This window comes from Podarcis vaucheri (assembly GCF_965113315.1).
Source record: "Podarcis vaucheri genome assembly, contig: HAP1_SCAFFOLD_227, whole genome shotgun sequence".
Classification (NCBI taxonomy): Eukaryota; Metazoa; Chordata; class Lepidosauria; order Squamata; family Lacertidae; genus Podarcis; species Podarcis vaucheri.
In genome coordinates, this window is record NW_028118719.1 from 1 (window position 1) to 55,792 (window position 55,792).

The 55,792-nt window shown below is 43.1% G+C and overlaps 2 protein-coding genes across 3 annotated transcripts; one reads left to right on the plus strand and one right to left on the minus strand.

The window, feature by feature from the left end:
- Nucleotides 1–22,435: 22,435 nt before the first annotated feature.
- On the plus strand, nt 22,436–36,814 carry CCNC (cyclin C). 2 transcript variants are annotated; one of them, XM_082242390.1, is made up of 12 exons: nt 22,436–22,655; nt 25,138–25,244; nt 27,680–27,764; nt 28,477–28,546; nt 29,376–29,427; nt 30,154–30,209; nt 30,605–30,640; nt 31,997–32,088; nt 32,933–33,000; nt 33,383–33,462; nt 34,063–34,181; nt 35,367–36,814. In XM_082242390.1, exons 1-12 carry the CDS (start codon nt 22,624–22,626, stop codon nt 35,443–35,445), a joined length of 876 nt encoding a protein of 291 aa, XP_082098516.1. In that variant the 5' UTR covers nt 22,436–22,623; the 3' UTR covers nt 35,446–36,814. The 2 variants fall into 2 exon arrangements, with proteins under 2 accessions (XP_082098516.1, XP_082098517.1); XM_082242391.1 differs by having other exon boundaries at nt 22,440–22,655; nt 35,209–36,814.
- TSTD1 (thiosulfate sulfurtransferase like domain containing 1) lies at nt 36,808–43,584 on the minus strand. Its single transcript, XM_082242392.1, has 4 exons — nt 43,355–43,584; nt 41,308–41,484; nt 40,957–41,116; nt 36,808–37,683 (listed from the first exon to the last, which is right to left on the minus strand). Exons 1-4 carry the CDS (start codon nt 43,527–43,529, stop codon nt 37,620–37,622), a joined length of 576 nt encoding a protein of 191 aa, XP_082098518.1. The 5' UTR covers nt 43,530–43,584; the 3' UTR covers nt 36,808–37,619.
- Nucleotides 43,585–55,792: the final 12,208 nt, after the last annotated feature.

Below are 55,792 nucleotides of genomic sequence, written 5' to 3' on the forward strand. Positions count from 1 at the left end.
TTCTGTGTACCAGCCCTGTGCTTGTCTGGCAAAACTCGCGTTTGTGATTTGGCTGCAAACGCCACAATAAACGATTGCTTTTTATTGTAATGCTTCTTTTTGTTGTAGTAGATGGTACTCCCTTTGGGGTAGAATTCTTATTTTGATTGTGTACAGCCATCTTGTGCATTGATGGTGCTGAATAAATAAATGTTAATAATGAGGCCAGCACTTATGTAGGTAGTGGGTCCAAGTGAAGAATCTGTCTTCAGGGGCTTCGTTTCGGAAGCCCTTTATTCCCATTACAACCATTCCTCCTTGTATGCTTCTGGCCAACTTAATGATTCTACACACACGAGTAAACTGTATAACCACCAGATGGTTCATAAATCCCACTGATTAATCCCAGTGGGATTTTCTTCAGAGTCAACCTACATAGGATTGCGCTGACAGTGTTGGCGGGTATAACTCCACAAAGTGCTCTGAAAATCGAATCGAAATATTGTATTTTACTATGGTGCGCTTGAATCGTGACTTCTCCTCCTTGGACCTTAACGGCGATTTGTCTTGCCTCCCTCCTTCCCACTCCGCCTGTGAAAAGGAGCCTCTCTCTGCCTCTTCTTCCCATCAAAGCCCGAGGAAGAAGAAGCAGCGCTGGCTGAGAGAAAGTCAGACGGATCACGATCTGACCTCCCCCCCCCCCCCCATTCGCTGCAAATTCGCCTCGGTTGCTTTACAAGAGAGCAGCCTCTTCGCGTTGAAGGAAGGGAGAAGGAGGAGGAGGGAGGGAGCGAGATGGTAGCTGCTGCCGGAACGACTATGCGAAAGCACCAGGGAGAGGGGAGGCCTGCTCGGCTGCTGGCTGGCTGGTAATCATCTAAATGGAGAACGAGGCCGGCTTTGCCAGGAAGAAGGAGGAGGCGGAGGACAGGGTTTTGCGCGAGAGGCGCACTCTCTTTATTTTAATGAGGGCGCATAATGCTGTAAACTGGGTTTGCAGCCTCTTCTGTCTGGCCAGATATCTGCCGAGAACAAATCCAAGTTTTGCACACACGCACACAGCCAGTCAGAAACTGTTCCTTACACTTAGTTAAACATTCCCTCCTGGTTAAACAGTTTAGGGAGGAGAGGAGAGAAGGACGGTGTGGATTTGAAAACAAAAAACAAAAACCCTCTTTTCCGTATGATGATCTGAAATGAATGATGTTGACAAACGGAAGCCTCCTCTGAATCCTGCCTTTTTAAAAGGGACTTGATATAGCTGGGCTAGCCATGGAGAGAGAGAGAGAGAAGACGAGCCAATCGCTGCAGCTTCTTGACTGATGGGCCGCTTTAGCGCTGCTGCTTAAGATTCCTGCGCACGCTTATTGTTTTATTATTATTTATTAAATTTCTAAACCGCTCTTCATCTGAAAATTACAGAATTACAGGGCGGTTTAGAATATATCCGAGAGTGAGTGCCACTGAACTTAATGGGACTTATTTCAGAGCAGACAGATAAAGAGCATTGCGCTGCTAATTTATTTTAAGGGTTCAGCAAACTATCAAACCAAGAATACCAGTCACTGGGGGACAACAGCGGGAAACGGCCTCTACTTGCGGGTTTCCCATAGGTATCTGGGATCCAGGATGTTGAACTCGATGTACCTTTTTAAGATTTAGCATCACACTATTCCATACGAATGCACATTTTTAAAAATCTGACTCGAATACAAAGAAGGCGATTAGAAAGATTTTGTACTGATTATGAACACGGATTAGATAGTTTTTTTTTTGCTTCTATTTAATGTTACTTCCCATAATTTAGTAACACGGTGACTGATAATCGGCTGCTCTTTCATAGCTCCCTGAGAAGTACGCTTCCTTCTGCCTGATAGTAAGACTCCTCGAGGTTTTAGCGTACCGTAAGTTGTTTTAGACTTCCCGGCTTTGGATAACGCCGTGCAATTCTGGGCTGCAGTAGGATTCGCCTCTCTCTTAGTAGTTGCTTGCTTTTCGTGAGACTTTTCTAAAATGAAAACCACACATCTTTCCACTTGCCACCAGTCGGTAGTTACCTGGGTCTTCCTTTTCCCCCTATGGGGACAACATTTGCCGCCTCCAGTCTGTAGGGACCTCACCTGTTCTCCAATAATTCTCAAAGATAATAGACGAAGGCTCTGAAATTACATCCGCAAACTCCTTTAGTACCCTTGGATGCAGCTCATCAAGCCTAGAGATTTGAATATATTTAAAGTAGTTAGGTGTTCTCTTACTACCTCTTTTCCTATATTGGGCTGCAACTCCCTCCTTACATATTTTTATTCTGTTATCACCAGGTTGGGCATTACTGAAGACAGAGGCAAAGTACGGTAGGTGTTGAGTAGTTCCACCTTTTCTCTGTCACCTAAAAGCATTTCTCCATGTTCCCCACTTGCTTGTTCTTCCTCTTATTTTGGACATAGCTGAAGAAACCTTTTTTATTATTTTTAACCTATCTTGCAAGCCTGAGCTTATTCTGAGCTTCAGCCAGCTTGACTTTCCCCCTGCAACTGTTGGCTATTCATGTATACTCCTCCTTTGTGATTTCCCCTTTCTTCCATTTCTTTATACATGCCCCTCTTAATTCTCAGCTCATCTGTAAGATCATAGAATCATAGAATCATAGAGTTGGAATAGACCACAAGGGCCATCGAGTCCAACCCCCTGCCAAGCAGGAAACACCATCAGAGCACTCCTGACATATGGTTGTCAAGCCTCTGCTTAAAGACCTCCAAAGAAGGAGACTCCACCACACTCCTCCTTATGCAGCCACACCAGTTTCCTTAGATGCTCCCCACTTTTCTTTCTTGTTGGTATTGTCTGCTGCATTTGGGCCTTCAATATTTCTCCTTTTAGAAACTGCTATCTTTCTTGGACTTCCTTATCATTGAGTATTTCTGACCATGGGATCACACACAGTAGCTCCTTAGGCTTTTTGCAAATGGCCTTTTTAAAGTCCAGAATGCATGTCCAGCTACACTCAGTTTCCCCTTGCCTCTGTATCCTGAAACCAGGAGAAAAAATGATCACTTCCTCCCAACTTTCCGAGCACTTCCACTTCATCAATCAAAATTGTCAGCAATGCAATGGAGGAGTTTGTCAGACCTTACACTCTGGGCAGAGTTTGAGTTCCAACAGATATCGGGGAAGTTGAAGTCCCCCACGATTACTATTTCTCTCCTTTTTGAATGTTTGGTAATCTGCTCCAGTAAGGCATCATCCAAGTATTCAGTCTTAACAATCATAACAATTATGTTATGATTCAGATTTCATAAGTGTAAAACAGTAACCACTGCCCAGGGTGGTGTAGTGGTTAGAGTGTCGGAATAGAACCTGAGAGACCAGGGTCTGATTCCCCATTTGGCCATGAAGCTCAGTGAGTGACCTTGGGCCAATCACTGCCTCTTGGCTTAACCGACCTCACAGGGTTGTTGTGGGGAATTACATGGGAGGGACCATGTATGTCACATTGAGTTCCTTAAAGAATGTAAGGTCAATAAGTCACACACACAACCCCCATTTATATTCTTATTCTGAAAATGTATCCAGCGTTCCAATCATTATATACTTGGGAGTAGAATTCATTGAACTCAGTGAGAATTCCTACTGAGTAAAAACATGCATAGGGTCGGGCAGTGGCATGCACACTTGCTGATAGAGTTAAGCCCTGTTGAACTCAGAAGGATCCCCGCCCCGCTGCATAACATTCCTAGGATTTTGCTGCAGAGCCCGAGAAACCAGATCCCCTCCCTTTGTGTATAAAGCAACGGGCTGATTATGCATATTCTGGAAATAATGAGCCCAATCTGTCTCCCGAGATGTCTTGCCAGTGGAAGAATTTCTGCATTTTCATCACAGGACACCTGAAGCTGTCATTATTGACTCTATTTTGCCAGGAGGGGCAAATCAAGTTGCTGGCTGCGTTGGCCCTCATTTCACATAAATATCAAAATTACTGGCACTCGCCATATAGCCCCAACATGCAACTAACTCAAGCAAGAATCTAATCTCCTCATTTGGCATGTTTATCTTCTGAACAAAGCTGGGTCTAGTGCGGCTGCCTTATGGGCAACTTCTGGCCAGTGAGGCAGATGTGAAGCACACCCCTTTTTTCTCTGAGTAATTGGAGGTGGGCTACCTTAAGTAGAAAGATGGTAGAATGCTGTGCTGCACCCCACAGGTTGCAAGAGTGGGGCTGCATTTTTTAATGCTCTACCAATGAAAATTCTTCCTGCATGTTTTAAAATAGAATATCAAAAGCTACCCCCAGGGTAATCACTCATTTTCAGTCCAGCCTACTCACAGGGTTGTTGTGACAGTGAAATTGGGGAGGGTGGAGAGTCTTGTATGCTGCCTCAGCAGAATGTAAGTGTAAAATACATACCATATTTTTTGCACCATAACACTCACTTTTTTCCTCCTAAAAAGTAAGGGGAAATGTCTGTGCGTGTTATGGAGGGAATGCCTACGGGTGGCATGCCTGCGGATTTTCCTCCTCTAAAAACTACGTGCGTGTTATGGTCGGGTGCGTGTTATAGAGCGAAAAATATGGTAAATGTTTTGCATGCAGGGAGCTTTGCTCATGGAACACAATAGATAGACAGAAAGATATTTCAAAAACATGGCTTCCTGGCTACAGTCTTATTAGGACTTTAAAAAAAATTCTCTCCCCCACCCACCGCTTTTATCTCATTTTGGCCTAATGGTTTCACCCTTGGTAAATTGATCCTCATAGTTTTGCCTACAAATGTTAGAGAGAAGTAGGGATTCCCCACCTCATCAACTATATAATTCCAGTATTAAACATAGCTTTCTTATTTTGCAAACTTAGAGTATCAGTGTGATTGTACCCAGGGTAATGTGTGTGGGGTTTTGTATTAATTTTACTTCTTCTGAGCATTAAACTCCAAACACCACCATTCCCTTTTCTCTACAGAAGTGTCTCTACACCTTGATTCATTAGCTCTATTTTCTCCCCTTTGGGCTGTGGGAAATCTTCAATCAAAATTACAATTATGTTTGCTAAATAAGCATACAAAGGGGTTAAGTTTCAGAGTTCCTGTATTCCTAGAGAAGACAGGTCTGTGTGATGTCATATCCCTTTCTTCCTGTAGCAGGAAATAGGACAGAGGAGCTTAATAGTTTCTCCTCCCTCCTTGCCTCAGTCTCTCTCTTCCCTTGAAGCCAACAATGTGAGCAGATGTACATCCTTGGACTCTGCCCAAACTACATTTTGGAAATTTGTATTTTGTAACTAAGAAGTATTTTTGCCTGCATACTACTTTGATATATTTGCTGTCTGCACTGAAACGTAAGTAAACTTTTTTTTTTTACACTAAAGCATGTGGTTGATTCTTAGCAATAGGGACAAAGAGGGGAAAGGTCAGCCAACCACAAATAAGCAGGAATAAGAGGTGTAATTGCCTACAGTAATTCCTAGTATCTAGTAAGCTGCAAAAGTGCTTGTGTTTTTACTCTACTAAAAGGGCTTCACAGCCTGTTTACTCTCATATTTCTCTCACACACATGGTACGGAATGTTTAAAATGTAATTTACAGTTTTAATCCCCAATGCATCTCCATCATGGGCTACCACCAAAGGAACATCAGCACTGCATCTCACAGTTTCCCACTTATTCATCTAATCTATTTATTTTCTTTCTGCCTCCTCTTCCATTCTATTATTTCTATTTGTCCTGAGTTTGGTAGTCAGCAACAGCACATGCGGACTTTACTCCTGCATAAAACCACATGTTGGATGAGTCTGAGATGTAAAAAAAAAAAAAAAAAAAAAGCCTTGGAGCATCAGAGACTGACTGCAACAGGATGAAAAAACTGGCACTGATTCCACCCTGTGCGTCTGAACTCTTCAAGAGCAGGAGGAGTTGCACAAAACAGGAAAAGGCTTTTGGGACCTTCTGACTCAGGAAATATCAAAATGCTTTTAGTGTGTTCCTAGGGACGCGGGTGGCACTGTGGGTTAAAACACAGAGCCTAGGACTTGCCGATCATAAGGTTGGTGGTTCGAATCCCCACGACAGGGTGAGCTCCCATTGTTTGGTCCCTGCTGCTGCCAACCTAGCAGTTCGAAAGCACGTCAAAGTGCAAGTAGATGAATAGTTACCACTCCGGCGGGAAGGTAAACGGTGTTTCCGTGTGCTGCTCTTGTTCGCCAAAAGCGGCTTAGTCATGCTGGCCACATGACCCGGAAGCTGTACGCCTGCTCCCTCGGCCAATAAAGCAAGATGAGCGCCGCAACCCCAGAGTCGGTCATGACTGGACCTAATGGTCAGGGGTCCCCTTTACCTTTAGGGATGCGGGTAGCACTGTGGGTTAAAACACAGAGCCTAGGACTTGCCGATCAGAAGGTCGGTGGTTCGAATCCCCACGACAGGGTGAGCTCCCATTGCTCGGTCCCTGCTTCTGCCAACCTAGCAGTTCAAAAGCACGTCAAAAGTGCAAATAGATTAATAGGTACCGCTCCAACGGGAAGGTAAACGGCGTTTCCATGCACAGCTCTGGTTCACCAGAAGCAGCTTAGTCATGCTGGCCACATGACCCGGAAGCTGTACGCCAGCTCCCTCAGCCAATAAAGCTAGATGAGCGCTGCAACCCCAGAGTCGGCCATGATTGGACCTAATGGTCAGGGGTCCCCTTTACCTTTATGCATGTCTACTCAGAAGTAAGTCCAGTTGTGTTCAGTAGAATTTACACCTAGGTAAGTGTGTATAGAATTGCACCAAGGCTGTGCATACACCATACATTTAAAGCATTCTCCCCAAAGAATCTTGGGAACTGTATATTGCTAAAGGTGCTGGCAATTGTAGCTCTGTACAGTGTAAACTACAGTTCTCAGGATTCTTTTAGGGGTGTGAAGCGTGTTTTTAATGAAATGTGATGCACACCAAATGAAGGCATATATATCTACATCTTTGAAAACATCATATTTGTAAATGTATCCTGGTGTGATTGATGTGTGACTCCTGATGGGGCCTGTTGCTGGTAAGTGTGCATAGGACAGCAGCCTGAACTGCACCACTTTGGGGTAAATAGAACGTGGGGCGAATGGTAAAAAAATAGGTCTTCTTCTTGATACTGACGCCACTGAAAATTTCTCTAGAAAATGGACGCCAGGATGAAGACGATAGCATAGTTCTGAAACGCATGCAAATGACCCAAGGAAACCCAGATCGTTGTTGATTTTCCATCAAGCATAAGGCTAATTAATTCAATCTTTTCCTTTCTCCTCCCTCTCCCCCACCACTTTCTCCTTTGCTAGGTTTTCTGATTACTTCATCTCTCTCGGCAGCATTTGTCTGAGACGGAAACTTCTCTTGGTGTTTCCATAGGCCACTTCTTTCCATCTTTCCTCCTCAGTGTTTTCAAAAGGCAAGACGTCGGGTCCTTTCAAGGTTCGCCAAGTTTACCTGAGTGGAAAATCACACACACAAACACACACACTCTCGGGAGCGCAAGACGCACAAAACGCCTTGCGCGATGAATTATCATTAAACAGAGCAGAAGTTTATAGAGAGACAGAGGAATGGTGGGGGGAGCCACTGAGGCAGGGAAAATGCGCTTAGAAGTGCCTTTAATTTCCTAATCGAGTTAAAGCAGGTTTGGAAAGCGGGAGGCACCGGGACTGGAGAGGGGGAAGCTTCTCGCTCCATCCCAAGCGGCGCAGGCGAGCACCTTTGACTTAGTCTCTTCGCTCTCTGCATCCTCCTCAGCGCCAGGCACCTTCGGCACCCTTCTTCCCGCCCCACGAGTCTTGTGGGATTGAGGCTTTAGCAGTCCTGAGCTGTCCTAAGGAAAAAGAAACGGAGAGAGGGAGAAGGGCTCTTGCGTTAATTAAATGAGGGAAGCATGGCAGAGAAAAGGGCAGGCAAGCCAACGAGACTGGTGTGGTGGGTTGCAATTAGGCACCAATGGAACAGGCTGCTCCTGGTCTCTGGGTGTAAGGGAAGAGGCAAAGCGCTTTTGACATCCGTAGCGAAAGCCGACGGATTTCATCTCAACTTTGCAACCATGCTTCCTTAAGGGTTCCGCAATATGATACAGAACATTTCCATAAGTTGCATTCTTTTTCCCTTGATAGTGTGGCGCAACGGCAAGGGGGCTGACCTTGCTGGGGAGACACAGCTGGGGAGGCAAGCCCACCTTCTGCCTTAAAAAAAAAAAAAGCATTATCTGATCCCGGAGCCAGTCGCTGTTTCTCATATTAGCCTACCTCACAGTCATGTTGTGAGGATAAAACAGGAGAATAAAACAGGGAGAGGATGAAATCAGGTTCTTAGAAGAAGGTGGGATTGACCTGCTAGGCTCCTTTCAAGGCAGCACTCCTGTCTTCGCCTTCAGTGATCACCTCCTGCTCAAAGCTCACCAAGGCATTGTTCTATTTTCACGAAACACCTTGGCACAGAAGCGGCCGCCTCCTGTTCCACTTTGTGAATATTGCGCCTTCTTGTAAATAGAACATTCAGCCGTGTTCGTTCTCTTGCTCCCACGCACAAAAACCCAACTTGCATCAGGACCACTATCTACACCCAGCCAGAGGCACTCTCCTCCAGGAGAGACTCTTGACCATATAAATTTTGAGAATGACTTTCCTGAAACCTTGCACTAGTTGTTTGAGAGCGTCCATAAAAATAATCATCACTGATAAGGCAGAGCTGGGGAACCTATGGACTTCGATATGTTTCTGGACTCCCAGCTCCCATTATACTTGACCATTCATTGCCCATGCTAGCTGAGGCTGATGGGAACTTGGAATGCAACACCATGGGGGGGGGCGGTTAAGGGGGGCGTGTCACCCTCCTGTTTTAAGGTATAATCCTCAAACCACTCAATATGGTGTCCGAGTTCGCAGAACATCGAGAAAAGGAATTCACAGCAAATCGCCTCTCCGTTGTGATTTCTTATTTCCATTTACTTTCCTCCTAGGGAAAGAAGGCTGCGATTTTCACGTCGGTGGGATGTACTCCCAGCTTTTAAGAGTGCAGTCCTGCAAGTCTACGCTGAGGTCACTGGGGCTTACTCCCAGAAAAGCATCAGGGCTGCAACCTTAGCTATGCAAATGCATTTGGTGGCATTTTGGTTAGTCCTAATAAATATATTTGCTAGCTATGGATTTTGCAAGGTTATTTCTTCTTCTTTCTCACGGACCAAGACCATTGCTTTTATTGAACCTTACATGTGTTTCTGGGATTAAGGGAATGGAATATATATTATCAGAAAATATTTAAAATAATATTAGTAATAATGACATGAGTACTCATAAGACGCGTGCGCCATCTTGTAGAAGACGTGTGATAGAAAAATGGGGTGTGTCTATTCTAGTACGGCGCTGGCAGTTTTTAGAAGTCTCTATCATCATCACCAGGCAGCACCACGGTTCACGGGGACCACCTTATCCGTTTTATATTCAGAAAGTCGACAGTCTAACCCCAATTACCTGGGAGTAAGCTCCACTGAATTCAACAGACCCGACACGGTTAGGCCTGCGCTGTTAATCAAGCAAACGTTGCAGCCCTGGCAGAATGCGAATACTTCAGTGTCAACTGCGCTCGAGCGGAAGCGATCTGCCTTCTCCCTTGGCGCCCTCAATACACGACGCCTTTCTTCATAGCAGCTACTAACCCCATTCCTCCATCTGGACTTACCAGAGATCACGCTAGTCCTGCAGAAGGAGGCTACTAGCTAGCCTGCAGTAAATGTTGGGCAGAACGCAACACGAGGAATCCCACTCCCCCCGCCCTTTCCAGCGCTCCTGCACACGCGTGACAGGTAGAAATAAAGCAGGTGCAGTTTTTTTTTCAGACACTGAGAGACAGGGATAGAGAAAATGTGATACGCACACATTTATCCAAACATCTAGCTCGCCCCGTCCCTATGGCTCCAACGGCCATTGTGGTCATTTAAAAATACAGCGGCCCAATATATATAACCTATGATGCTAAAACAAATTGCAATGTAACGGATAAGTAGCAAGCAACACCTTGGGAATAACTTCCGAGTCACATTTTTAGGATATGGGTACCAAAAAAGTTCGCTTACACCCCGGTTCTAGAAACACTTTAGCCAAGGGCTAAAGGCAAATGGGAGAGTTAAATGCGTGGTTTACACGTCTACTCAGAAGGAAATCAATGAGAGCAGTGGGGTTACTCCCGGGTAAGCGTGTATTGGGATGCAGCCTAATCTCTTCGCTTTAAATCAATAGGAGGATCTATTCCAAGAGGACTCAACTTTGGTCGGATAGTGTTAGGAGTTTGCAGTCTACATCAAGCAGAAGGCAACGACAAGGCTGGTTTGAGAGTTTTAACTGATCCCTTCTTTAGTCGGGAAATGATGTCCATTCAACGCCACAGGGCTTGCTTACTTACTTCATCAGGTAGGATAGGTTAAGGTCGTTGGCCTTTTATGATGGATCACATCGGAGCTGTTCAAGGCAGCTTCGCAAACTTTCCACAGTCAAGTAATGTGTTTAGGAACAAGGTAGATAACGTCCGACTAAGGTTTCCCCAAGCAGCCAACTGAATCTCAGTAGGCAGCTGCCCTGGACTTCACCTTGGCCAAGACGCAGAGTTTCTTGTCCTTTCATAGAATCATAGAATCATAGAGTTGGAAGAGACCACAAGGGCCATCGAGTCCAACCCCCTGCCAAGCCTTTCCATTAGGCGGAGGAATGTATTTGGCCAGCCTTGCACGGGTCCAGTCTGAGGAGCAATAACAGTGAGTCTTCAAGGGTGGAAAATAAGAAAGCTTCGTTTCTTATAGGATGCAGATATTGGCTAGTAAGGAGTTCCTGCCTAAGCTAACCTAGTCGGAGATGCAAAGGAGCCCTGCTTGGTCTTTGATTTCTTCAGGAGAGAGAAACGAAAGGAAGATGTCTCCTCTCCTTTCAGCTTCAGAAGCGAGAGTGAGAGACAAGGGGTCGTGGTGGTCAGCAACCCTAAGAATAGCAGTCTAGCCATCTAAGAAATGTCAGCACAAATTAAGTTAGATTAGAAAGACAGTCTAGGAAGCTTGGAGGTTCCTCTCTCTGTCGACTTTCTCCCCATGCAAACCCCACCAGCCGTAAGACCAAGGTGAGTTGCATCCCAGCACTTCCAACAGTTTTAGCAATACAGGAGGAAGGACCGGTCTGTAAATGTCTGGAGGCCAGTTTAGTGTGCTGGTTAGTGTCTTGAACTAAGTCTGTGGAGACTCGGGTTCAGTCACGAAGCTCACTGGCTGACCTTAGGATAGTGACTGTCTCTCCGTCTAACATGGAGGGTTATGAAGATACTGAGTTAAACTATGGGCCCATCTTGCTCCTTACAAGGATGGAGAACATGTGGCTCTTCAGATGCTGTCAGACTACAACTCCCATTATCCCTGACCGCAGGCCCTACTGGGAAGGGCTGCTGGGAGTTGGAGTCTCAGAACATCTGCAAGGCGACAGAGTCTTCCTCCTCACCTGTCATGGTTCTTTTCATTGTTTAACTTGATGAACAGTTCTGAACATTTGGAAAGCTTGCGCACTGTTTTGTGGGATTTCAATTGATCTAACAGAGGTATTGCCCTAAGTATGTACCCAAGGCAAAGTCGAGATCAAAACCGTGGTGTTACGCCCTGTTAGATGTGTAGGCTTGGGGCTGAATCCGACTAAGATACCCTCAGAGCAGACCGCTGAAATAAATGGGTTGGAGTTAATTATGGCTAATTTCACTTCACTGATTTCAATGAATCTACTCTGCATATGGCTTAGATGCTTGTTTTGGAACTGAGGCCACTTTTAGACATTCATTAGCAGCCAAAACTTTCTCTTCTCTTCTCCATACCCAAAATGCTCTCCCACCAGGTTCAAGCAGCGGATTGACACACGGGGTCACCAAGAGTTGCTCTTTCCATCCACCTCCCGCTCTTCCCTTCCCTCCCCACTCCCCAAACTCAACATATAGCCTAAAAGGCCACCATTTCAGGAAAATCTGAGACGTCTGTCACATTACCTAACTTAGTGAAATCATAACAAAGGGCTCCATGAGAAGTGACAGAATAGAAGCTGGAAGGGCTTTTCAGATCCAGTTACACTCCTTTGGTCGTCCCTGATTTCCTCCTTGAAATGTCTCACATTCGCCGCATGTTTGTCGGGCGAGGCTTGATGGAAATCAAAGGCATCGAGTTTTGTGCTCCTCGTTGGTTTCCTGCGGGGGGGATTAGATAGGATATCGCAAACACGAATTTTTATTGTCAGATCTTACAAAGGGGGTGGGGAAGAGCAGCGCATGAAGATATGCTGTGCACCCTTACAATACATTACCTACTTACACACAGGCCTCCTGCGCATCATAAGAAAATGGAAATTGGTCCAAACTAATTATTACGTGAGGGTGTGCAGCAATCAGATCATTTCAACCCAGAGGAGCAGCGAAAGTCGCTGTCCTCCGTGTGTTCTTGCGCTTAAAGATAACACTAATGCTTTTTAAGATATCCGCCTATTTAGTTCTGGCATATCTGTCTCTCCATCGTCCTGTCTTTGTTTCCACGGGGATCTCTAATTAGCCAGCTTGTTCTTCGGTCTGCCTATTATCTGTCTATTCTGTATGCCTATGAACGTGTGTGTGCGTGTGTGTGTGTGTTTCAAGAGATGCAATGGTGAATATACTAAATATGCTTGTCACGCACAAGGCTCCTCTTTGGATAAGCCAAATGTGACAGCTAATTTCGTATTACGAATCTGAGGGAGTCTAATTTTACCTGCAGGTTCTTGGCTGCGATTCCTTCATCCTCCGTCTGAGTGTGTCCCTCTGAGCAGCAACCAGGTCTCGGTTGGAGTGGGAGACAGCACAGCACACGCAGCCACGTTGGAGTTTTTGTTTCTCATTGCGTCTTGCCTTCCTTGGTTTGACAGAAACACACACACACACACACACACACACACACACACACACACACACACGATCAGCAAGATGATCTTTTTGTAGCAGCTCCTCGAGTTGCTCCAGAATGACAAGTGATGGTGGCTGGCGCCTTTTTGCAGTGGCATAGCGTGGGGGGTGCAGGGGGGGCCGGCCGCACCGGGTGCAACATCTGAGGGGGGTTGCGCTAATCTAGTGGAAGAGACTCGAGTGCTAAAATCCATGGGTTAGGGGGCGCAAATTACTTGCCTTGCCCCGGGTGCTGACAACCCACGCTACGCCACTGCCTTTTTGGGGGGACCAGATTCGGGACATGCACAGCTTCCAACATCACCATCCTCTGCCAGGCAGGCAACCCAGCTCCCCACCTCTTTTCCCGACCTAAAACCAGGCAAAGGGCATTAGGAGCATCTACAACATCCTTCTGTAACCCCCCCCCCTGCCCCTCACCAGTGCAGTGCAATGCAGAAGATGCGTCTGAGGTTCCTCTATTCTCTCTCAGGGGTATCCAACATGGTACCATCCACATATTGTTGGACTGTGATTCCTGTGGGATGTAATCCACTGGGAGCAGTCAAATACAACATTCCTTGTTTTGCTAGAGTGGACATGCAAGGGAATGTTTGGTCCAGTCAGTCAAAACTTCCTGCTTCTCCTGGCCTGGAGCATCCTTCCTTGCACGTGACTAGTGGGTGAGCGTGACCTTTCCAGACCTGGTAAAAAGGCCAAGGCATGCTGCCACTCTTTCTCTTTTCCATCTTCCTTTCATCCTGCGAACTTCCTGGGATTAACTGCTGGCTGCCAGCCAAGCAGTCCCTCAGGTCATCTCCCTGAACACTTCCCACAATTCCCACTATCACTAACAATTGGTCATTCTTGCTGGGGCTGGTGGGAATGAGTCTAAAACAGGCATAGGCAAACTCGGCCCTCCAGATGTTTTGGGACTACAACTCCCATCATCCCTAGCTAACAGGACCAGTAGTCAGGGATGACGGAAATTGTAGTCCGAAAACATATGCCGGGCTGAGTTTGCCTATGCCTGGTCTAAAACATCTGGAGGCCATCACTTTGACTACTCTCAGGGTAGCCTGAGAAAACTTATGGCACAATATGGGGGTTGTTCAGGTGTCGCAGGAAACTTTGTTTTTGCCAAAACACTCTTAACAAGACTCACTCCTCTGGAATAAGGTGCCCCAGTGGGCATCCACCCTGGGATTTCCCACTGATCAATCACCACCATGGTATCTCCGTGGTACCTCATTTGCCTTCTGTGCAGAAGGTCCAGAAGGTCCCGTCCCTGGCATCTCCACGTGGGAGTGGGAATACTCTTGTCTGAAGCCCCAGACTTCAGTGCCATTGGAGTAGCCTGCTGGCCGTCGGAGTAGTCAATGTAGATGAAACAACGGTCTTGTTCAATATAAGACAGCTTCCCATAATCCAATTTCCCATGTGGGGCATTTTTCTTTAAAGTATACATATAGCCTGATGCCATGCATATTTAATCAACTAAGAACAGTGGTCCTACTCTATGTAATTGCAGTAATGGTTGCAATTTGCTACACACTTGTGTATTTTTTTCATATTTCTATTTTTATTAAAGCTTGAAATAACAAAGAACAAACAGTATATAGAAGGAAACATCAAATCTCAAACTCATATATGAATGTTTACTAATGTTTCTCCTGTCTTAGTGTTTTTGTTAACTGCTTCGGGATATTGTTATACCTGAAAAGTGACATATAAATGCCTAAAAGATATAAGCAAATATGGGACTGAAATAATATGCTTAGAATTGGGTTGTGTTTATACATAGGATTTCAGCTATTATTGTACCCTAGGTCACATCTGACTAAGAAGAAGAGCCAAGGTAGGACTGAAGCCAACTTTATAGACCTTCGTTCTGGCTTATTACAACTCAGAGTCTCAGGTGTTCATGGGTGGACTATGGTATCTTAATGACTGAGGACTGAACTCTGTCCACAGTCAGAGAATAACAGCTCATAATTCATAAGCCCTATGTCCCAGGGCTGAAACATAGCACTGGTTAGCTCTAAAAACTGTTCCTCTAAAAGATTCTGGGGTTGTGCCCTTTTAGAGTCTTGGATCTAAAGCTATTTTTTGCTTTGTACATTAGTATTTAGTTAGATTAGGCCCAGTTGTTCTTTGTTAGCCTGTGCAGTGCTTTCAAGTCTACTGACACATGATCCCATTGGGGTGCCCCACTGACCAACCTGTTAGCCACATTCCACACTTGCTTCAGCTTCTGCATAGTCTTCAAGGGCAGCCCCACATATTGTAAACTGCAGTAGCTCAAATAGGAGGTCACTAGAGCATGGACTGCTGAGGCCAGACTATCTTGGCCCAGGAACAGTCATAGCTGGCAAACTAGCTTAAATTGGGTGTAAGCACTCCTAGCTACAGAAGACAATTGGGATGCCATACCAGTGACAAATTGGAATTTAGGCATACTCCCAGACTCCTTCAGGGGGAGTGCAAAACCTCCCAGAGCAGATAATTCCCAGACAGGAGAACCTCCCACCCAGATCATGTCCCTCTTATCAGGATTCAGTTTATTGTCTCCCTACAAGCCCAGTGCTGCTTCGAGACACTGATCCAACACCTTCACAGCTTATCCTGATTCAGATGGAATGAAGAGGCAAAGTTATTTCCATAGTGAAGTATTGAAGATTTGGGAACCAGGGGATAATAATCTACCTCCCAGTGATGGAAATAACACTCCCATTCTTCCCAATGGACTGCAGCTACCTGCTAGTTCAACAGGGCCAAAGGGATGCTTGTGTTTGCTCCTGCATAGAAACAGTTGTGGTTTGTTGCCGATCTCACTCTATTATCTCCTATGACCAGACAATACTAGAATTCAGAGAGAAGTTATGTTACGCTGTAGTCTTCCCCCACTCTCCTACCCCAAGGAAGTGTTGTAATGCCCAAATGAATTAAATGGTGCCCAAGGCAATTTTTCCTACATGGAGATGAAGTCTGCAGCTAAATGATATCTTCCCAGCTTCAGGACAACATCAAGTCCTTGCTCTCCACTTAGCCAAAGGACGGCACATGTGTACTGGACTCAGCTTCTGTGAAAGTCCCAGTTGCTTGCTGATAATGCACATGCATTTGTTTTGGGCCATTTTTGGGAGAATTGCAAAAGACAGAGAGCTTTAGTTGGCATCTCCTATTTTGGCCAGTCATGAGGAGCTTAAATTAGTATGTAACTGGTTTTTTTATACTGTTCCCCAAAAAATCCTGGGCAGTGTGGTTTTGTGGGGTACTGGGACACCTGTTAGAGAGCCCAATCCCCCAATTTCCTTACTCTTGGTTATTTTTAGAGCAAGGCATCCTTGAAGGATGTCTGTAGAGAGCCTCTACCCCAAATTCTTGGATTTTGTGTCTTTGGGTGGTGACCAATATTAGTTAGAATAATAAGTGAAATTAATGAACATTATTAAGTTAGGTCCATAACTTTAGTGGGTCTACTCTGAGTAAAACTTATTTGAATCCTTTGAGCCCCATAAAAAGAAGCCAAGGAGATGTTTGCATATGCATGCTCTCTCTTTCACATCCCCTTTTGATATTCGCACTCTTTTTGAAATAAAGGACCTTCGAAGTTTCCTATATAATGGAGAGTAATCAGAAAATTCTTAAAACAGCATTTTCAGTGTCACTCACACATTGACCGTCAGATCATCTAGCAGTATGTAATGGAGTTAAGTTCACATATTTATGATTATGACTGATTGAAACCCCAGCTTTTAAACCAAGGTACACATATGTGTGAAACAGCCCTAAGCAAACATAGGTATGATATGCAATTTGCATATTGCTAGTATTAATGCCAGGGAATGCTTTTAATCAAGGGGTTGGCAACAACAGTTGTGGTACTATTTCAGGTATTCTTGGAAATAAATATTGTCAGATCTTGCCAGGAGAATCTGAAATACAGTTTTGCATTCCTTCCCTCAACTCACAGCTTCTGGAACAGCTCAGCTAAAGGATTTGTTGATTTGCGGTTATTGTTAATTATTTTGTAGCTATATTTTGTAGCTCACTCATATGAAGGAACCATAAATATTACGTAGAGTATGTGCACACACACGTATATCACACAGGTAATTATGCATTGAACAGCCACACTTTGAATGCATTTACCTACTTAAACGCTTGTGCTTCGATACTAAACACATGAATTGGAATTGTCTCAGAAATCTAATGGAATGTTAACTCCTAGAATAATAAAATAAGATTATATAGGGAGACTGTTATTTATTTTTGAAACCCCCCCCCCCTCTTTTTGGGATCGGGTTGGTTTTGAAGATGGGAGAAATTGTATGTATTTTTGTGTTTTTATATTGTAAGGTGCCTTGTGAATTTCGGATGAAATATAGAAATAATGATGATGATACGAAGGAATAAAACAGGAATCCCACAAGACCCCCCCAATCTAATCTTTTGTAGATACCAATGATTTTAATTGACTATTTCAGAACAAAGAGGTTTTTAAGGACTTTAGGCACAGACTGCAAATATTAAGTCATCTACAGATCAATCTTAGGCATATTTATAAAGAAGTAAGTCCTACTGTGTTTAACGGGGATTATTTCCTATTAAGGATGAGATCCTATACACACTGAACTCAGTGGGGATTACTTCTGCGTAGATGTACATAGGACGGCATTGTTTGTTCTAGTTGTAACCACCACAGCAGCGCAATGCTAGCCATGGCTACTCCGAAGTAAGTCCTATTGAATTCTATGGGTCTTACTTCCAGGTGTGGAAGGACCGCAGACCTGATTTTCTTTCTACTTTCGGAAATACTGTAACATAAAAGAAGTATCCTCTTCTCCTCTACTATAGGGGGAAACGCCACAACAGCAATGCGCTTCTCTCGAGGCTCGAGCTCCCATGTTTCTGTCCTTTTTCTGATCGAGGTTTAATTTATTTTGTGGTTCATTTCATCAGAATGCTATTCCCGGCCCGGGCCAAACGTCACAGGAGGGAAAGCGGTCCAAAACGAAGAGGAGACGGTGATAGTGCGAGGAAGATCTTTCATCCGATTCACCCGTGTTTTTGGAAAGCGAGTGCTACAGAAATCGCCGACTCTGCTTATTTCCAACGAAGGCTGCGAATATCCTCGGTATAATGACCTGAAAATTCCTGCACTTTTCCGATGCCTTTGGGATCCGGATCCAAAGCGCCTCGAGGGTCTAGTTACAAGGACTGGACATCATCACGTGTGCCGAGGCTTCCTTTGTGTTGACTTCGACGTGCCTGTTTCCAGCGAGGAGCTGCATTTCTACTCGACGTAACCAGCGCATTCCCCGGGAAGGTAAGCGCGCTGCCGTTGCCCTTTTAACTGAGGGAGCCGCGCGCTTCTCCGGTGGGGCCCACCGAGTCTCATGCGTCGGGACAGCCGTCAGGCAGAGCGCAGGGCTCCGCCTCCCCGGCTCTCCGAAGCCCCGCCCCGATCCTCTCTTAACCGGTCGGTGCGAAGCCGTCGGGTGGCTGAGTCGGTCCTGCTGCCCGCCTGCTCTCCCACTAAGCCGCCGCGAATTTGCTGCTGCTAGTGCGGAGCTGCTTGGCTCGTCCGACGCCGCTGGCGGAGAGGAGGTGGGCTGGACACCCGCAGCAACCGCGGCAGTGACGCGCCGCAGTCTCCTCCTCCTCCTCTTGCGCTCGTCTCCATGCTGCGACGCCTATCGGCTTGTTTGGAGAGAGGCGGCCGCCGTCGAAGATATTGCAAGGCAGCGGGGGAATGAATGGAGACGAGGAAAGGGCAAGGAAGAGGCGCGGGTTGACACAGGGAAAGGTTAAGATTGTGATCCCACACTTAATCCGGAGTAAAAACAAACAAAGGGTGGGGCGATGAACGGAATCGGAGAGGAAATAAATAAATGCGTAAGGATGGACGGAGATTTGAGTTTTTTTGCTGGGGTGATCAAGGGCATATAACCAACTAATTTAGGAATCAAAAAATGCCTGCCCTGTCTCAGCAGCACGAAGTGGGAGACCCGGCCTTTCCTCCTCCCGAACCAAGAATGGGGAAAGCTGCAGCACCAGCAGCGTTGCTAAACATCGAAGTTGAGCTAAAGCCCAGCTAGTGGGGCCAGTGCACGGGAAGGATTCCAGCAAGTGGCAAGAAAAGTTTCCTTGCTTTTTTGCATGGCTGTGAGTGACCATCAGGCCAAATTGTTAAGCAAGCAAGTGGGTCCAAATTGACCTAGTCCAAATGGGTATGATCCAGTCAGAGTTTGGCCCTTTTAGGTCTTGCATTTGATGTTGACGTAAGCACCTCCCCTTAAGTTCCAAAACATTTCCAGGGCAGCTTACAAAAGGAGATATTTGGACACATACATATGTTCCTTATTGAAGTTATTGGGAGCTGTGCAGCCCAATCCTGTGCACTTTGAATTTGTGTCCACTTGTTTCAGCATTAAAAAGGTAAAGGTAAAGGACCCCTGACAGTTAAGTCCAGTCACAAACGACTCTGGGGTTGCGGGCGGCACTCATCTCACTTTACAGGCCAAAGGAGCCGCAGACAGTTTTTCCGGGTCATGTGGCCAGCATGACTAAGCCGCTTCTGGCGAAACCAGAGCAGTGCACGGAAACACCTTTTACCTTCCCGTTGGAGCGGTACCTATTTAACTACTTGCACTTTGACATGCTTTCAAACTGCTAGGTTGGCAGGAGCAGGACAGAGCAAAGGGAGCTCACCCCGTCATGGGGATTTGAAGCACCTATTGGCAAGCCCTAGGCTCAGTGGTTTAGACCACAGCGCCACCCACATCCCTTGTTTCAACATTAGGCCATATGTTATAGCCACAGTATGCACATGCATATGGTACATGGCCATTGTATGATGCCTTAAATGCATTGTGGCAGCTGATGTATCTGCAGTAACAGAAAAATCCAAGTTGGCGTAAGAATTTTGTCCTGGTTTTCTAAAGTTTGAAAAAGGGATCAGTTGGTGGGTATGGAATTTCAGCCTAACTCTCTCAAGCTCTCTGCATGTGGCCCTCAGAAAGTTACCCAGAAGGTGATGTGGACCTTGGTTTGCAAAAGGTTCCTCATCCCTGCTAGAAAAGCTACCTACACTCCTTCCATATTGTGGGAAGTGCAAGTGAAAGAATGTGTGATGCTTGGAAGCTGGCATGCTATTGTATATAAGCACAATATAAAATAATCACCTTCCACACTTAGCATCCCTGAAGGTTGCTAGATGGATAGACAGAAAGATAGATAGATAGAGAGAAGGCAGAGAGGTCAGTGCTTTAAGTGTATTATGCAACCAATAATATTTTTAATGCGGCAATATGTCTTCTATGAAATGGACATAAAATGTAAGCCAAGATACATGTCTCAGCCTCACCTTCTCGGTGTCAGGAAGCTAGAGCATTCCTCTGTGAAAGACTGTTCTTCAGCCCTGTCCAAATTACAAGTCAGCAGTACAATACAGGTGAGTATTTCCAGAGCATTATGGGTAAAAAAGAACCATACCACCTGGTGTTTTCCCTGACTTGCAATAAGTGTGCAAATGTGCCACAGTGGAATGTAGCCCTGAAGATTATTATTACTATTTCAATAGAAACACATGGTCGTGATGCACTCCGAGAACTTTATTTGAATATCGCTAGTGCCCCACTGGTTCATGACAGGGCCGGATTTAGGTATGATGAGACCCTAAGCTACCGAAGGTAATGGGGCCCTATATATCTTATGTTTTAGGGAGCAGGCTAGCAGGCGGGGCTCATTACTTACATTATAGGAGCCAACACAACACAAAATACTGTTGCTGCATGTAGGTTTTATTTTTATTTTTTTATCTTATATTTTGAAAATGTACATCCAGTTGTTTTTTTCCTTTAATTTTTTTGGGCCCCCAAGAGAGTGAGCCCCTAAGCTATAGCTTGTTTAGCTTATATGTAAATCCGGCACTGGTTCATGATGTGTGTGGATATCCGCTCCCCCCCAGCCATGCAGTTCCAAAGTGCAATCGTTAACCATCAGAGCAAAACAAAACAAACCAAACAAACAAACAAAAATTCGGGTGCAATTGCACTTTAACCAAACATTTTTTAAAGCAATGTTATTATGTACCAAAAATTGAATCGAAACATTTCCTATTCTAACTATTCATATTAAGGTTAGAATACCATTTGAGAGAAGCTTACAATCTTTTGTTGATAATTCCTCTTAAGGATCATTGTATATTTCGTTCATAATGTATAGAATTGGATAATGTAATATGGATATGAATAATGGAATAAAAATGTACGGAAAATTAATTTTACTAAAGTGATGAATGATAATGACAGGAGCATAGCATGTTGCAGGAAAGGTAGTACAGAAATGCAGGTAGGTAATGCAATAACGTGATCTGGGGGGAAACACCACCATCAGCCACATCACTGTCTACAATGCAGAAAATGCTTTTGCAGAGGGAAAGCAATAGCACAGTGCCATTCTATGGATACAAGATACTATGTTGTCTATGGATACAAAGGATACAATGTTGTAATCCCACTTAAATTTCTTAAATCTGAACCTTTATTATACACCCTGGCTTCATATAGGTTGGTAACGTAACAGATATTTAAGTAGGGCATATATGGCTCTCTGACTGGGCTTGACCATACAGGCCTGTAGCAGGGTTTGTCCTACTCCAAGGGAAATTGGGGTGTCTAGAGGCTTGACTTCCCTGTACTGTAGTTAAGGGTAATGCATACAAATAACACACAATACAGTATTTGAAGCAGAAATATTGCCACAAATGAGCATATGTGAAAAATAGAAAGATAACAGGAAAAACATAGGAAATCTGTTGGGTTGGGAACAGTGTGTTCTGGATTCTCAGGAATCGCTTGGTGGACGAATGCTGCCAGCTGTGAACGGCTAGATAACGGCTCCCTCTGTAGGACTGAGATTGCTCAGTGTGTTGAATGAGGGCCAGAATTTTTACTTGTATTGAAAAAAAATGCCTTAGAATCTCTGCTGAAGGACTGGATAAAAATAATAATAATAAGGAAATATTGGAGCATGGTCTGAAGAGATGTGTTTGGGACTTAACAACACAGGATGAGGCAATCCCCTTTCTCAGGTAAGATTGCCATTTAAGTGATTTGAAAATATGCAAGGGCAGAATTACACCCTTGCTCGAGGGATAAAATCTGGGCTTTTTGTTATGACTGTCATGGTAGAATGCCCTCCCCGGATACAAAAACTCTTCTCTTTCCTCAATTCCTAATCTCAGTCTGCTGGTTTAGTGGGATAGTGAACATAAGACAGGGCGTAACTGTCTTCCCCAATGAATGTGCACTCATTTCGCTAAAATAACTCCATTTTGCACAAAAGCCCTCTAGGGCAAGGCAAAACTTAACTGATGCACCCTTGAACAGCTGAGGGTGAGGATAGCCGGCATTTTGAGTTTCCATTCGCCCCCCCCCCACCCCCATGGGCGGAACTTGTCTGCTGCGGAACTGATTTGCAAGGCGGCCGCGAGCTGCCGGACGACGGAAGGGTGAGCACGCAGAACCGAGGCTTGCCGCTTGTTAGGAGCGCAGCCGCTCATTACAGGCTCTTCTTTCCTGCCGCTGGAGCTGTTCCTGTTCCTGGAGTGGCGGGAGGGGGGCGTCAGAGGAGGCTGCACCGGTACCGGCGTCTGTGCTCTCCGCCTGGGCAACCAGAAACGAAAAGGCTCCCGCCGACTCCGCTACATGGCAGGGAACTTCTGGCAGAGCTCGCATTAGTGAGTAGCTGTTTTCACGGGTCTGGGTGCAACTAGGAGATGGGAGGCGAAAGCTGTGCCGGATTACCGGGGCGGGGAGGCACAAATGGGGGGGGGGGAGAAAAGGCGGGCGAGGCAAGTCCCCCCCCCCGTAGGTCCTCCATAGGTAATAGTCGTTGGAATATTAGGTGCGGTGAGTTGCGGCTTTGCGGGTGGAAGGGGTGTGCCTGGAGGTTGTGGCTTTTGGGGAAAATATGAATTCTTACACTGTTATATGTTTGTATGGCTTTATGCCAAAGCTGTTATGGGTTTTCTGCTCCTGGCTGTAAGGATGAAATTGGCTGTGTGTGCTGTTGTGTTTTTTCAGATGGAAAATCCCTTATAGAAAGTCATGCAAATCTATGGTAAAGTTCTGGTCAGCTTGCCTCAAAAACTGACTTTGTAGGGTTGGAAAAGGTCCAGAGAAGGGCATCCAAAATGTTCAAGGGGATGGAGAATCTCCCTATGAGGAAAGGTTGCAGCATATGGGGCTTCTTAGTTTAGAGAAAAGGCCGGTAAGAAGTGACATGGTGGAAGTTCATAAGATTTTGCATGGTGCAGAGAAAGTGGACGGAGAAAATCTTTTCTTCCTTTCTCATGACAGTAGAACTTGTGGGCATCCAATGAAGCTGAATGCTGGACGATTCAGGACAGATAAAAGAAAGTACTCCTCCATGCAGCACATAGTTGAACTTTGGAACTTGTTCTCCTAGGAGGCAGTGATGGCCACCAAACTGGGTGGCTTTAAAAGAGCATCATACAAATTCATGGAGGAGAAGGCCATTAGAGGCTAAAAGCCACAGTTCTACATGCACTGTCTGAGGCCATGTGCCTCTGAATACCAATTGCTGGGAATCGCAGGTGGGCAGAGTACTGTTGCAAGTTTCCCACAGGCATGTGGTTGGCTGCTGTGAGAGCAAGATCCTGGACTAGATGGGCCATTGGCCTGATCCAGCAGGCTCTTTTTGTGTTCTTTCATGTGGCATTGATAAGGTGACAGCACATGTAGGGCAAGGTGCTTTTGACACAGTAAAAGTGCTGCCTGCTGTATACTACATAATTTAGTAAAGACCCCCACCCCAGAGTTTTGTGGCGCTAAAAAAACCTAACAAACTATTGATGTTTTTTATTGAACCATACTACTAGTATCGCTTTATGCACACAGTCTTTTATTTTCTATTTTGGTTCAAATGGAAAGGCAACAAGTAGTTATTTAAATTTTGGATGGAAACAGGTAATGTGAAAAATGTGGGATGTTCTGATATCTATTTGTTGTTTACTGTGAGAGGAATGTTGCCCGTTTAAATTCATCATTTCCCTCTCCTTTCTTCAAATGCTTTCATACCTGCATATTGTATCTGTGCACAAATGAATATTGTACTACATCCCAAGAATTGGGTTGCTTATTTCCCACCACCTCCACCCACAGGAGGTGGGTGCATTGTGATATTATGAGGCTAGAGAACCTTCAGCAGATAACTTGAGGGTTACCAACTTAGTGCCCTACAGATGTTGTTGAGCTCCAACTCCCATCTGCCCAAGCCAGCATGGTCAGTGGTCGGGGAAGGTGGGAGTTGTAGTCCAGCAACATCAGGAGGCCACCATGTTGGCTACCCTTGAAATAACTGATAGCTTGTAAAAAATATCCATGGTGAAAAGGCTTGACTCAGGTTCATAATTTTTTTACAGAAAATGAATGGGTATCTTTTAGGATAATGCAAACTAGCACTTACTAATAGGAGAAAATTTCACCTGGCTGGAGATAATTCTCATTATTGCAGCAGTCAGTTTATCTTTCTTTGCCCACTTTTTATGTGTAACCTACCAGCACCTAAATTCTAAATGTGTTTATTTGTGAGAAAGTCTGATTTCAAAACCCTAAACAATATAAACACATAATTGGAAATCATGATGATGTTGAGATGCTTCTGGGACAGGTGCCACAGGCAGAGAGGCTGGATTGAATTTTTAGGTGTATGCATGCTTTGCATAGCATTTATTTATTTATTTAAATTATATTCTGCTTACTAACCAGAGTTCTTGAGGCATCTAGCAGTATATTTAAAATACAATAAAATAGAAAGAAAGTTACTAGGGCAGAACAAAGAAGTTTCTTCCTCATTCTCAGATACTGCAGATGCTGCTCTGCAGCTGAATCTCTCGGCCCCAGCAGGCCTCAGAGGAAATGTCTGCTGAAGCAGTCACAGGTTGGGGCTTCCTTGCTTGGCTGCTGCTGCTGTCTCTTGCAGCTGCTGGCTCTTGTGGCACATGTAAGAGGTGCTGGGGGAACAAATTAGTATGCTTCTGAATAGCTAGGAAAGTTTGTGGCTTTTGCATCAGGCTGTGTAGTAGAAGCTGAAACGTAGGCTGTTTTCTATTTGTGGTACAATGGCCTTCTGTTTAGCTGGTATAATAATCTAACTTATACTGAAAGTTGTCTCTTCTCTCTCCACTTTCTTTGTAGCTTACAATGGATTTTGGATAAGCAAGATCTGTTGAAGGAACGCCAGAAGGACTTAAAATTTTTGGCAGAAGAAGAATATTGGAAGCTGCAGATATTTTTTACAAATGGTAAAAATAGTTTCACTTTTAACTTAGCCCACTGTTTCATACTCTGTGTGCGATGAATTATTTTTGTGTTAATATCTTAAAATACACAAATTCACCATAACTTTTTTTTAGAAGAAACATTCATTAGGTACATGAACATGCTCCCCCAAGAGACCTTATCTTTCACCTTAAATATAGCATTCAGGTTTATTTATGGTTTGTTGTTTTTGGCATTATGCATATGCTTTCATCCTGAGACCTTGTGGATGCAAGGCATGTGTTCTAACACTGAACTTTGGGCATCTACTACATGTTTGTTTTTATGTGACAGTCCTTCAGGTCCTGGTTTAAAGGCAATAACATAATGCCTAGTTTGTATGTAAAGATGGCACTTGCAGGGGAGCTGAAACTGACTGCCCAGCCTTTACCGTGAGGTTATTCTTCTCTTGGTCCTTCACTTTAATAGTCCTTCTTGGGTTCCTCTGCAATTCTGAAGACTTGCTGTGAGACTAATAAGAGACTTCTCTGCCTTTAACTTGGATTCAGCTTGTATGATTCTTCTGTGGTGTAAGGCCAGAACATGGTTTGGACTTATGCATGTGTGTGCAAATGTGGCTGATGATCTTCCTTGTCATAGATGCTATCTGTTAAGCAGTGGCTTGTTAAGCCTGCCTAATGATTTTTTTTTAGCTACAGTAAGATCTGCACTGTGATCTGTTGGTTCTTAGCTTGTTTTCCTAGCCACTGTAGCAGATCTGTGTAAACTTAATATGGGAAAGAGAGGGAGTATGCTAGAAACTGCTATGGCTGGATGGAGAATATTTGTATAGTGCTGCTGATTTTTGTGTCGTGATATTTGGATATCATGAATGTACTCATGAATGTATACAGCATTTATTCATGGTGTTACAGTGCAGCATCAGGTTGATCACAATTGTAATGGTTGTTCCTTTAAACATTAATCATGTGTGCAAATGCCTTGCTTGGCAGTCAGCCTTTAAAATCTGTGCATAGTTATGTGAATTGGAATGGCATAACTTGCAGTGCTGTTTTAAAATGGCAGGATAATGATACAGCATTGCCATGTTCAGATTATAAATGGATGAGGGCATTCAGGAAAAATACCAAGTAATCACCTTATGTTTCATTCCATCATTCTGTCCTTCCACCTCTGCTCAGGATCCCAGACGGATGCTTCTAACATGCTTGGCACATCTCCTTTGCCTGGAAGGCCAAATAAGAGCTACCTGCACAGCTGACACCAGGGCTGCTTCTTGGCCAACTGGCAGGCAGAGCTTGTGATGGAGCAGCTGACTACTTCCTCTAGTGTCTCTCCCCCCTGCATCCCACTCCTTTCCCTAGATTAAATATGTCATACTTCAAACACCTGCTGCCCTGCCAAATTCAGCAACTATGTTGTTATTGGCAGCTTCATTCATTGAACAAATAACATCAGCGTTGTGATGTGGTTAAGCATTGTAGGCTAGAGGTGGCTCATTTTTTGTTTATTTAGCTGAGGGCCTATGGATCTCCAGAAGGCATGTGTGATGTAATTGTAGGAGTCTAGAGTAAGTGATTTGAGAGTTGCCTTAAATTGTACATCCTAGAGCAAACTGTTGCCTTCACTGTATGGAGATTCACATGCCTCTTCTTCTTTCATGGAGCCATCTTTAAATGTTGGAATTTAGTGCCATCTGACTGTGTTTGAACTAGTTTGACTTAGTGGGTAGCATGCTACACTTTGATCTAGAATACCTTTTGATCCCTCAGGTAGTTGTGGGGAAATCACTGATCCAGTTCAGCCATCAGTGGCGTAGCGTGGCGGGTGCAGGGGGGGCCGGCCACACCGGGCGCAACACCTGGGGGTTAGGGTTAGGGGGCGCAAATCCACGGGTTAGGGGGCACAAATTACTTGCCTTGCCCCGGGTGCTGACAACCCACGCTACGCCACTGTCAGCCATACATTTTCTGGCTTGTGAAATTTCAGTTTAGCAGCCAGAAACCACCATTAGACCACATTCCCATTTGTTCCTTGGTAGTTCCCTGGTATGTCTGAAACAGGGACCTCTGGTTTAATGTCAGTACCTGACAAGGATATTAAATCATGTTTTATATTATGGTTTAGCAGTCTGGAAAATGTATATAAGAACCAGGCAACTGTGCTATGGTCTCAATATGTAAAAATATTATTGATGTATCTTTTAGGGTTCCTGAGGGGATGAGTCGGTTAAACTTAACAACTCTTTACATATTTAGGCTGCAGTCCTATGCATCAGTACATTTCATGAAATTATTGGGGCTTTGAATAAATGTGGATAGGATCTGATTGTAATGACAGTGTAGAAATGTTGGCATAGTGGCTGTTTCACAGCGCCATGGGAGATAACCTTCACCACTTCTGATAAAATGCAAATTGTACTTTAAAATCTTAACTCAGTTTTGTTTTTGTTTGTAAGTTATCCAGGCCTTAGGTGAACATTTGAAATTAAGACAGCAAGTTATTGCCACTGCCACTGTCTACTTCAAAAGGTTCTATGCCAGGTAGGACTACTTTAGTGTGTATATATATATATATTTTCCTTTTTAAACAGAATTCATAAGTTAACAGATAAGTTGGTTTGTAGCCATATCCAGTGGGTACTGTTGAGCTGATGAAAGGCTTTTGTAAGCAGAATGGGAAGGGTAGTAATTTTCAGTTATTACATCCCACAATGCCATGGTGCCTCTGTAACAGCGATCCCAGATGCCTTCATCTGCCCCAGCTGTAATAAAACATATCTCCCATATTGGCCTCTACAGCCACAGCAGGCAATGTAACTCTCTAACAGTTTGACTTTACCCTCAGTAGCACACTCTTCCATTGTCTCCTGAGACAGATGGATGCCAGCACAACACACACAGTCTCTTTCCACCTGCTAAGTATGCTACAGAGGGTTGGGAGACCCTGCAGAACAGATTTAGAGGGGTGGGGGCTGCAGGAGGGAAGGCAAATAGCTAAAAACTGCTACCTTTCCCATTCTGCTTATGGAAGCCTTCCTGTCAGCTGAGTGATACTGTTCAATTCAACCCCATTGTCCTTCTATATATGCAAACCTTTATTTTATTTTATTTTATTTTATAAAATTTATACACTGCTTGATTGTAAAAAACCCTCAAAGCGGTTTGCAATATTGGTGGTAACTTTTCTAAAAAGCAGTGCTCTAGGTGAATAGCTCCTTCTGCCTTCTTAAAATCATGTACTGTAACTTTTCAGATATTCCCTAAAAAGTATAGATCCGGTACTAATGGCTCCTACGTGTGTGTTTTTGGCATCCAAAGTAGAGGTACGTAGAGCATATTTTTCTGTGCGTGCATAAATTTGGTATAAAAAAGAGCGGAATTTGTATTTAACCCTAAAGAGAAAAGTTAAATTGGAGCATTTGGTGGCTTTGTTTCTCCATGTGCTTCTGGGCGAAACAGGAGCTCCATTATTTGATGCTGCATCACACCTACAAGAGGGGGAGGGTTTCTTTTGTTGTATGTGTTGTTGTTTAACCTTTAAGAAGAAAATCAATAAAGATAAATTTTAAAAAGAAGATCCAGTGATGGTGATGAACTGTAGTTCATTACCATTCTAATCTGTCCTATTGGCTGAGTTGCTGTCTTGTCTTCTCAGTCTTTATAGATTCTAGGATTTAGTAAAGTGCATAGCATTTCTCCCACCAAGGGTTTTGTGCCCTTCCCACCATCATTATTGGTGTTTGGCTGTTCATACATTCAGAATAAATGGTGATCCTTGATCATACCATGCTTCCAGCACTACAGGTTGCTTTTCTTGCCTTGTGGTTACAGAAGCTAGGTACGAGGGCCATCTTGGCAGCTGAAAGATATTCTGCTGATGGGAAGAAAAGAGATTCCTTCTCAGACAGGCTTCTTTATTATTTGCAGCGTTGTTGTGACTATAGTAGGCTGAGGTGGAGGTGAATTTTTTTAAACCTGTTGACTATAGGCTGCAGTGGAGCTGGGCATGGCTGACCTTGGAAAGTGCTCAGCATTTGCCTATAAGCCTTTCAAGAGAATCTTCCTTTCACCCATCATAATGACAGGCAATTTGTCACAGTGTGTTTCTAGTGTGGAATACCTTCCAGTGTGACTTCTTTTTTCTTGTTTTAGGAATTTGGTGTGGTCTCAAATACAAGGTTGATATCTGCTGCTACTTCTGTATGTAAGTGTAAATCATGTCCTTTAAGTGTAAATCTGCTGCTTTATCATAGGTAAAATAGTCATCATAATAGTTATAGATAAAATGTTGTCTTTTTCATAGGAAGCTGTGCATTGCTTAGAAACTTTGGGGATTAAATAGTATAACAATATCTGAAATAAATAAAACAGATTAAGTACTAACTGAAATCAGTTTTCAATCTCAGCAGTAGAAATGAAAATGAATTTCTTTATCCTTAGTATGTTTGATACTTGGTTAAAGTCTGTCTCCCCTCACCCCTCTGCAGAATAGATATTTGCACATGCATGATAGCAGAAAACTAATTTCTAGAAACTGGTAAGTGCTTCCACACCAGTAGATAATTTGGTCAATTTGTAAGCTTTCAGAGTCTGGTAAACATTTTCTTTTAAAAAGCCATAACAACTTAATTTTCAAAGTATATAAACTAAATTTCAAAACCTATTCTCACCCACCCACTCTTTGCTTTGGTCATTGCAATACTATTTTATTCAGATTCTTTCATAGTAGTTTTTTATTGTACCTGAATTTTGTCAGGTAATCTCAGAAGTCCATATGCTCTAATGTACGTAGTTTCCAGGTGCTTGAAAATGTAAAACAATACATCCAATATCCACTCCTGTGAGATTTGTGAGTTCAATGAAAAATAAATATGATGGTTTAATTTTATCCTCTTTTTAAAAAAAGTCTCTTGACTTCTTTTAATTGCAGTGAAAACTAGGTTTTCGTATGCCTTTCCGAAGGAATTTCCTTATAGGATGAACCATGTAAGTAACCCTGTAGTGATATAGTTTGCATTAGCATATCATCTCTGAATTAGTACATTGGCACCTCCACCATAAATATATTTATTTGAAAGTAAGCTCCACCAATTGATAAGTGGAACTTACTCCCTCATGTGCATCACTTACATTGCCCTTTTGTAAATGGGTGCAACAGTTGAACTGGTGTCTAATAAAATGTATTATGCACAAAATTTCATTACAATATATTTATATTGTATTGTAAATATATTTACAATATATTTATACAATATATATATATGTTACAATATATTTATGTTGAGTGGAATGGATTTACCTAGTCTCCAAAGTGTTTTCCCTCCTTCCTTTTAATGTGTGCAGTGTGTTTGATATGATTAACTTATTTTCTATTTTTGCAGATACTAGAATGTGAATTCTATCTCTTAGAATTAATGGTAAGTTCATCTGTTTACCTCTGCATTGGCTTAACTTTATACAGCTTTATATACAGCTTTCCTATTTGTTAAAGGGGATGAAATGAGCTAAATAGGCAATATTGTCCACACCTCTCCCCAGTTGCACTGCAAGGAGCATTCATTTTTATAGTTTAGTAGTCCATGAAAGCTAAGCAGAAGTTAAGAATAGAGTTGCTCAAATTACATATAAAACCCGAATGTTTTCTTTGTATAGATATTTGAATACATTATATTCAGTTTGTAAGACATACAGTGGTACCTCGGTTTATGAACTTAATCCGTTCCGGATGTCCATTCTTAAACCAAAGCCGTTCTTAAACTGAGGCGTTCTTTCCCTAATGAGGCCTCCCGCTGCTGGTATCTTTCCACCCCACCATTCTGATTCCGTTCGTAGACCGAGGTAAAGTTTGCTAACCGGAACACTACCGGTTTTGCAGAGTCCGTATACCAAATAGTTCGTAAACAGGGCTGATCTTAAACTGAGGTACCACTGTACTATAAATACTTAACCACAGGTGTAGGTTCAGGGACCCATGTCATGTTCTTACATCTCATAAATACTTCTCTGGAAATGTGTGTACTCTTGGCTACTTTATGTACTGACAACTGCTCTTCCAATCAGTCAGCTAACCAGTACAGGCAGCACAGCTACTCTATTCATCAACATCATGTTGGTCAGACAACAGGCAGTGTAATACTTTGGACTCCACCCACCTTTAGCTTTGGCCCTGCTCACCATTGGCATGTGGCCTCTATCAGATTACCCTTGACTTTTAAAAACTCTGTTCTAAGGTGTGCTTTGTGGTTAAAAAATCTCCCTCTTTTTAGTGTGGTTTGCAACACATAGCGCCTTTGCACATTGCACCTCTGTTCTGAACTAGTGGAGGAGGAGCTTCCTCCTACAGTCTCTCTGACATAATGCCCCATTTATATTATAAGAAGTGAGAACTTACTTGAATTTCAAACTAGTGCCAGTTATTTTGGCAAGCTTTTAGTTTATGTAGTTTTAAACACAGGCTGTTCTTTTGCAAGATTCATTTTCCAGTGAGGTATTTAGGTTTGTGGGCAAATAAGGTTTTTGTTGGCTACAGTTGTGTCACTTTGCGTCTCTGAGGGAAATAGACTGATAGGCAGTCTGTCAGCTTCTACAGAGGAGTATTCTAAAGAGACTACTGACCTCATTTTGACAGAATAAGGGTGCTGCAACAGTAACATGTTGAATGGAAGGCAGGAAGCACCTAAATTTGTAAGTCAGATGTTTTGAATTCTTGCTAGTGACAATGAGCTTTGTGCTGCACTTAATTTTAAATGGCCTTTTAAAATCAATCTTTCCAGGACTGCTGTTTGATAGTATACCATCCTTATAGACCTCTACTCCAGTATGTGCAAGATATGGGCCAAGAAGATATGCTGCTACCCCTTGCCTGGTAATAAATATAAAAATGTTTAAAGAGTGTGTTCATCTGAGGAAGAGTACAAGATTAAATACAACAACGGAGGTGAAGTCTGCTAACTGACTTTGCAGACACTTTCCCCAGTTTGCCAAAGCCATGTGAGCCAATATCTAGACATTTTCCTGGGGATCAGTATTAGTTTAATACATACTGGAGAACACATGGAACCAGTTTGGTTTATTTGCCACCATTGGATTGTTTTACATATGACATGTACAGCCTTTTCTTCAAAACACCCAAGGGGAACACATAGTAATTAGATACTCTGATTACTATTTTATTTATTTAGTATATTTATCCCTGCTCTTCATGGAACTCAAGGTGGCTTCAGCAAGGTGCCTGCCCTCAAATCGTCCCTAACCTTGTCTTGTAGTAGGAAAGATGACATCATATAATGTCTCTGAAGTTGTACCTTGGTTGTAGAATGCCCTGGAACTTGGACGTTTTGGCTTCTGAACGATCGAAACCCAGAAGTAAATGTTCCAATTTTTGAACATTCTTTTGGAAGCCAAACATCCGAAGGGGCTTCCCTGGCCAATCAGAAGCTGTGATATGGAAGTCGAATGCTTTGGAAGTCGAATGGACTTCCGGAATGGATTTGGGAAGAAATTAAACCAGTGTTCCAAATTGCAAAGTATGTAGGGGGGGGGGGGAATACAATGAAATGTGTATATAATGATAACCAACATCCTGATTTCAAACAGAATGTAAATGTTTAAAGGAGAAATAAGCTGGTGTGTTTGTGGCATATTACCTTGACTCCCTTATGTGAAGAAATGAATGGCAGCATGCTGATTGGTTGCTTTTGTTTGTGCAGGAGGATAGTGAATGACACGTATAGAACTGATCTTTGTCTGCTGTACCCTCCTTTCATGATAGCTCTAGGTAAGTAACATGTTAAAAAGTGCTTTATCGCTATTTGAATGGAATGATTTGGTGTAGAGTTCCACCCATGACCATCTTCATATAAAGTCTGGTGTTGATATCATAGCCTCAGTTTCATTTTTTTACTTAGTAACTGAAATGCTTTTATGGTGTTAATTTTAAAAAAATCTAATGGAGCAACTAGGACACAAAAGTTAAATGTACACGTTAAGTGTCAGTGTGAAAAGTATCTAGAATGGCTCGATGGAAAAATCCTCTCTTGAGACGTAGACAGTGGTACAAAGAACATGTTCTAGAAATGTCCTTTGCCATTACTAGTATGTTACCCACCATTCTGCAAGTATTGTTATCTAACCTTATGCAACATTTGTTTCCCTTGCAGCTTGTCTACATGTGGCTTGTGTTGTCCAGCAAAAGGATGCTAGACAGTGGTTTGCTGAGCTCTCTGTTGATATGGAGAAGGTAGATACATTTTCTTTCCTAGGTACAGATTTATTGTGTAATGGGAAAACATGTATGCTAGCCACATGTCCTCATGTAAAGTGGTAGCTTCATAGGACCAGGTATTATAATCACTTCTTGACAATGCTTGAACACCGGACTAGCTTCTGGTCATTTTTGGGGCAGAATTCATGGTGCAGGTGCTTATTTTCAAAGTCCTATGTGTATTGGAACTGGGCTGATGTAAATCAAACGAAGGCTGTGTTTATTTCCTCTTGAAATTACTGACCATTCAGCTAATTTCCTAGTGCACTGATCTCTGAGTATAAACTCTATTATGCTCTAAGATTAAAGCTCACATTAATTCCCAGTAACAAATCCCAAATAATCCCAAGTACCAATGTCTTAAGATGTTGAATGTTTTAAAGTAGGCTCAGAATTTGTCCTTCCCCACCCAGCAGGTAAAATATTAAATATATTATTACTAAATTTAAACAGACAGAGGGTAACAGAAGACTTAATATTTTCGGACCTATTCCTTGTATATGAAGTGTGTGCCTGTTGCTGGCAGACACATAGAAACATGCCTACGTTTTGTCATCTGGACATATTTTTGTTTAGATTTTAGAAATAATCAGGGTTATCTTGAAACTGTATGAACAATGGAAGAACTTTGATGAAAGGAAAGAAATGGCTACTATTCTAAGTAAGATGCCTAAACCAAAACCACCTCCAAACAGGTAGGCGTCTTCAAACTTTGTTCTCTCCTTGTTGTACTTACCTATCCCTATTTCTATATCTGTCTATATTTCTCTTGATCTGAAGAGTGTATCCAAAGTGTAAACAAGAATTTTAACCATATTCCAGAGATCTATCCGAATGTGTTCCTAGTTGCTAGAAATTTGATGGTTCTCATGTTAACAGTTACACAACTTCCTGCTTTTCTTTTGTGAAATGAGTTAACTCTCCAGAATTGTGTAGGCATAGGCAACCTCCTTCTGAATCTTCAGGGACTATAACAACCTTTATCAATATCGTTTGAACATGATGAATGGCTGTGCTTGAACATAATGCTTTAAACTATCATTTTGGACTGTTAGTCATTGGATGTTTGTAAACTGAGTGACATTGTTCCTTGACTATCATATTAAAGCTTTTTGGTTTGCAGGGACCTTTTTACCAGGCACATTGTCTGCTTATAACAAATAGGATTAGCACAGGCTTACTGGCAAGGGGTTGGTGGATAGGTTGTTGTGATTTTGGATAAGATATACATAACCTTTGCCCCTTGCAACTCTGGTTATGAGCTGAGTGTGAGATCATTGTGTGGGCTAAATTCTATACCTGATTTTTGAAAAACAAGTGTGCATTTCAGGAACAAGTAATCTTTTTAATAACCACACTGCTCCCTACCCAGGCAGTTGTTGGCATAACTAAGTGAAAGTATGAAGACAAAAGCTACAAGGACTCAGAAAACAATTTGTAGGAGTTTGAGGCAAATTTCCGTGGTGCTGTTTACATTTTGCCACTTGCACAGGCTCTCCTAGAATAAATTCTTGTATGCTCTCACATGAAGTAAATGTAATTAAAGAGCTGCATGTTGATTGACCTTGTCCACTGTGACTTCTTGTGCTTCCAAGATTGTAGAATAAAGACTGTAATCTCCTGCCTTGCTGTTACATTAGAGATGCCTTCATGAAATGAATCCACAGAAGTAAAAGAAATAATTTTTAAAAAATATATCCATATTTGTTTTGTCCCAAACAGTGAAGGCGACCAAGGTCCAAATGGAAGTCAGAATTCTAGCTACAGCCAGTCTTAAGTCATTCCAAAGAAACTCATTGTGGACCACTTTGGATTATGTCATGATGGATTTTTTCTTGTGTGGAAGACATGAACACAAGGTTTCAATAATGTCTTTTCAGAAAGAACTTGAAGAATGTTTCTGTCAAGCATATTGAAAACTTTTCCATAAACACACACCCATTTGAATTGTGGCACTAACACATTTAACACCACTTCTCAGTCTCCAAACAAGTCAAAAGCCTGGATAAAGCTAGAAAAAACATGATTAACTTCAGTATGGACAGCATTCAACACTTTAGTTGTTTTTTTAAAAAAATGAAGAGTTAAAGAAACTGTTACCACGAAGCTGGGTGAGTAACTGGATCGTCTTGCCCCCATACCAGTTTGACCACAGGAGGTGGCTTGAAATGTTGGATTTGAAATCCTAATTGACCAGGTATATACTCTAAATGCTAGTGAATATTGTACAAGAGGGAAAATGCACTTCTTCAGTAAATTCTTGAAAGGAAAAGACTCCTTAAACAAAGAGTAAGATAGTTTTGCATTCCTCACCTGAAATTTAACAAGATAGTCTTAGTCTATACCTATAATTTGCTAGCAGAAATTGAAATCCAGTACCCAAAAAAGTGCAATATGTATAATGCAAATTGTGGCTGTTGTAGGGAGGAAAATTTCAACCTTTACAAGTGCTAAACTATTAAGTCATACTTTGCAATCCAATCAAGTTGAATAATCTAACCTATTTGAGGTAATGGTGGATGTGTTGTGTGCTATAGAAGTTAAGCTTGCCTTCATTGTTACAAATCATTCATCGTAACAGAGGCTTCTTAAGTAAGCAGCAAGTATTCAGATGAAAATAAAACGTACTCCGTAGGAAACTATTTATTAATTACTGTAAAAATTTAACTAGAGAGGCTTAATTTTTTTAAAACCACAGGGCCATATCCTGTGCTCTTTACTCAGGCACACCTTCCACTGAAAATGAGATTTGCTTCAAAGCCTTCAGATTTTAATGAACATTATGCACACACAATTTCATAATAAAGTAAGTGTCTGTTATCCTAAAACAAAATCAAATAAAAATAACTACTGGATTTCAGTCTTAGGTCTTTTTTCATCCCAGAGAACAACTTTAAACTGGCACAAAGCCAGAGGAATGTTGGTTTGAAGAATCTTGTCACTTGGTGCTTGTTCTAAAACTTGATTTTTTAAAAAGCAGCAGTGCCTGCTTCTACTTGATCTGTCATTCAATTAAGTGTAACCAAAGTGTTTTTGTATGCAAGTGATTGGGCTCTTTGCACTTAACTGTAAGTTATTTTTATAAAGTGTGTTTGGATACTGACTTACGAAAACACTTCTGTGAGAAGTGATGTGTTTCTGGCCTTTTCATACTCTCCTTATTTGTTCTGCTTATTTTGTTGTCTTGTTCCACACCCGTGCTAACATGATTGGTTGAAGACACCTTGTCCTTAGCCATATGGAAATTAATTTTGTTCCCCTGAGGGTTTAAACTTTATTTGTAATATGAACTAGCTGGGTAGGAATAAAAACAAATGCAAATTGACAACTTTGTCTGGTTCTTTTATTCTGGAGTGATAAATAAACAATACAAATAAATCAAGGTGGTATTGCAGATATATAAATAAAGAATGGAATCAGGATCCGCTGAAATCGGTGGAAGTTGTTTAATTGGAAATATGATTGCATTGTTGATTTAACGGTGGAATAGTAATAGGTTATGTAGATGTAGCATATTGTATTCATACTATGAGCACTTCCCCTGTTGGATAAAAACATGTTTCCACACACTATTACTTCCACGAGCATTTACTATCAGAAAGCAAAAAGCAGAGCTATACAAAGAGTCAAAGACTTTAAAAGCAAGAAGAAGAAACCAAGGTTATCTCTTACATGCTGGATAAACATTTGAGCTCTGTTTTATGTACAGGAAAAATTACTGGGAAAATTAGCTAAAGTTGTTTGAAGAAAGTGTCTAATTACTAATTTTAAAATGCACAATTTTAATTTGAAATCACGACTAACCAAAATTCAGTTAGCATGTCAGAGTTGAAATTAATTGCAGTGTTAAGAGAACAACCTGATTATTATTAGGCTATTATATTGATCCATTGCAAATTTCATTCAAATAGCAAAACTATTTAAGAGGAAATATTCAAATTTTGGAGAAGATATTTCCATAATGGGGAATAGCCTGGTTGAATATTCAAAACAGGTATCAGTTCTTTCCTGCTGTGTAACACAACCAATATACTGCTACACAAAATAGTTCCTAAATCTATATAGATCCTTAATAAAAGTTAGCCTTCACTCTGTGTACTATGAGGATACTGAATAGGTCACTATTCCTGACGTCATTTCCCCGCAGAAGATTCATACTCAGCCCATTCCTTGAAGCCACCAGCATAATTCTGAGCTCTGCAAGCACATAAAGTAAGCATCTTAACATTTCACACTTCATACAAAGTATTTTAGTTAGTTATCCTTTCTCTAAAACATACTGGCCAGATCACTGATTTGCTCAGAACTCAGTGGGCTCAAAACTTTACGGGAATGTTAACCTTCTACATACAAATTCAAAATACTTTGTGCTGCATTCTCTGGTGTAACAATTATTATTTAACAAGACAAGGAAACAAAGGAGCATGCATATGATGTCTTCCTCAAACAACACAACCCACAATAGCCTCTTAAACAAATAGTTCATTTTGCAAAACAGATACAGTTTTATTGAGTAAAAACTATTAATCACACCACTGGATTTGGCTGCAGCCCATACAAGATTTTTAATTCTGGTTTTTGTCACAGCAGCCAAAGGTATTAAGAGTCTGCAGAATCTACGCAGAACCTTTGATGTAGCAAAGCAGAATAAGGTATCACCTTAGTTATGTTTTTTAAAATCACAACTGTATTTCCTTTTAAGAAGAAAGCTGTGAAATGGCAGGTGGCAGTTTTAGATTGAAGGCAACGACTGATTTACATGCGTCCAAGGCGGCCCAGAAGTAGCTGGAAAAGGGGGCAGAAGGGGGCCTAATGGGCTTATGCATGCTTCATTGTTGCATGCGATGATGACCTGAAATGCAATCCCCACACAAATCAGGGGTTGCCTCTATTTCCATGTATAGTGGTACCTCGGGTGAAGTACTTAATTCGTTCCAGAGGTCCCTACTTAACCTGAAACTGTTCTTAACCTGAAGCACCACTTTAGCTAATGGGGCCTCCTGCTGCTGCCACGCCGCCAGAGCACAATTTCTGTTCACATCCTGAAGCAAAGTTCTTAACTAAATCCTTCGAAGACAGAGGTCCTATGGCTAGGTCGGGATAGCATAGGGATGAGGGACCAACTCCCTTCTCTTGCGGGGGCCCAATTAGTGCCATTGCCTTCCGTTAAGAGTTTGGGTGTAATCCTTGACGCCTCCCTTTCCATGGAGGCGCAAGTCACAGCAACAGCCAAGGCGACATTTTTCCACCTTCGCCGCATCAAGCAGTTGGTCCCTTACCTTTCCCACCCCGACCTGGCCACAGTGATCCATGCGACAGTCATCTCCAGGCTTGACCACTGTAATTCGCTCTATGCGGGGCTGCCCTTGAAGCTGTCCCAGAAACCAGCGGGTACAGAATGCTGCAGCGAGGCTCCTCATGGGGTCTCTGCCATGGGAGCATATTCATCCAGTGCTTTTCAAGCTGCACTGGCTCCCGGTGGAGTACAGGGTCAGATTTAAGGTGCTGCTTTTGACCTTTAAAGCCCTTCACGGCCTAGGACCCTCGTACCTACGGGACCGCCTCGCCTGGTATGCCCCACAGAGAGCCTCAAGGTCCATAAATAACAACACCCTAGTGGTCCCAGGCCCTAAAGAAGTTAGATTGGCTTCAACCAGAGCCAGGGCCTTTTCAGCACTGGCCCCAACTTGGTGGAACGCTCTGTCTCATGAGACCAGGGCCCTGCAGGATCTGATTTCTTTCCGCAGGGCCTGTAAGATTGGAGCCAATTTGATTCCCTCCCCCCCTTTTTTCTTTTTTCTTTTCCTTCTCCTGCAATGAGGCTTCATTTTAATATTTTAATGTTCCATTATTTTAATGTTGTATTTTATTTTTGTTTTTAAGTTGTAATCACTCATCTTGTTTTTATTATTGCCTGTAAGCCGCTCTGAGCCCGGCCTTGGCTGGGGAGGGCGGGGTATAAATAAAAAATTATTATTATTATTATTATTATTATTAACCTGAAGTACTATTTCTGGGTTAGCAGAGTCTGTAACCTGAAGCGTATATAACCCGAAGCGTATGTAACCCAAGGTACCACTGTACTATCTTCAAGGAAGATTTGTTACTCTATGCAGGGCTGTAGCTAGGAGGTGGTGAGGTGGGCCCCCACCAAGGCTGCAGATGGGGGGACACAAAATCAGCTAAAATATGTCCATAAATATGTCTATAAATAAAAATATTGATTATTGCCTCATAAGAAAAGGTTTTAAATAGAGGGTGAATTGAATGGGTAGAGGAGAGGTGGAAAGAAGAGCTAATTTGTCCGTGGCTAGGGGGCGCAATCTGGACGGTTTTGCCAGGGGTGCAAGATCACCTAGCTACGGCTCTATAGCTATATTTACTGCAAATGGAGCCCTGTGAAAAATACATACACTTAGAATTAAAGAATTCTGGGAAGCTGCTGAGCACAGAGATTAGTGTACCAGTACTGAGCTGAATGCCAGTCTTCCTATACATTAAAAAAATCCTAGTTATCTCAAGCTGTCTTCATTTCAGCAGTCTAATGTAGGTGTTGTGTGTGACATTTTTTGTTGTGGCTGTTAAACGATTGGCTGCCAGGAATCCATGACAATCTATTGCAAATCACTCAGAGTGCTGCTAGTAGATCCTGATCTATGTTCTGCCCACCACTGCTCTAGGCAGTTTGCTGTCAGCCTACATGCACGAGAACATTACTTTTTGTGATTGCTTCTACGGAGTGAAATGCCTGTAGCATTCCAAAGAACTTAAAACAAGCTGACCTAGTTTTTTTGTTTTTTGTTTAAAGGACTAGAGTGACCAGTCCTGCTTCAGCCTCACTGACTTGCACAAATAGATGGCACAGACTACTTGCAACTGTAATGATTAAAATTTCATGGCAAGGGTGATACGTTTTGAATGGCAGGAGACAAAGGTTCCGGTTTGCTTCAGTGGTGCCAGGCCTAGGTCTTCACTGAGCAACAAGTTACAGTGGTGCCTCACAAGACGAAAAGAATCCGTTCTGTGATTCTCTTCGTCTAGCGGTTTTTTCGTCTTGCGAAGCAAGCCCATTGATGGATTAGCGGATTAGCGCTATTAGCGGCTTTTAGCGGCTTATCTGCTGATCGGATCAGCTGATAAACGGCTTAGCGGCTTAGAAAAAGGGGGGGAAAGGGGGAAAAACCAGCAGGAACTTGCAAAACATTGTCGTCTTGCGAAGCAAGCCCATAGGAAATTTGTTTTGCGAAGCACCTCCAAAACGGAAAACTCTTTCGTCTAGCGAGTTTTCCGTCTTGTGGGGCATTCATCTTGCGGGGCACCACTGTACTTAGAAGCAAAGATCAGGGTCATGGAATGAAAAGCTATTGATTCACCACACTTCAGAGTAGAACATCAGGGTAAGTATTAAAGCAGAGGTAGAAGTCAGTAAAGATACATTTATGCAGTTTGTCCCTGAGTATATATACTTACCTGCTGAAACCCAGAGACTTTGCAGCAGCTAGAGCTTGTATGCTTCTCACTCCTGCCATACAGGAAAACACTAAAATGTCTGATTTAGAAGGCATATCTTGATTGTATATCTCCTTAAAATGTACCGGTTCCATCTGCAAAGCTTCCACAACCTCGCCCACTACAAAAACAAAGACTGACTGTTGAATTAAGCAGCTGACTATGATGAATCATTATAAAGCAAGTAAGTGCAAAAGGTCATAAAATCCATGATACGTGGGTGAACCTTACATATCTCCTGTTACATAGGTAAAAGGTTTTGAGCTAGCTGGCCTTGTATTTCCTCCTCACTCAGGAAGTGTGGAAGCTTACATGGAATGCTGATGGATCCAGGAATTTTCCCATACTGCTCAATTTCCCATTTTTCTCTAACATCAACAAGCAAAATGGCCTTGGATTGCAGCAACTCCTTGAGTTCTTTGTAGGAGACCTTATCTTTAGCAGTGCAAAAACGGCAAACAATCACGTCTGGCTTTTCAGTTTTTAGATCTGTAAAGAGAAGAAGCTATTACTCAAGCAAGCAATATTGTCTCTGGACCATCATTTCTCAAATACATCTACTAGCAACTTCTAATGTTACCAGTGAGCACAGTTTATGCTAGTGGCTTTATAGGGCAGAGCTTTCCAAACTTTTCATGTTGGTGACACACTTTTAGACATACACACTGCAGCTGACACACTATGTCGTGACACACGGTATCCTCCCCCCCCAAATATTGCATTGTCAAATGTACTCATAGATTTTCATAATTTCTGTATCATTAGAACTCATGATCTGACAGTGAAATTGAAAGGGAGTAGTAGACTCAGAAGAGAAAGTGTTTCATCAAACAACACATCATGTGGTATAGGCCACTGGCCTACACACCATTTTAAAGGTGATTATGTTAAACCAGATGAGGGGTTATTAAGATTGGCAAAATGCTTTTTTTGTGTTTTGCTGAGAGTTGTAAAACTCTACAGGTTCAGAGTACAGTGGTGCCTCGCAAGACGAAATTAATTCGTTCCGCGAGTTTTTTCGTCTAGTGAATTTTTCGTCTTGTGAAGCACGGTGTCGGGAAAGTTTTGGAAAAGCTTCAAAAATCACCAAAGTCTTTAAAAACCTCAAAAAAGGCTACCACACGGCGTTCTATGAGTTGCTCCTCGAAGTCAAGTCGCAACTGTATTAACGGTGTTAAGAAAAAGGAAACAAACTTGCAAGACGTTTCCGTCTTGCGAAGCAAGCCCATAGGGAAAATCGTCTTGCGAAGCAGCTCAAAAAACAAAAAACCCTTTCGTCTAGCGAGTTTTTTTGTCTTGCGAGGCATTCGTCTTGCGGGGCACCACTGTATTTTTATAGTCCACAAAACCACATGCTATAATAAATTTGTTAGTCTGGACTTACTGTGTGGTATCTTTAAAATGTTTTCCTTTTAGGGAGAAGAGGGGCCCCAACCGCCCTTGCTCCCAGCCTGGCACAAAGCAAGCTTGGATTCCAGCCTCTCCCTCCCATTCAAGAGGAGATATAGGGAAACAACCAATGCAATGAAAGATATAAAAACAGCTTAGAACTATTCTCCCTAAGTGTGAAATATGTAGTTGCTACTTAACTGTGGAGCACAAACCCACAAAGCTCCACTGTCACATCACCAGGTCTCTTGTGACATGTGGGTGTGCTTACCCTTCTCTTCTGATCAGGGAATAACTTAAATATATAGCATCTGATCTGATATTGAGATATGATACTACTTCCTCCTTTAAAATTTCCTACATGCAAAATCGTCACACCTTTGTCCCCAGCTGCTTTACAGAGGCATGAGGTCATTACTCTTTTACAAAGAAAGAATGAGGCCGAAATATAGCATAGGCAACTTTGCCCAATTTCTCCTCCCCCCCTCCCTTTCGGAATAGGAAGCTAGATCTGGCGGCTTCAATGGATCTATTTCGCAAGCGGAGCCAAACGTCCTAATCCTAAAATTAGGACTGAGAAATGTTCCACTAATGAAACATAACTGGGTTAGGGGGCACATTTTATGGTCAGGGATGCCGCACGGAATCACAGACTTGTAGAATTGGTAGGGGTCGCGAGGGTCATCTAGTCCAACCCCGTGCCGTGCTGGGATTTTTGGCCCAAGGTGGAACTCGAACCCTAGACCCTGAGATGAAGAGTCTCATGCTCTCCCGACTGAGCTATCCCAGCAATCAGATCTGCTGAATTATGCAAGTGCGGATCTGATCTTACACTGATGCTAGCAAACGTCAGATTATGCTGTAGGTTCGGTATAGGGAAGGAGAGGTGCTTTCTCCCCAGCCCCGCCCCGAAGCGCGCGCGCCGGCGTCTCCCCTCTCTCCCAGTCCCCACCCACTCCGGGGCACTTACGGGCCGGACTCCAGCAGGGGCCACGGCCTGCTCCCGATTCCGGCCGCAGAATGGAGCCGCGACCGTGGCTCCCTGCCAGCAGGCACTTCCCTCGCCCGCCTCTCGCACTGACCCCTGTCCGCTTTGCTGTCAAAAGAAAGGTCGCCCGACCCAGCCGGCTGCAGCAGCCCCACATGTTGCCCAACGCGGCTCAGGTATCTGCGCGTTTGAACATGTCTCCTCCCATTCTTTGCCGGGCTTCCCAAGCTATAGCAGGCCGTGTCGTTTGCCTGTCTTTTCGTCTGTGCCTTATAGGCGCTTTGCACCAGAAGCTGCTACCTCAATCCTATGCCCATTTGCTTAGAAGCCTCCTGTAGGGCTTACTCCCGAGTACACAAAAGACATTTAAAGTGCACACACACACACATATCCCTCAAAGGAATTGTACTTTACCCCTCAGAGAACTACAGTTCCCAGCACCCTTAACAAACTACAGTTCTCAAGGTTCCTGGGAGTGGGGTGTGTGCTTTAAACGTATGCTGTTTAAAGTGAGTCTAGAATTGCATGCCAAATAAGCACTTCTGTTTTCTTCTCAACCCAGTGGAACGGTTTACCTACCTCTAGAGGTTGTGGACTCTCCTTCCTTGGAGGTTTTTAAGCAGAGGTTTGATGGCCATTTATCATGGATGCTTTAGCAGAGACTCCTGCATTGCAGCCAGGGGTTGGACTAGATAGCCCTTGGGGTCGCTTCCAACCCTACAATTCTGATTCTATGAGTTGTATTATGTTAACACCACTTCCTTTTCTCTGGATGCGCCCCTCAGGGTGCCCTCAGTTTCCCCTTTTCTGCACAATTAAGAAGTTCTTTTGTTTATGCCCTCGTTTCACCTCAAAAGCATATTGTAGGGCTGGAAAAGGTGCAGAAGAGGGCAATCAAAATGATCAAGGGACTGGAACAATTCCCCTATGAGGAAATGATATAATATTTGGGGCTTTGTAGTTTAGGAAAAAGTTTAGGAGTAAGCGGGGACACGCTAGAAGTGTATAAAAATATGTATGATGTTGATAAAAGTGGATAGAGCAAAGCTTCTTTCATAATTCCACAATCAGTGAAGTGGAATGTTGAAAGATTGCTGGGGAAAGCATTCTACTCCCCCCCTACCTTAATTTGATGGTACAAGATTTCAAGTATTACTATGTTTTTTAAAAATATACTAACAAGTGTAGAACTCTATAATCACCCTTGGGCTAGTCTTGGGGAGCAAAGATCACTCCTATACTTGAGCCTTCCACATGGCAAGCCTTGTGCTACCAGCTGAGACTACAGACTGGTGATTCACCCGGTAGCATTATTTATGACAACATTCCTTACACAGAAATGCTTCAAATTATATTGCTTTATGCAAACAAATACTTTTAAAACCTAGATGAGGCTTATTCATTCATATGAAACTTTTTTTTTTTTTTTTTTTTTGCTAGCAAGTTTTCTATAAAACAGTCATGGGTGCAATTTTCCAAAGTGTATTTCTGTGTACATCTGTAATGAAATGTGTATTGTTTAAAATATATACTTCACAATATTTTGAAAGGCCTTTAGCAGCCAGCCTTGTGGCATATGGTGGCTTTGCATTTCCACATGCAAGACCTATCACTGGTACAAACCAGTCATGTCATACGATAGCTAGCTACAGTATGGCACTTCATATACAGTTATCTGATCTCTAGCTGAAGAAACAGAAGGTAACATATTTAGAGGTTAAAGCAAACATTAAGAATTAAGAGCCTCATGCTCCATAGTAGTCCCAGAAACAAATGATCACACAGCATTACCTCAGTACAGCGCTAAACTGAGTGGCTTTACAATTATAATGATAAGCAATTACCTGCAAACTGTTCCACCACAAGCCTTATTTATTTGAGGCTTCCAGACTAGAGGTTGCTGTGGAATGGGCTACTGTGATCCACAGAAATCACTGGGACATATTTCTTAGACAACTGTCTTGCATGTGCAGCATGTATATGCCATGTGTGCAAATTTCCCCATTCATGTCAGTGAAGCAATGAAGGAGGACATCTCCATGCATTTATGCTTTTACAACAGGGTGCACAATTTTGGGGGTGGGCTCAGAACCAATGGCACTGAGATTTAGAAAAATACTGCTGCTTTCTGATAGTCTTTGACACAGTTCTTAAAAGAATTTTGATCAAACACATTTTCATTAGCAAAGGTGGAATTTGAAGAAATGTCTAACAGGATTTCCCCTTGGTTTTTAATTAAACGAGGATAAAACATCTCTATAAAAGGGTGATTAATTTAAGCTGTCATATAAACTGGTTCTCTGGTTGCTGGCTGTCAGCCTATCCATATGGCATTCCTTTTTTACGGATAGAAGAGTATATTTATGATAGCGTAATTAAAAAGTAAGTCAAGTGATGCAGTATACACGACATATACGCAATATTCTGATTGATCCACTCCCACTGTGCTAATCTTTCCTAAACCTAAAGATGGATCTAATTTGTGCTATTTAGTAAATTTGCCTATTTATGTGGCATACCAAGAAAGATGGCAGGAAAGAAAGAGGTAGAGTCAGTGGTATGGTGCTGTACCAGACAAAACATTAAAAATAACAAGGTATTATAGAGTTGTGGCATCTGTTCTGATGGAGCTTTAGGGCAGAGGTGCCCTTAGAACAGGACTTTGAGACAGAAATCTCAAGTCTCAACTTGGGGTCCTATGCAGCCACCTGAAAGTACTGGGTGTGGCCTGTTCTAACAAGCAGCCTTGCCATTTAGTGAGTTCAATGGACACTTCCCAGAACTCTCTGCAGGGTACAACATGCAGTAGTTTTACAGTATTGCAAACACCCAAGTATATGTGTGACTCTAGATTCATAGTCTATCAAGGAAATGCACTTTGCATATGCCCAGAAGTACAATTACACATGCTCAAACCCTGAACAATGCTAAATACATCCTGGCTTAAATGGAACCTAGTGGTTTGAGCCGAATCGTTTGTTCAGAAGTAAACCATGCAGAGCAAGGGCTTAGTTTTATATTCAGTTAAAATATTCAGGGCACCAGGTTCAATCCCCGGCACTTCCAGTTAATAGGATCACGAGAAAGGCCCCGCTCTGCCTCAGATCTTAGACAACTACTGTTGTCAGGCAAGAGACAAAGCAGGGATCGGTGGATCAGCCCTCCTATACCCATCTCCAGATCCGTAAAGGGCAAGGGCTGGGGCAATCCGGAATCCTGCACAATTCGTAGCCTAGGACGTGACGCCTGCTCCTTTAACGATGGAGGAGAATAAAAGCCGCTGTGCACATTTAGCGCGGTGATGGCTTGCGTTCCCGGTGCAAACAGCCGCACCCGTTTTCAAGGCAGTTAGGAGCGAGCGAGGCCTCTCCAAACACGTGGGCACCAGCAATTTCAACGGGGGTTGACATCGATGTAAATACAGGCGGCTCCCTATCGGCGATGCGGCAGCTCCGGCTGGTGTTTACAAAGCAGAGCGGACCCCCCCCCCACAACACACAATCCCGCCCCATTCAACCGCCCCGGCTCTCGCTTAGCCGCTCTCGGGGCGGGACGGGCAGCCCAGGCGAGCGAGCGAAGCGGCCCTCGCCGAAGCTCGGCTTCCTTTGCCGCTTCCTGCTCCTCCTCCTCCGCTTCTGCTGCCGCCGCTCCAGCCTGCAGCCTGCGAGGGCGAAGCCCGTCGCCCAGCGCGGTGAGTGCGACGGGCTGGGGGAGGCGAGCTAAGGGGAGGCCTCTCGCTTGGGTGGGGGCCGTGGAAACCGAAGCGGTGGGGGCGCGAGGTGCTGGGCGCTGCGCGGCATGTGGGCCCTTCCTCGTCCGCTTTGCAGTGCCTGGGGACCCCCGAGGGCCCGAGGTCTTGCAGGCGGTGGCTGAGGCGCCCTTGCCCCGGCCTTCCTCAGTCGTGGCCTAGGCAGGCGGCCTGCGCTGACTGGGGACACTTTGGGGGGTTGAATTGTGACGCCGCCACCTTGCACCTCCTTGAGCCCGGCTCGCCCTGGCGGCCGAACTGGTAGGCCGGGTCCCGGGAGGTGAACGCTTAGCTCTCCCCGAGCCTTTAAAGGGCCCAGGCCTTTGAAGCCTCGCCCCTGGGCTCCAAGGTGTTTGCTGCCCAAATGAATGTGCCCACTAACTTATTGTTGGCCTGGTTGGCTAGAGTCAACAGTGTGAGGCGGCAGCAAAACAGCTCATGCTGTTCTAGGCTGCATCAGCAGAAGTACAGTGCCCAGATCAAGGGAAGTGATAGTACCACTCTATTCTGCCGTAGTCAGAATACTGTGTCCTATTCTGGGCACCATAATTGAAGAATGTTGACCAGGATGATCAAGGGCCTGGAAACTAAGCCTTATGAGGAGCGCTTGAAGGAGCCAGTGGCGTAGCGTGGGTTGTCAGCACCCGGGGCAAGGCAAGTAATTTGTGCCCCCTAACCCGTGGATTTGTGCCCCCTAACCCTAACCCCCAGATGTTGCGCCCGGTGTGGCCGGCCCCCCCTGCACCCCCCACGCTACGCCACTGGAAGGAGATGGGTATGTTTAGCCTGGAAAAGAGGAGACTGAGAGGAGATAGGATAGCCATATCCTAAGGGCTGTCACATGGAGGAGGGAGCATGCTTGTTTTCTCGTGCTCTGGAGAGTAGGAATCAAACCAATGGCTTCAAGTTGGAAGAAAGGAGATTCCGGCTTAACATTTGGAAAAAAACCTTGTGATAGTAAGCTTTTCAGCAGTGGAACAGACCCCCACAAGACTCTCCTTCTTTCGAGGTTTTCAAACAGAGGTTGGATGATCATCTGTCATAGATACTTAAGCATTGCAGAGGATTGGACTAGATGACTCTTTGGTCCCTTCCAAGATTCTGTGGTGCCAAGGTTGCAGGTTCAGTCCTCATACAGGCCAACTGCATATTCCTGCATTGCAGGGGGTTGGACTAGACGGCCTTTGGGATCCCTTCCAACGCTGCAATTCTATGAACTAGTACAAATCTTGGGAACTTTGGGCTTTCCAGGTGTTGTTGGACTACAATTCCCATCAGCCCTAATCAGCATAGGGAGGGTGAGTGTTGTACTCCAGTGATATCTGAAGGGCCATTTGTTTCCCCAGCCCTGATCTAGGGAATACATACCCTCTGTAGTGTACAGCATTCCTTACTGAACACCTCAGGATTTGCTTCCAAGAAAACATGTTCAGATCATGCAAGGAGATAGTTGTTTTGCTGGTCATGGTGAGTGGGTACTGCAAAAGCATAAAGAGCACCTAAGGTGGGGGGGGATGTGTCTTGTATATGTCCACAGGAAATTGTGAGTCAAGTAGTAAGGGCAGTTTGGGTCCAGGGAGTTGTTGCTATATTAGTCCCAAAGGAGGAGAAACAAAATAGGTAAGCTGAGCTGCCTTGCATGAGGCTGCCTTCTGTTGGTACACACTTATGCAAGTTGCCAAGTCACACAGAGCTCTAATAAATGCTCAAGAGGAAGTGTGAACAAACCAACCTCAAACTGCCAGTGCAAATAGCACAGAACAATATTTTGTGAATATTTGACTACCCCTTTCCACCCCATGTTAGAAACTGAGATATGAAGGCTAGGAGCTATGTAAATGGCACCTTAAACCTAGGTTATGGGCACAACAACAGAATGTCTAGGCATGCTTTTTAATAACAAGAATACAAAACTGAAAATTAATGAACTGCACTTAAAATATTATGTTCATTTTTCACAAGGTCTAGTCCTTCCCCTGCCCGCCCACCCCCTAATATTCTTAAGAGGGTCTCTTCTCCGGTCTTCAGATAGTAGCTGGAAGTGGGGAGGCAGAAAAAAGTCCTCCTCCTCCACTCTACAGTTTTAATTGGAAATTTTAGGCGCAGTACTGAGCTCAGAGCTCAGAAACTGCTTGCGCTGATGAAATTCCCTGTCGCAAAATGCACCTAGAACAATGGGAGTTTTGAACACTGTTTTCACCTGCAGGAGCACCCAGTTCTTGGAGTTCATGTTTTAAGAAAAATTCATTAAGAACTCTAGGACAGGTTGGGAAATCTGTGACTATCTAGATGCTGTTCTAACTTCCATCAGCCCCAGCGAGCATGGCCAATGATAGGAAATAATGGGAATTGTAGTCCAGCAATATCTGGAGGCCCACAGGTTCCCCACCTGCTCTGGAGTGTTGTGGAAGTTCTTCTTCAGGGCTTCTGCTTACAGGACTGGTTAGCTGAAGCCTGCCCATAATGTGCTTCTAAGGGTTGGTTCATTGTTGAATATAGTATTCTATATCATAGACTTCTGCTGGATAGGAATAGCTAATTATTACATATATATTATAGAAACTGGCTCAGTAAAAGCTAATTGGAGTGCCTTTGTACTTTTTCCCACTTGCATGCTTACCTGTTTGGTGCCCAGAAGCTGACTGATAGGTTTGTGCATATCAATGAAGTTTTCCTTTGCTTCATTGTTATAAATGTGAACTTTATTCCTAAGTTGTGACAGATGACCAGAAATGCAAACAATTAAAAAAGAATCAGACTTGCTGTCTAGTCACTTCTAGTTATACCAGTAAGCCCTTGTGTCATATGTGCCTTGCCCTTCGTCATGTGGTCCAGTGTTAGAGGAAAAAGGGAGCAGGATCAAGTATGTTTATCCTTTTTCTTGTGAATCAAAATAAGTCATTGGAAAGGGTTTTGAAATCCAGTTTATTTGATGAGCACAGTCTTTTTTGTTTTGGGGGGTGGGGTATCTTAAGCTGTCTTGTATCGAGAGACACAAAGATGTGTCTCCACCTAGACTTCAATCATATGGTCCCTCGGAGGGTATCTCCCAGGACGGGTTAAATCTAATTTTCCAGCTTCAAAGAGGGAGATTTGGTATTGTAGCTCTGATTATGTCGGTGCTTCTGGCACTCTGATTCAATCTCTGATGTCAGAAGAGCAAAAAATGGGTGTTTCTGTGGTGTGCCAGTAGGTGCCAGGATCTGAAGGATCCTCGACCATGACCAGGGAGATATGTAGATATGCTTCTCTGTGTATCTAAATGTCTCCTTCCTGTTTCCCTCTCTTTGGAAAGAATAGTTAGGAAAAGTGGAATAACTTATTCAGGGAGCCAGGAAAGCTATTGAGTGGTGCAGAACATTTCTCTGTCTTCACTTCCACCCTGCTGGCAGAGCCCATGATAATGTTGAATGTGGTTGTTAATTCATCCCTCTCCGCCCACACCGATATTAAGATTGCAGTCCTTCACAGGCATTTTAGTAGCAGTGGCATCAACTTGGAGTTTTAGGGTTCAGTTCATCCATCAGTTGTATGACTTTTCATTCATTTCCGTGGGAATCGTGTAGAACCTCTGTGCTGTGCAGACCTAAACCCCTAGAATTTTTTTCAGATGTACTTTGTCCTACTGGGCAAATAATGCTTTATTTTAAGAACTGGTTTTTATCAGTCACACCTGCCTCTATTGCATTTTGTTCGATCCTAGGTTCTTTTATTGTGATACGGTAATTTTTAATTGTTGCAAGCCACCCTGAGTGAGATAAATGCTTTAAAAAAATGTACTGCTTCCACTCTTTTCCGTAACACATACATCTTCTCTGAGTGCTGGTCACTTAATGAGAAAATACGTAGTTTTAATGAGTGTGTGTTTTACTTGCTTTTACTTTTTATTTTGTTCTTGGATAAGAAATATCTTGCAGGATCAGACTAAGGCCCAACAAATCTAACATCCTGTTGCTAGCAGTAGCCACTCCTTCATGCTTGCAGCGTGGTGGACATCCTCTATTGTTTCCAGCCCTATCACTGAACTAAAGTGGTAACATGAGCCAAGCAACTTCTATGAAATACAGCCACCTGAATAACACTTGTGCAAAGTTACTGCTATGCAGTACTGAGCCGAATATTTCAGAATATTTGTGCCAGTTACTGTAATTTAGCTTCCTAAGTATCTCTTTCTGGCTTCAAAATGAAGACAGCACTGCAGCTTACAAGTAGGCTATATGTTGTTGACTTGAGAAGTTTCTTGATAATGTACTTGAGTTGTAAAGCTTTTGTCAGATTTCTCCAGGAAATATTGCAAAACTGGTATTCTGTAGATTTGTTCCCCCTTAAGTTGTGCAACAGCACACCATCTGTCTTGGGTTTTGCTGGTAGTGTCCAATGTAGAGCAACTTGTCCTTGGTTTGAGATTGACATGTGTCATGAAGAACAAACTGGGGCAGCCTGCTATGTAGAAAAAAGTGATGTAATATTACACCCTCGGCAGTTAGTGGCTTTCTAGGAAAGAGTGCTAATCATTCCATTGGCCTGACATCCTGCTGTCTTGTCAACCACTATATGTTTCCCCTTGGGCTGTACCAGAGCCACACTTCAGAACCCATTATCTCCAAGTTCCTGGGTTCTCTGACCATAGAAGCAACATCTAAATTGGATCATAAAAGATGGCCAGCAAGCAGATATTTCCCTTCTTTTCAACATTTAGTTTAATACTGTAGAGAGTTGTCAAAAATATTTGTGATGAAGCAAACTGTAGTGACACACATGAATGACCTTGGAAGACATGAATGGCTTATAAAAACAAGAATCAGTAAAACCTACTTACTCATTTAAAAATCTGCAGTTAAAACCATCAAATAGTAGGACTGGAATAAATCAATTTCTTGAATACAGAAAAAATAACTTTTCAGAACCCATCTAAATTCAGGAAGAGAGGGAACATGACAGATTTATCCAAGAAGGACAATCCAAAGTTTTGATGTCACTACGAGAAAGACCCTGTCTCTTGTAACCACCTGTATGGTCCACGTGAAAGGCATGTGGGATATGCTTTGGTTGGTGTACTTGTTGATGTATCTATCACCAACAGACTTCGACTAAGTCACTGAAGAGGTGTTGAGGTTTTCCTAGTATTGTTGTCTTGAGTGACTTTCATTTCTATGCTGAATTAAAAGATGTGCTCAGGTTTTCATAGCCACCATGGCAATGATGGGCTTACTCTAACTAGTATCTGACCCAATGCTTTTTACAGGTCACAGTTTGAATCTGGTAATTTATTCTGATCAGCTAATGACTGATTTATGTCTGTAAAATGAGGGCTGTGGCTTCTTTGGGATTTTAAGCCTCTGCACGTCTGAATTCTGCCGTAGAACCTGTTTTAAAGCCTAGTCCATGGTGACAGTAATGAGATTTCATTTTTGCCATCATTATGCCCAGATAGGATTGTCCTGCTGAGCTTTCCCAAATGGTTAAGGGCCTGTTGCAGTCTGCCACTTTTCTTGCTGAGAAATTGGAAATCTCAGTTGCTTACTATGGTAAATTCAACAAACTCTGGTTTCCTTAGAGTTTTGTGGATAAAATTACTTGGACTCAGATTCAACATCTATAGCTATCACGGATGAGCTGTAGGCAGTGGTGAGCCTGGAGTTGCACCAAGGATTTGAAGTAGAGAAGCCAGCAGTCTGGCGTTGACAACCAAAGGATACAGGAGCATTCTAAATCTCAGAAAGACTGTGTTGCTTAGTCTTAACTGGAACAAGAAGCCTTCTTATTTTTATTCCTGTCCAGGAAGATCCATGGGTGAGCAGGGTCAGTTCAGGGCCTTGGCTGCTTCGGCAGATATTGTAGCTGGTAGTTTGTGGCTCACCATATGGGCCAGTCACATATGGATTAAAGTCTGAGCTACAGTAGTCTTCCATAATTTGAGGCATTCAGAAATTTGGGAGTTCTTTGGATTAATTTAGATTTTTGAGACCTAATAATGTGGACAGGGTGCTGGATTCAGTCCATGCCAGTGTGCTGCCTGTTCAATCCATATGCATCAAAGTTAGTGATGATTGGAGTCAGTGAGGTCTGTATTTTCTAAATTGTGGAACCTTCAGGGAAGGTTCAGTTACATCCTCTTCAAAAGAAGCAGTAGCAAGGCCTCTACTGAAAAAGGCTTCTCTAGATACCCTGGAGTTGTGGATTTAAAGCAGGCATAGGCAAACACTGCCCTCCAGATGTTTTGGGACTACAATTCCCATCATCCCTGACCACTCGTCCTGTTAGCTAGGGATCTTGGGAGTTGTAGTCCCAAAATATCTGGAGGGCTGAGTTTGCCTACGCCTGATTTAGAGTCTAACTTCCTATACCTACAAAAAACAGAGCAGAAAAGGGCAGGCCAGCTCTATGGATGAACTGAAATAGGTCGTGATATTGTTTGAGATGGAGGCTTCCTGTGTTTTCGTGATTGATGCCCCGTGCTGAGAGGGGGATTCTGATCCAGACTGGTATCCTTCTGGACCTATTAAGTGAATTAGGAGTGGGAATGGGCTCTGTTAGCTGTACCATTACTCATGCATTACTGGGAGGCTTCAGAAGGTGGTGTTGGGAGATTGCTGCTGTTCTGTGTGTGTCTTGTCTCCCCTGCTTTTGAGTTTTTACATGACCCTTCTGTGATAGCTTAGCTGTGTATCTGGCATATGAGTAGAGGGTGCCAGTGATGGATCCCCACAGAACCCCATGGAAAAGAGAAGTAATCTTCTGGCACCCGCCCTCCCCAGTAATGTTGTAGGTGGGATGTGCCTATGGCATGGAATATCATGGTTATGACACTTTGAGAATTTCAAATGACGTTTGGGGATGGAAACAGCGTTCCTGCTACTACCAGCCTGTAGTTCTGGTTCTTTTACTGCTCCAGGAGGCATTAAGTGCTTGTATGCTTTGAAAGGCTTTCAGAGCTGTCGCTGTGCTGAAATGTCTTATCTGCTGATTGATGACATTGTCCAGTTGCTAGTCATGATGAATACGGTCCTGACTGTAATTGGGTGACAGTTGATCTAGCTCTGGACATCTAAAATGCCACAGGTAGTTACGAAACACATCTGTGTGTAGCTCATGTGAAAATGCAAGACATCTGTAAACATGTCATTCATAGAAAATGGGAGGAAGCAAGACCTGTCATCATCCATGCTTTTTGACCACATGTAAAACCAAGCCTTATCCTGTAATTATCGTGAGGTTAAGTATTGATCAGGCAGTCACTGCTGTATAAAACAGATAAAAGCTTTAAGTGTTTTCTTTTATTAAAATTGCTTTTAATACAGCGGCAGTAACCAGTGTTCTAGCTCTGAGGAGAGCATTGGCCTTGGCCTGGGGATAACTGGTTGACCATGGAGCTCACTGAATGCCTTTGGGCTACTGTCAGTCAGGCTTGTTTTCCTCTCAGGTTTGTTGTGAGGATAAAATGAATGGGAATTCCCTGTGGTCCTTGCAAGCAGGATGGCATAAAATGTAAGGTATAAATAATACACTATTCCTGGGGGAGAAATGTCATAGTAGCAAGTACCAATAGGGTCGTTGTGAGGCATTCATGTCTCCAATGAAAAGTCCAGGGATGTCTAATTGGGGTCTGCATTATGCAGAGTTATACTAAAAGTAGGCAGAGTTATAGTCAAACTTACTTTTTAAAAATGTAGCCCCTTTCCACTATTTTTGGCAAGCTCCAGTTTCATTGCACAACAGTATTTTTAAGCATAAGTTGAGAGTCACTGCCAATTAAGGCAGTGGGAATAATTGCTGCTGGGACCTCTCCAGGCCATTTATTTGAGAGTGGGGCTGCTTATTGCATTTCTTTGTCAACATAATGCAGAATTTTAGGAGTCGTTTATGGCAGCCAAACCTTTCAGTATTAGCAATACATATTTCTTCATTTATTTTCCAGCAGATAACAGATGCGGGTAAAAGATCCATCAAGGGCTATCCCTATCAAAACCAAGACACACACAAAGTCAAATCAGCATCAAGATGATGATTCTTCAGATGATATCACAGGTAAAAAAAGCCATCTAATGGTCTGAATCAATTGACACAATCATGTGGGTAGTAGTAATAATTTGTATTTATTGTATCGGCTGGTTCCTGATTCTGATGAACAGAAAATGTGGAGACCCCACCATGTATCAAGAAGGGCTTTTAGCACACCTCCACTCCAGTAACCCATACTAATGCTAAAAGCCTGATAGTGCTTGCATGCAACTGTCTTGCCACAGACAAGGAGGCAATACTGCTGGTGATTTTAGGTGGTTGTTGAGCAACTACTAAATGTGAGTGGTTGGGGTGACTCAGCCCATGGTCATCAAGGAAAGGAAAGCATGGTCCATATTGTTTCTATTATTATTAACTCATCCTTCACCCTAAGGTTCCAAGGTGGGTTTCAACAATTTAAAATACAGTTTAAAAACTTACTGTAAAAATACATGGGAACTGCTGGTTCCTAGTTTAATTAGTAGACTTCCAACAGTTGCTTGCAGTTGAAATATCTATGGCCTGATGATTTATGAAATGATATTATCCTTGGAGTACTCTTATTTCAGGAATTTACTTTATATGTTTGTAGAACTGCATCTTTTTATGGTGGAATGAGAAGGGAAGTAAGAATAGCAGTGACAACACTACTGAAAAGATTGGAGGAGAGG

Excerpts from the sequence above, each read along its gene's own strand:
- CCNC (XM_082242390.1), top strand. The coding sequence starts at position 22,624 with ATGGCAGGGAACTTCTGGCAGAGCTCGCATTA. Across the intron at positions 28,547-29,375 it reads TTTTGGCATCCAAAGTAGAG|GAATTTGGTGTGGTCTCAAA; the intron begins GTACGTAGAGCA and ends TTCTTGTTTTAG. Across the intron at positions 33,001-33,382 it reads TCCTTTCATGATAGCTCTAG|CTTGTCTACATGTGGCTTGT; the intron begins GTAAGTAACATG and ends TTTCCCTTGCAG.
- TSTD1 (XM_082242392.1), bottom strand. The coding sequence starts at position 43,529 with ATGTGGGGCTGCTGCAGCCGGCTGGGTCGGGCGACCTTTCTTTTGACA. Across the intron at positions 41,117-41,307 it reads TGGATCCATCAGCATTCCAT|TGGGCGAGGTTGTGGAAGCT; the intron begins GTAAGCTTCCAC and ends TTGTTTTTGTAG. Across the intron at positions 37,684-40,956 it reads AAGTCTCTGGGTTTCAGCAG|AGCTCAGAATTATGCTGGTG; the intron begins GTAAGTATATAT and ends ATGTGCTTGCAG.